At 41.0% G+C, this 72,089-nt stretch overlaps 1 protein-coding gene across 1 annotated transcript; it reads right to left on the reverse strand.

The window, feature by feature from the left end:
• Positions 1-5,392: 5,392 nt before the first annotated feature.
• HPS4 (Hermansky-Pudlak syndrome 4 protein) lies at positions 5,393-55,884 on the reverse strand. Its single transcript, XM_065237529.1, has 6 exons — positions 55,282-55,884; positions 54,586-54,822; positions 46,005-46,099; positions 44,411-45,935; positions 6,233-6,465; positions 5,393-6,179 (listed from the first exon to the last, which is right to left on the reverse strand). Exons 2-6 carry the CDS (start codon positions 54,799-54,801, stop codon positions 6,011-6,013), a joined length of 2,238 nt encoding a protein of 745 aa, XP_065093601.1. The 5' UTR covers positions 54,802-54,822; positions 55,282-55,884; the 3' UTR covers positions 5,393-6,010.
• Between the last annotated feature and the right edge of the window lie 16,205 nt (positions 55,885-72,089).

The following is a 72,089-nucleotide window of genomic DNA, read 5'->3' on the forward strand; positions in this document are numbered from 1 at the left end:
CAAAAACAGATACGTGCTGCTATTTGCCCTTACCGTTTCTACTGCTATACTGTTGCTGCTCTGCCACAATAGATGCCGGTCGTACACACCGTCCGTGCGGCGGCTCACTGCTTTCTGCTGGTTATTGTTTCAGTCAATGTACTAGTTGAAGGGGTAAAATTGAAAATGGAAATAGATTGTGGTGCGGCAGTCTCGGTGATTAGCCTGGGGACATATATTCAATATTTTGGACATGCTAGGGTTAATGATTGTAGCAGTCGTCTGGTAGTGGTCAATGGTAAAAAATTAAACATTTTTGGGAAAATACAGGTAGAAACGAGGTTCAACAACATGTGCCTCAAAGTGAACTTGATTATACTCGATGGACAAAGTCTTTTTGCTCCGTTATTCGGAAGAGATTGGTTGGACGCATTTTATCCTAACTGGAGGGAAACATTTATGAATCCTGCCATGGTCAATTCGATAAATAGAGAGGTGGAGTTAGGCGGATCACAGGGTAATGTTGAGACTAAAATTAAACTAAGATTTCCCAAAGTATTTGATGGAGATTTTTCACATCCAATAACAGGTTATTATGAGGCGGACTTAGTACTAAAAGATGACCGGCCAATATTCAAAAAAGCATATGATGTCCCATTTAAGATTCGGGAAAAGGTAATAGAACACTTGGACGCTTTGGAAAAGCAGAACGTGATCTCTCCAATGCAGGTCAGTGAATGGGCATCTCCAGTGGTAGTAGTTTTAAAGAAGGAGAATGAAATACGAATGGTATTGGATTGTAAGGTTTCTATTAACAAAGTGATTGTCCCAAATACTTATCCCCTCCCTTTGGTACAAGACATTTTTGCTACCTTGTCAGGATGCAAGTGGTTCTGTTGTTTAGACTTGGCAGGGGCGTACACGCAATTACAACTCTCAGATAACTCCAGGAAATTTGTAGTAATTAATACTATCAAAGGGCTTTATACATACAACCGCTTGCCCCAAGGAGCTTCATCCAGTGCTCCGATCTTTCAGAAGGTGATGGACCAAATTTTAGTGGGATTGAAAAATGTTAGTTGTTATTTGGATGATGTGCTGATAGCTGAAAAAACAAAGGAGGAATGTGAAGCTAACCTTGAATTAGTTCTGGGAAGGTTAAATGCTGCAAATATAAAGGTAAATTTAAAAAAAATTAAATTTTTTGTTCAATCACTTACTTATCTGGGACATTTGATTTCGGATAAAGGGCTATTACCAAAGATGAATACTAAGATGAAACAGTCGGAAGAAAAACTTTCTATTTTAGTGTTCTCTTTCACGGTCCCTTTCATCCAGTGAATACCCCCCGTATGCAAGGTAATTTTGTGGTTTTGCTGCCCCCTCGGTAGAGATGAAATTTTGCGCTCTTTTTTATCAAAACAATCACACCAAAATCAGAGATGTCCCATTTTTTAAATTATTCGATTAACATCTAATCGGTTATTTTTTGTTCGCTGTGCTGTCATTTTTCCACCAATGAGAGTGCAGCATATGTTTGAAACGATGATGATCCTCTGGTGAGGTTAATGCTTATATCAGCATGATATAACCGATTACAAATATTTTAATTTTCGGTTCGTTAATCGATTAATCGATTATTCGAATGAAAATCGGCCATCACTAGATGAATGTGAAATGTCACTTCAAATTTAAGGTCGTACATAAATAATTATACAATTTGAAAGGGACCGGGGCTAATCACAAATTACGTACCCATGGTAACTGAAATAAACACGAGTGCGGACCGGTTGCTATTACCCTCTCCTGAAAAATTATCCACCATAAGGGAGGCAAAAGTTCCAAAGGATATCACGGAATTAAAAGCATTTTTGGGGCTAATTAATTATTATGGAAATTTTGTTCCACATTTGTCGGCTAAGCTAAGTTGTCTTTATAGGTTGTTAAAAAAGGATGTAAAATTTATGTGGAGTGAAGATTGTCAGAAAACATTAGAGGATAGTAAAAATGAATTAATCAATGCCAATATTTTGGAGTTTTATGATCCTTTGAAACCGCTTATAGTTGTATCGGATGCTTGTGGTTACGGGCTTGGAGGAGTCATGGCACATTTAATTGATGGACAGGAAAAGCCAATCAGTTTTGTATCGTTTTCATTGAACTCAGCACAAAAATCATACCCAATATTACATTTAGAGGCTTTAGCACTGATTAGTACAGTAAAGAGGTTTCATAAATTCCTGTTCGGACAAAATTTTATTATATGTACCGACCATAAACCACTGCTGGGCATTTTTGGAAAAGAAGGTAAGCATCATTTATGTGTGACCAGATTACAACGTTATGCAATAGAAATGTCCATTTATGATTTTGAAATTAGTTACAGGCCTTCTTCGCAGATGGGCAATGCTGATTTTTGCTCCAGGTTTCCTTTGGAGCAGGAAGTCCCGAAGAATTTGGACAGTGGTAGTATCAAGAGTATAAATTATTTCAACGATTTTCCATTAGATTACTTATTAATAGCAAAAGAAACAAAATTCGACCTTTTACTTTCAAAGGTAATGGAATACATGGAGAATGGTTGGCCAAAAAGGATGGAAAAAAATTGGCAACCTGTGTTTACGCTGCGTATGGATTTGGAATTAGTGGAAGGATGTATTTTATTGGCGTTGACGGCACCGTCGAAAAATTTTCTCTTTCAGCAAATATAGACAGTTTCATATGAGAATTTTCGGTGGAGTGAAAGGATAGTACAAAGTCCGCCATGTTTCACGCACAGTCTGACGTTTGCTTATGGATTTTCTCATAGGAGTAAAGAGCTACAGAGTCGCCGTCAACGCCAATATCAGGATAGGGTGGTAATACCAAAGTCCCTTCATGATGCTGTTTTGAAATTGTTGCATTCTAATCACAATGGAATTGTTAAGATGAAACAGACGGCGAGGCGTTGTTTGTTTTGGTTGGGTTTGAATTCGGACATAGAAAGCTATGTGAAAAGATGTCAAGCTTGCATAAAAACAGCGGTAATTCCTAAACCAGTCGGTAATACTGCTTGGATTCCGACTATAAGACCTTTCAGCCGTATACATGCGGATTTCTTTTATTTTGAATCCAAAACTTACCTTTTAATTGTCGATAGCCATACTAAATGGTTGGAGGTGGAACTCATGAAGTACGGAACGGATGCTAGCAGGGTAATAAAAAAATTCACTCCAGTTTTTGCGAGGTTTGGGCTTCCAGATGTTCTGGTAACGGATGGTGGGCCACCATTCAATTCGGCACAATTTATTGAATTTATGAAAAGACAGGGTATAAACGTGATGAAAAGTCCACCATATAACCCCAGCAGTAATGTACAGGCGGAAAGAATGGTGCGTACAGTAAAAGAAAAATTCAAAAAGTTTTTACTGGATTCTGACATGAAGTCTCTTGATATATAAGAACGGATACTGTATTTCTTGGCTAATTACAGAAACACATGTATTGCTACTGAGGATACATTTCCATCTGAGAAATTGTATAATTTTAAACCAAAGGTTTTATTGGACCTTTTGCATCCAAAAAAACGATACAAGGACTTCCTAGAGACTTCTCCTAAAAAAAAAAAGGATAATAGAAGATAATAACAGTACACCCACTCAAGATCCATTTCAAAATCTTTCTCCTGGTGATAAGATATTTTACAAAAATAATAACACTCATTCAATAGAGAAATGGATCGAAGTACAATTTGTCAAAAGAGTTTCACTAAATGTATTTTTGATCTCTTTTGGTAGACATACGGCCAATGCACACCGGAACCAGCTCAAAGTGGTGAGCCCGAAGATGACGTATACAAGGATACAAGTACCGATACAAAGAAGAAAGAGGACAAGGGAAAGAAGTGATTCGGAGGAGGATTTCCTTGGATTTCCGGATATCACGGAAAAGCCTAATCAAACCGAAGACGATAGTAGACATCTCAAGGTAATGAGACGTAGTCCTATTGTTACACGGAGTTTTTTGGGTTCGAGAAACAAATGCAGAAGCGATGGTCCAAGTACAAGTGCAAGTAGTGTTTAGAAGAAAGGTGTGAAAGGCAATGTCGGAAAGAATATCATATAGAATGAATTCGAAATGAAGATGAAGTGAATCATGAATAAGTATAGGTTAAGATAACTAATCAATAGATAAAGCAAGGATGATGTACATTTTTGACGATCGAAAATTTATTTTGTGAATTATTGCCTTGATTTCGGAAAAGTTATATTTGATCAGAAGAATTATGTATGTAGAATTGCATTTCTTAACTGAAGAGGGAAGAACTGATGTGTACGGTATAAAGGATAATCGAACTATGATCGGAACCCCTTAGGTCGAAGTATATAAGAGATACATTTGTATGGGTTGACGAGTGGTAACGGAACAGTATAAATAGGCAATAAAGCAAACGATCGCTCTCTTGTAGTTTGTGAGCTGAAGCTATACCGACTTGTTTTTATTTCATCTGGTGACTGATAGTGTTAAGAGTAAAATACGCGATATATTAGCTAGAAATGACATAGTGAGAAAATGTACCATATGGGCCCGTTCACTGATCAAAATCAGATTCACATCGTCAGGCCCTACCCAAGAATAAGGGGATTGACGATGTTTTGTCAAGTTTTATTTTGCATTTGCATTTTGCATTTAATACTCTAGTAAATCTCACGTCCGTGCTCCATCACAACATTGTGATGTGTCAATACTCACTGGGTTATATGTCTTAGACCAGTTCCAGATTAGTTTGCTTTTAATATCTTCTGCATCGCAGTTCGCGAGAGATTACTGAATATGAGTTCTCTTTTCCGTCCATAATAGTGTGAGTTAAACGTTGCGATCTGAGAGCGAAATAGAGGTAAATAAATAGGGAACACAACACCATGACCCAAATAAGTAACCAATGCTTGCGGCTCACACTTAACTTGTTCTATTTCTTTCTTCCTAACATGTACTAATATTAACTGCCTGAGGACAAGTGGGAACACGAACAGAAGTTCAATAGGAGGAAAGTACCGAGAAAGTTTGAACAAGAAAAGAAGAATTAAACTTGCACCGGCAAAAGGAAGCAGACAGAAAGGATCATGCCGGTTGGAGACAGCCAATGTATACTGGACGAAGCTTGTATCTAGGAAAAAGTCGTATGTGCAGGAAACCCAAACGTATCAAATGATCCCCAATGGAAATTGTTGCTGGCAGCGTACTGGCAGCCGAAAAACAATATAAAAATAAAAATAATATACAACCGACAAAATCACTGCAGGCAAGCGTGTGAAGCATGTGAATCAAATTCATCAGTACGTCACAGCAAAGGCACAGGGGCTTATTGGCCGCAAAACCCCAACAAAGAAATCAAGCAAGCCAATAGCGGACATGGCTCATGCAGCACAACAAGTCGGCGAGCTGTGTTTGTTCTTCTCTTTTCAGAAAAACAACAAATACTCTATCGCTCTTCTCTATTCTTTTATTCTCTTACTATCCCCTACAAATCTGACTGGGGACTGCCTACGGGAGCAACAGGCCTGCTGGTGGAAGAAAGTCGTTATGCTATACGGTCTAGCATAGGTCACGACCAAAATTTCCGTAGGTTCATACCTAGCTTAAGTGCAGATGGGCGGGCGATAGTCGGCCAGGGTTTGAGCTGAGCAATAACAATAACAATAAATAATAACTGCAACTAATAGCATAAAAGTCCACTCTCGCCATTTTTACATATAAACATTAGAGATAGAAAATTGCTTATTTCAGCAAAGTTGTTTTCAATAACTTTTTCTACATTACCCCGGTCTCTATCAAATTACTAAAAAGCTGATATTTATAACTCATCTAACTAACTAATGTCTTGGCCAAAATAAATGAAAAAACTTTCCCGAAGACTCTATATATTTAAAAGTAACTATTTAGGCTCCAACAATTTATTCCATCTAAATTCGGTTTCTGGACCACTGTGCAGTGGGCACCTTACACCTTTTAATTACGGGACTCTGCGTACTGCTAGATACCTTTTCACATTTTACAACAGTAAAATTCTATGGTCACGCTCAAGTCTTCTTTTAGCACATAGTGACACAGTTCCCATCGTATCTTGAGGTGGTGGTAATCCTGGTAATACGATTGATGACTGTTGATAGTAAATTTCGGATCTACCACAGCGATAAGAATAAATGACGGCATCTTGGGATCTATAATAAAACATAGTAATTATTGAGTTTAGATATGTAATAATTTCACATACTTCAAAATGATCTCGATAAGTTTACGATTATAATGGAAATTGTTGTGTATCAAGTTCAATGTTAGAATATCACGTGGTGTCCAAGGGCCACATCTATTGTTAACATCCCACTTGGAATCCAAACAAATGAAACTATATCCACCATCTCCTTTATCGAATCCTTCAACGTTGATGCTCATTACTTGATGTAAACTGTTTTCGATTCTGGTTAATTTGGACACACATGTTTCGAACTGAAATACAGAAAATTAGTAGCAGTAAGTATTTGGTTATATGTATACTAGGGTGAGTCATCATGATATTTTTTTCTGAACAATATTTTTTTGGTTCTATTTGGGGTCCCAAACAAATGTGCAAAATTTGGGGACGATTGATTGTAACCCGGCTTTCCGCATGGCGTTTGAAATTTGTATGGAAATTAATATGGGAAAACATACTTTTTTGCATCTCTATTCCTACAGTAATAAAATTCCACACAGTTTTATTGATGAATTTCCATGTGAAGTTCCACATGATTTTCATGTGACAACACATTTATGAATCCACCCAGAAGCACACATGAAATTTATGAGTCAAATGAATACTATGTGTGGTTACACATGGCTTTTATGTGTACACATATGAAGTATGTGTCCGACACATAGATATCATTTGATGATCGCATTGCAAAAATGCATGTGTGGGACACAAAAAAAATAGGGTTAACTACCCCATTTTCGGCCTATTAAGCACAACCCGCACTTAGTCTTTCTTAATCTAGCGCAGTTTAGCACCAAACGGAATGTTATTATTACTGATGGCTTCCAAATTTATTTACCTTTCTGTACGTACCGTAAGATTTGATAAAGAGGAACCAATCGTTGAGATATTGTCAAAAGTCTAACACTGCTTCTTGACGCCAAACTCGGCCTACGGATTCTAAACTCGGCCTAACGCATTGAAACGCAAATGAATTCACTTCGGCCTATCGGATGAAGATAAAAATTGATTTGGTCGGAGCGGGTACCTTTTGAGATTTCAAGTTAATAAATTATGAAGTTATTTTCACGACAGGAAACCAGAATTCAGTGACATCTTAGAACTCATGGAGCGACAACTTTTCAAGAAGAAAGATTTCAAATTGCAGCCAGGCAGGCAGCTCCCACACCTGGACCCTACATATTGACTCATCAACTCATGAACCGGGGACCAGAGATGTTATGCCTCAGAACATCCTGGCGGCGCCGACGGGGATTGAACCCAGGCCTGCTGGGGTGAGAGGTAATCACGCTTACCACTACACCACCGGCGCCGCTTATGTCAGACATATTCACACAAATGTCATTGGATTGTAACGATTATATTTCAGTTTAATCTATTCTACGATTTCTCAGGGTACTTTCGATGCTGTTCGATCACCGAAAGTTGAACTGGGTCTCGGGTGGGTTTCTTGATAAAGTCAGAAATTAGCTTCACCCCTCGTTCAGCCACATCATTGACAACCATCAAGGAAACACTGTCAGAAATGACGTTTGACTTTGATTTAGGTGGGCTACAGCTCATATAATGGGGGCCAACTATAACGAAGCCCACTTAAATATAGCCCAACGAGCGAAATCTGACAGTAGGGGTTGTGACGACGAGTACCCCTCGGCGCGTAACGATCGCTAGTTACCAGAGGGTAGCTACGCGCATCGATGACCATTGCCGAACCCGCTGTAACGAAGAAATGTCATCGCGGTTTGACACGGAAGATCAGGCGAAAGAAACAAAATGTAAACATTGACAGTAAAAAGTTCGTCAAGTGCAAGTCATGTTTATGCAGGCAGTTAATTTAATTAAAGCTAGTTATAATATTTAAAAGGTAAAAAAATAGTTAATAAGTGTTCAGTTCGATAAACTGCAAGTAAATAATAAAGTAAATGTTGAAGTTAATATTAATTACAATGATAAATTTGTTCCTTATAGCAGAACACCTAACCTAACATTTGTAGTCACTAAAGGAAGTTAGTCGGAAGAAAAACTGAAAAATTGTAGGTGATTGTAGTGATATTGTTAAATTGATAATATTACTAAAAATAAAACTTAAATTACAGCTAAAGCTGTTCCCAACAAACTTCGACTTTTACGGGACGCTCAAAGAAATCAGTTTCAACATTCCTTTAGAATTTTTCCCGAACATTTTCCGGACGATGGAGAATAATGGGGATGATTCGCAAGTGCAACGCAATTGCGCTTTATGTACCAATCCCGACGAACATGACGACATGGTGGCGTGCGATTCCTGCCAGTTGTGGCACCATTACTCCTGTGCGAAGGTCAGTGCCAGTGTTCAGGATCGGAAATGGTACTGTCCCACCTTCGGACCCCTGTGTAAGGAAGGAACAGACGATGTTCCGGAGAAGAATGATAATCCTAATCCTAAGCAATACGGATCCGATGGAGGTAAGTCCGGTACGGCAAAAGGTTTTAACGAATCGGTTGCCAAGAAATCGGACGCAAAAGGTGCCAAGCCGAAAGTACCGGTGAAACAATCGGAGAATCTTGAAGTCCCGAAGAAGATGACGGCGAAGTCTTCGGCCGGTAGTAAAGTCACCAGGAAGTCGAAGAAAACGGTTGGCGAAAGTGCTACGTCCAGCATACGGGCTCGATTGGAACTTGAGCTGAAGGCGGTTGAAGAACAGCAGAAGATCCAGGAAGAAGAGTTGGCTGCCGAGAAAGAACTGAAAGACCTCGAACGGAAGCTCGAAGAGGAAATGCAGGAGAAGGAGTTTGCGATCAAAACCAAGCGGATCGCCGAAGCTAAGGCCGCTTTACGACAGAAGATTGCGGATGAGCGGGAATACAAGAAGCAGATGGCGATTAGGAGGCAATCGGCGGAGCAGAAGGCTAAGCTAATTCGGCAGGCGTCCGAGTATGGCAGCAGCAGAAGTAGTTTGATTGGTACTGATACCGATTCGAAGGACAAAGTGGAGGATTGGCTAAAGAAGTCGACGCAGCAGACAGCGGGACCGATAAAGGAGTTCACGTCAGCACTTGACTCTAGCGGTGGTCCAACACAGGTACCCATTGAACAAAATACTAACCATCAAACATCAGCCAATATTAGGACAGATAGGAGCTTAGATCTTCCCCCTCTAACAATACAAAATAAAGTTGCCTCCAACACAAAATCTCCCCACATACAACCTTTTGTTAGCCAGGCGGATAAAGGGCAGCAAGCTCACGCGAATGCTTTCGATAATCGACATTTCGCTGATAAGTTTGGCCAACTAAATATGGGAGAAGATTCGAGATTACAAGCTTCTGCTGACGACCACAACGTGGGTGTGTCAGAAAATCGTCTTCACACACACACTCGTGTACTTGATGGAGCGGGTCATGGAAGTCGTTCGTTGAATATGGGTGAAGTGTTGATTCCTATTACCGACAGAAACGAACAACGAAACATTCCAGTGCATCCGGTTGAATTTCGGGGCAATCAGACGGCAAACGGCCAAAGCGAGACAGGAGTTGGTAGCAGAAATGGACAACCGGTGTCGTGTAGTAATGTGCGTACCAATCAAAGGAGCGATAAAGAAGAAGATTACACAGATGGCCCGACAAATCGACAGCTGGCTGCTAGGCAGGTGATGGGGAAGGATTTACCGATGTTTTCGGGTAATCCGGAAGAATGGCCAATATGGATCAGTAGCTTCCAGCGGTCTACTACAACTTGCGGTTTCTCCGACGACGAAAATCTCATAGGCCTTCAACGCTGTCTAAAGGGTTCAGCCCTTGAAGCAGTGCGCAGTCGACTACTTTGTCCCACAAGCGTATCACACGTCATTAAAACCTTGGAGATGCGGTACGGACGACCAGAAACACTCATTCGTTGCATGACAGAGCGAGTTCGGCATTTACCACCGCTGAAGGCAAATGATGTGGAGAGTATCATCGAATTTGGACTGGCGGTGGATAATTTGGTTCAGCATCTTGAGAATGTGGGACATCAGGCACATCTATCCAACCCATCACTGTTACATGACATGGTGGGCAAATTGCCTGTTGATTATCGGCTCAAATGGTCAGCCTTCAAATGCAGGAATCAAGATGTGGACTTGAGTACGTTTGGAATATTCATGTCAAATTTGGTAGAACTTGCTTACGATGTAGCAGATGACTTCCCATGTGCGAAGCCACAAAAGTCGAAAGTCAAGGAGCGTTCATTTGTCCAGACACACGCAGAGCCAGAATCGTCGTCCAAGAACAAACCAATCGGCAGCAATACTTCAGCAGGTTGGCGAACACCGAAGAAACCGTGCGTGGTGTGCAAAGCGGAAGGACACCGGGTTTCGGAATGCGGCAGGTTCAAATCGATGAATATCGACGGAAGATTGAAGGCGGTACATGAGAGCGGTCTTTGCAGGTCGTGTTTGAATTACCATGGAAAATGGCCATGCAAGACAGCAAAGGAATGCGGTATCAACGATTGCCGACTCAAACACCATTCTCTCTTACATTCCTCAAGCACAATCGTGCAGGCTGCCGTATCAACAAGTCATCTTAGTGAGTTGAAGACGTTAAGAGGACCGCTTTTCAGAATCATTCCTGTTACGTTATATGGGAAGAACTGCAAGGTGGACATCTATGCTTTCGTCGATGAAGGGTCGCAGATAACTTTGCTGGAGGATTCGGTTGCAGATCAACTTGGAATAGAGGGAACTACGGAGCCGCTGAACTTACAATGGACTGGTAACATCAAGCGCAGCGAACCAAATTCAAGGCGGATCAGTGCTCAGATTTCCGGTAGTGGATTTTCGAAGCAGTACATACTGGTTAATGCGCGTACCGTCGGTGGATTGTTGCTTCCCTCGCAAAATATGGACTACATCGAAATATCTAGAAAATATCCTCATCTGCGTGGTTTACCACTACAGAACTATAAGAAGGTGTTCCCAAAACTCTTGATCGGTCTTGACAACCTGAAACTCACCGTGCCGCTGAAAATCAGAGAAGGAAGGTGGGAAGAACCAATTGCCGCTAAGAGTCGCATTGGGTGGAGCATCTACGGATGTAGGTCAGAGCCGCAATCAACAGTTGTCTGTGGGTTTCATGTTGGAGGATGGACCGATCCAGAGCAAGAACTAAACCAACTAGTTCGTGATTACATCACACTGGACAACATCGGCGTATCACACCCTTCTACTCCGCTGGAATCCGATGAAGACAAGCGAGCAAGGATGCTTCTGGAATCTACTACCCGAAGAGTCGACGGAGGTTTCGAAACGGGTTTGCTTTGGAAGTGGGACAACTTGCGGTTTCCAAGCAGCTATAGAATGGCGTACAAACGAATGTGCTCACTCGAGAGGCGCCTCAATAAAGATCCTGTTCTGTATGATCGAGTTCGGCAGCAGATACGAGACTACGAAGCAAAGGGGTATGCGCACAAGGCTACGGATTATGAATTGTCAACTACCGATCCAGATCAATGCTGGTACTTGCCACTGGGCATTGTCCTGAACCCGAAGAAACCGAACAAGTTGAGGATCATTTGGGATGCAGCTGCTACGGTCGATGGTGTTTCACTCAACTCGGCATTGCTGAAGGGTCCTGATTTCCTGACATCTCTTCCGTCGGTCATTGGCAACTTTCGACTGTACCGTTTTGCTCTAACCGGTGACATTAAAGAAATGTTCCATCGGTTCTTCATACGGATTCAGGATCGTCAGTTTCTGAGATTCCTGTTCAGAGACCGTTCAGGTCAAAATCCGGTGATCTACGTCATGGACGTAGCTATCTTCGGGGCTTCGTGCTTGCCGAGCTGCGCTCAGTACATCAAAAATTTGAACGCAAAAGAGTTCGAAGCGGATTTTCCACGAGCATCAGCGGCCATTATCCATCGCCATTACGTGGATGATTACCTGGATAGTTTCGGAACTGTGGAGGAAGCAATGAAGATTGGCAGCGAGGTCAAGAAAATTCACGCCAAAGGAGGGTTTGAGATCCGTAACTTCTTATCCAACGATCCAGCGATTGCAGCGCAAGTGGGAGATGAATCAACGACAGCGGAGAAGGATATCCGAGCGGAAAAAGATGAACGAATCGAGTCGGTATTAGGCATGAAGTGGATACCGAGCAGTGATACCTTTACCTATACGGTTTCCTTGCGAGACAACCTGAAGCATGTTCTGGATGAGTCTTATATCCCAACGAAACGAGAAGTCTTACGCACAGTAATGAGCTTCTTCGATCCAATGGGATTAATTGCGTTTTTCCTGATCCACGGAAGAATACTGATGCAGGATGTATGGGCGGCAGGTATTGGTTGGGATGATCAAATCAACGAGAAGCTGAGATTGCAGGGACTGGATCAATCTCGTTCCAAACCTGGATACTCTGCGAATCCCGAGATGCTATTTTCCAGACGCTGTTGAGAAAACGTATTCATCTTTGCAAGTCCACGTATTCGTAGACGCAAGCAGATCTGCATATGCATGTGCTGCGTATTTCCGGGTCGAAACTACACAGGGTCCTGAGGTTAGTCTTGTAGCAGCGAGATCAAAAGTAGCTCCGTTGAAGATGCTGACGGTTCCACGACTCGAACTTCAAGCAGCTGTTCTAGGATCACGCCTTCTCAACAGCATCGTAGACATGCACGCTCTCCCTGTAACGAAGCGTGTACTATGGTCAGATTCCAGCACCGTTCTCGCATGGATTAGGTCAGACCAACGCCGCTATCACCAGTACGTGGGGTTCCGGATCGGGGAGATATTATCCACGACAGATGTCAGCGAATGGAGGAAGATTGGATCGGTATTGAACGTATCGGATGATGCAACCAAATGGGGTTCCGGTCCAAATATCAGCTCTGACAGCCGATGGTTTCGTGGGCCAGATTTTCTAAGGCAACCGGAAGAATCTTGGCCAGGCAGTGATGAACCGATAAATCCCACTGAAGAAGAGCTAATTGCTTGCAACGTGCATCGTTATGTACCGGAGTCGCTGATTAATACAAATAGGTTCAGTAAGTGGACGAAGCTACACAGAACTATGGCGTTCGTGCATCGATTCATCAATAATATTCAGCGGTCGCAGCGGAGAGAAGTACTGGTTCAAGGAGTTCTAACACAGGACGAATTGACACGTGCCGAAAATTCGTTGTGGAAACTAGCGCAGATGGACATCTTCCCATTGGAAATAGAAATTCTTAAAACGACGATGGGAGAACCGGAAGCTCGACATGGAATACTGCCGAAGTCTAGTACAATATACAAGCTGTGGCCGTTCATGGACAAGAATGGAGTGATACGCAAACGTAACCGATTGGGGAATGCTGAATGGATACCGTACGGAACCAAGTACCCGGTAATTCTGTCCAGCAAGCATCCAATCACATTTCTCCTCGTCGACTCATTCCATCGCCGTTTCCGTCACTGCAATCGTGAAACAGTTGTCAACGAGATAAGGCAGCTCTACGAGATTGCAAAACTGAGATCACTGGTTACGAAAGTCTCCGAAAGCTGTATCTGGTGTAGAGTTCTTCGCGCTTATCCACGCTCGCCGCCGATGGCGCCGCTGCCGAAGGTCCGGCTAACTCCGTATGTACGGCCGTTCACATACGTAGGCGTAGATTATTTTGGCCCAGTACTGGTGAAGGTTGGTCGCAGCAACGTTAAACGGTGGATAGCACTGTTCACCTGCTTGACTATCCGCGCTGTTCACCTGGAGGTTGTTCACAGTCTATCGAAGGAATCCTGCGTCATGGCTGTAAGAAGATTCATATCACGACGAGGTTCACCGGCTGAGATATTTAGCGACAACGGGACGAATTTTCACGGTGCGAACAATCAGCTGAAACGGGAGATGGAGGAACGCAACAATCATCTGGCTACAACCTTCACCAACTCTGCGACTCGTTGGTCGTTCAACCCGCCATCCGCACCACATATGGGTGGTGTGTGGGAGCGAATGGTTCGCTCGGTAAAGGCAGCAATCGGAACCATTTTGGAAGCGCAACGACGGCCGGATGACGAGGTTCTGGAAACGGTGATGATTGAAGCTGAGGCAATGATCAACACGAGACCGCTCACGTACATTCCGTTAGAGTCAGCCGATCAGGAAGCCTTGACCCCTAACCATTTTCTCTTGGGGAGCTCAAGTGGAGTGAAATAACGTCCAACGATGCCCGTGGATTATCGTGCAACTTTGAACAGTGGATGGAAGCTTGCCCAGCACTTGACGGACGCAATATGGAAACGTTGGATCAAGGAGTACTTGCCGGTGATTTCGAGAAGGTCGAAGTGGTTCGAGGAAGTGAAGGAGATAGCGGAAGGAGATCTGGTGCTGATCGTGGACGATACGGTACGAAATCAGTGGATCAGAGGGAAGGTGGATAAGGTCATTCAAGGAAAGGACGTGGGTGCAGACGGCGAACGGAACATTACGGAGGCCAGTGGTAAAGCTGGCGTTACTCGACGTCGTAGATGGTGGTAAACCGGAAGCCGAACATAATGGTTTACGGGCGGGGGATTGTGACGACGAGTACCCCTCGGCGCGTAACGATCGCTAGTTACCAGAGGGTAGCTACGCGCATCGATGACCATTGCCGAACCCGCTGTAACGAAGAAATGTCATCGCGGTTTGACACGGAAGATCAGGCGAAAGAAACAAAATGTAAACATTGACAGTAAAAAGTTCGTCAAGTGCAAGTCATGTTTATGCAGGCAGTTAATTTAATTGAAGCTAGTTATAATATTTAAAAGGTAAAAAAATAGTTAATAAGTGTTCAGTTCGATAAACTGCAAGTAAATAATAAAGTAAATGTTGAAGTTAATATTAATTACAATGATAAATTTGTTCCTTATAGCAGAACACCTAACCTAACATTTGTAGTCACTAAAGGAAGTTAGTCGGAAGAAAAACTGAAAAATTGTAGGTAATTGATATTGTTAAATTGATAATATTACTAAAAATAAAACTTAAATTACAGCTAAAGCTGTTCCCAACAAACTTCGACTTTTACGGGACGCTCAAAGAAATCAGTTTCAACAGGGGTAAAATGGGCATAGTGAACAGGTGGGGCATAGTGTGCATCCCGTGCACCAGCTTGGACTTCCGGCCGTTCGGAACAAATTGGTTGGTAGTATGATCAATATCATAATGATATTGAACCTACTACCAGTCGATTTGTTTCATGCAGCTGGAGATTCAGAGCTAAACTGCGGGATGCTCACTATGCCCCACCTGTTCACTATGCCCCTCCTCCCCCTGCCTGTGTCTAAGACGAAAATCGTGAATACAGTTCTTGTTTTTTGACGTAGGACTACGTCTGTGTTTTATGTATAGGGGAGGCCCTAAAGGCAGTTTAATATTTCAAATTAAAGCTTTATATTGAAATTTAAAATTTTTTACTACTTAATAATTCAAACAACATCACATCACTAACAACTGGACGGACATGTGGACATTAAATATTTGCACTGCAACAATTTTAGATACGAAAACTGCGTATAGTAAGCCCCCAACCCCCTCCCCCCTCTATAACTACGCTTATGAGATTGAGCAATTATTTTTGGATAATTCATCTGAACATACCGAATCGCAGAAAAAATTCCGAAGTAATTACAGTTTGAAACTTTTCTTCTATTTATATGGGTGAGTGGCAGGGGGGTGTATTAAGCAATATAGATCAATAGTGGCGCGGCTTCTTCCTCCTTCTATGGATGCTCATGTGGCTGCAGCTCGCTGCTTGCAGACAGCCTTTCGTTGTGTACTGGAGAACAATGTTCAACGCCACGCGTCGAAAGCACTGCTGCTGCTGCTGCTGATGCCGACGACCGGACACCACCACACACGGTGATTGGAACTGAATCCGATCAAAGGTTGTGGACAGCCTTTACAGCTAGCTGCTTACGGGAGCCTTTCGTTGTGTACTGGAGAACACCATCACTCACCACGCGGTGATTGAATAAACACCGTTTGGTGAGACCATATGAAATTCAACTTTGAAATCTGTGTTAGGGAAATCGCTTTTCGCAGCCAATTGGTGATCATTTCAATTACCACAGCAAAAAATGCACATTTGTGCAATTTTCAATAGTGATATATTGAAAAATGATAAAGTCTTTATTTCCTCTCACCCCAGCAGGTCTGGGTTTAATCCCAGTCGGCGCAGCCGGGATGTTCTGAAGCATAACATCTCTGATCACACCTTCACGTAAAGCCGTTGGTCCCCGGTTCATGAGTTGATGGGTCGATAGGTATTGTCCAGGTGTGGGAGCTTCTTTCTTGGCGTCGGTAGCATTGGTGCTCAGCAAAACAAGATCGACGAAATACAAACCAAGGAAAAAAAAGTCTTTATATTAACAGATTCGTAAAAAAATTCCTATCGATTGGCGTATTAAGAATTAAAATCCATAATCTCTGGATCAAAATCAGACCACTTTCATGCCGCGACCGATTTTGGTGTTTTAAATTGCACCCCCAAAGTACATGGTATGTTAGATTTAAACATATCTAGATATAGCTGGAATTAGGCGTAACAACTTTTGTAAACAATGACTTTTCTCGATAATTTTTAGGAATTCAATGCACGCCTACGCGAACCAACATTACCGTCGGTCTTACTCTACCTGATGGTGGTAGTGATTTGCATGGGCGAGCCTTGACTTTCAAGCATCATCGAAAGAAGTCATTGTTTACAAAAGCTGTTACGCCCTAATTCCAGCTCTATCTTGATATGGGAGCTGACATCCGACTGATGACATCCCGCATAGAAAGTACCATTTCTAGAACAGTTAAAACTTCACTGACACCTTACTAGCTGTGTTAACTTTATACAAAATAGTTTTGCTATGGTTTACGTAATAAACATAAAAGAAACACTACTTTCTACTGTTACAGTTTCTGGTATGTTCCAGTTACATTTTGTTACGGTTGATCAACTATTCGAGACTATATTAAACTATTACAAAACATTACGAATAAAAGTTGTAAACAACTTGTACGACGGTTAAGTGTTTCGCTTATGGTTGCTTTATGTTTTTACATTTGGCACAAATAGAAGAAAACGCTTTTGTTTGGAACGGCGGTCGTGAGTACATTTGGTTGATTTTTCTGAGTTATTGCATTTTACAACCCTTACTCCAAATGGAAAACCTGTTTTAACCGGTTTTAACGTCGAGAAAAATAATAACGTAAGTAATATCAGCTTACAGTATGAAACAGGGTTGCTTCCACTCACTTCCTATAATTTTTTTTTCGGAATTATGAAATCTTTACATGATATGATGGTATGTTGTACTTCTAAGTAATAATAAGAGGATGTAAAGTATGTGTTTGACTCATAAAACCTGTCAATTTCGCTTTCAGAGCGTAACAATCAGCGATCTTATGGCTCGCGAGCGTTCACTCAGAGTAAGCTCTCACGAATCGTTAAATCGCTGATTGTGACGCACTGAACGCAAAATTTACAAGTTTTATGAGTCATACACACACTTTACACCCTCTTCTTGTTACTTTCAAGTACTAATTATCACAATGTTGGCGAATCCACAGGGCAGTCGCCGCCGGCTACCAAGTGAGTCCCGGTTACGCCCGTTACGAATGTGCGGACAAAGGAAAGGAGAAAGGAAAGTAAACAAGACTGAACATCTATTGAATTTCCCCAGCAGGCCTGGGTTCAATCCCAGTCGGCGCCACCGGGATGTTCTGAGGCATAACATCTCTGATCACGCCTTCCTTCGGATGGGAAGTAAAGCCGTTGGTCCTCGGTTCATGAGTTGATGGGTCGATAGGTAGGGTCCAGGTGTGGGAGCTGCCTTCTTGGCACGTCGGTAGCATTGGTGCTCAGCACGGAAAACAAGATCGACGGAAAAAAACAAACCAAAGGAAAAAAAAAATCTATTGAATTTATTGGAAAGATTACTTTGTTTCAATTAAAATTAATAAACCTGCTTGGTAGTTTGTAGTCAACAAAGTGATTTGCACAAAGGATTGTTGGAGAAATTTAGCGTGGAAAAATTTATAAAAGGCACCAAAATGTAAGTTTCTTTAAAACGATTTGACCCAAGCTAACCCCGAAATAAATTTTCAGCTTTGAAGCTGCGTTGAGTAACCTGCTAACAGAGAGGTGTTTATTTTACATCCCGCCAAGAAAGTTTTCTCCCGAACAAATCTTCAAAGTTTTTGTGGCAGATTTGAGGTTGAATTCGCGGCGTGGTCAGAGTTTCGGAAAGATGAATCCGGAAAGCCTAAGCCATTGCCTGATGTGTGATCGGCCAGACAATGTCGACAACTTAGCCCAGTGCGACAAGTGCGACGGATATGTGCACTTTTCGTGCGCAGATGGGGGTGAATCGATTGCCGATGCAGATTTGAGTTTCACCTGCAATAAGTGCATCGATAGTGAAGATATCGTCACCATATCTTCCCACCCCACTAGCAGACGCTCCCACACGACGTCCGGCAGTAGTATCAGTGCGACGCGATTAAGGTTGCGGCTAGAGCAGCTGGACACGAACCGGCAGATTAAGCTTAAGGAACTGGAAGATGCTGAAAAGTTTCAGCGACTACGACGTCAGGTGGAAGCTGACTTTGAGAAGCAGCGTTTCGAGACGCTCGAAGCTCAACTGCTTGAAGAGGACGAGCATCGCAGCATGAGGAGCAGAGTAAGCTCCAGAATCATCCTAGAGAATATCGGTAGGTGGATTGGAGCAGCAAGTCAAACCGAGGGTCGAGCAGTTACCACGTCGAGAGATGAACTAGCCTAAGGCTAAAAATCTCTTAAATAAAGTTTAAAAAAAAAAAAGTTACCACGTCGACAACCACTGTTGCCACTCTTACATACACGGATGCCGTAACACAAAATCAGTCTGGAAGTCAGGTCGGATCGAAGAGGAATACCCCAATAGGCAGCGTCGTTGCTGAAACCGTAGGTTCATCTCAACTGGGAGAAGTTGCTACTGCGACGTCGAGTGAGGGTGCAGTATTGCAGCAAGAAGTAAACCCCGAAGCGATCGGGATTCAAGTGCCGATGCAAACGTCAGAAAGCATCGTCGTAAGAGAGCAGGAAGAAGCAGATTTAGCTCCCACCAGATTCCAGGAGGAAGTTTCGATTCCGGCATCTATCGCAGCGACAGTTAATGTGACTGAAAATCCTACAATCATCAACAACGACTTCGGGACACCAGTGCAGACGCCGAGAGAGACCCAGCCCACTGTAGGTACACAGTCGGAGCCAGTGGCTTCTTCATCGATGAGCACCATGTACAAGGTGACGTACATGGGAAGTACATCAGTACACAACGGTAAACCCACCAGTACAGGACAGTCAGCAGTGAAGGTGAGAAGTAGTAGTATCAATTTAAAGGTAGGATCGCAACCTACAGTTGAGGTTGTTAAAACTAGTACACCAAAAAACCCTATAAGTGGGAACGAGAGTAGGAATGAAAATCAAATAAGTAAGGTCCAATTATCCCAACCTCCTCACCCAAATGCAACGCCACATGAAGGCGAGCCTCCTCCTGGGCCCAATACGTCGGCCCCTGTGCTGCCGCCAGGGAACATCCGACAGACAAAGTCAAACTCGTCGGTGCTTCTGCCACCGCCGGGGCTCGAGCAGTTTTTCGAACCGAATCAATCGGTGCTTCTGCCACCGTCGGGGCAAAAGCTGGGTATCGAATCAAATGCGTCGGTGTTTCTGCCACCGTCGGGACCCACGCAAGTCGTCGAGGCACACTGCCATCGTCGGGGCACAAGCAGTATACAGGATCGAATCTGCAGTCGTCAATTTAGCAGCCACGCCTTGACCAACGTACCCAGTGGAAACAGTCGGTGCCCCAACCAGTCGGATACGAAAGTTTTATGGGGAAACCAACAGTGCCTCCAGCGAGATTGCCAACCGATCCAAGTTTGTGTACGATTCCAATCGTGCAGCAGCCTCCGATGGGACAAACCCAGTACACACCACGGGAACGGTCCAGAGTTCCCAACAGCAGCAGGAAGCTAACCTGTATCGCCAATCCATGTGTCAACAATCCAGAATTTCTGAGGGATAACAGACGTGAGCAGTCGTCAGTTTTGAATCAAGGGCAACACACAAAACCCATCATGTCACGTTGTTATCAACATTTCGGGGGTTACCGACATTCAGTGGAGTACTTGCTGCAACCGGAGCAACAACAATTCCCTGTGTCGAGCTCGTCGTTGTTTTTGCCACCTCCGGGGCATCAGCAGTACCTGGTACCAACTTCGTTAGAGTTTGTTCCACCGCCGGGACACCAGCCGTTTCAGGTACCAACTTCATCGGTGTTTGTGCCACCGTCGAGGCGTCAGCAGTATCGCGCACCAAACTCGATGGCACCAGAGCCACCACCGGGGCCTGAGCAGCCGTTCGCATCGGGGAGCCAGAACGATCAGTCAGTGCCAGTGCAGCAGAATGTTCATAATCCACTTCGTCCACGATGCGCAGCAGGACCTACAGCCGAGCAACTAGCCGTTCGTCAAGTCATACCACGAGAGCTACCCGTATTCACTGGAGATCCGCAGGATTGGCCTCTGTTCTTCAGCTCCTTCCGGAGTTCTACTGAAGCGTGCGGGTACAATTATGCCGAGAATTTGGCAAGACTTCAACGGTGCCTTCGCGGTCATGCTTAGGAAAGTATTCGCAGCCGTTTGCTGATACCTGAGTCAGTCCCTCACGTTATGGCTACACTGCAAAGACTCTACGGAAGGCCAGAAGTTATCATCCTTTCACTTCTAAGGCGGATGCGCGAAATTCCCTCTCCCAGAGGCGATGATCTCAAAACCTTGATCAAGTTTGGTATGGGGGTGGAAAATCTAGTTGAGCACATGATTATGGCGGACCAACAGCAGCATATTAATAACACCAAACCTGAAGCTACAATGGGCATCTTATAAACGCAGCTACTATACTGTCAACTTGGCCGCATTCAACGACTTCATGAAGGAGCTTATAATGATGGCAAGTGATCTGGGATTGCAGAGTTCAGGAAAGTTGGAGAAAAGTAGGCGGGAAAAACCTACGAAGGAGAAGCTGTTCGTGCATCAACAAGCGTCGACAACAACGGGACCTGCGGAAAGCAGCATTGGTCAAAAGGAAGTCATCAGCACAGTTAGCAAGCCCTGTTTACACTGCGGAAAATCGGACCATCGTATCGCTGAGTGCCCAGAGTTCAAGAAGCTGAACATAGACGAACGGTGGAAGGTAATGCGGCAGAAGGGATTGTGTCGGCTATGCTTAGTTCCTCATAGATCATGGCCATGTGGCTTCAAACAAGAGTGTGGAGTCGGAGACTGTCACATGCGTCACCATCCTCTGCTGCACTCGAGGAAACCAGAGTCAACAACACCATCACCATCAACATCTACCAACAGAAACGTCGCGCACCAGCATCATCACTCCCTAAGTTAATCTGTGTTGCTGCGCTATATTCCCGTGACACTGTACGGAAACGGGAAGAGCGCGGACGTGTACGCGTTCCTCGACGGCGGATCTTCGTCAACCATGTTGGAAGCGGAAGTGGCGAACGTGCTAGGACTAAAAGGGCCCAGTGAACCGTTGTCTCTGTGCTGGACGGGTAATGTGAAAAGAACCGAGAATGGATCGCAACGTATTGAGATGACCATCTCAGGACGGAGCGAGGAGAAGAGTTTCCCATTGAGAGCAAGGACGGCAGAACAGTTGAAACTACCTAGTCAGACTGTCGATTACGAGGAGCTCTGCGAAGTGTATCCCCATCTGAGGAAACTGCCACTGCGTGGATACGCAGATGTCGCTCCTCGACTGATAATCGGAGTAGACAACGCTAAACTGATTAGTGCACTCAAGAGTCGAGAAAGCGGTACTGGAGAGTTGGTTGCAGCAAAAACTCGACTGGGTTGGTGCATTTACGGATGACATGCTATCCAAAGTAGTCTTATGGAGTACGTGAACGCTCACGTGGTGCAATGTGAAAAAGAAACAGAATTTCACGACCTGTTCAGGCAGTTTCTGGCAGTAGACGAGGCAAACATCAAGCACAGTCCTCAATCGGAGGAAGACAAGCGTGCCTTGAAGATTCTCCAGGAAACCACTCGAAGAGTTGACGGAAGATTGGAGACCGGACTGCTATGGCGAAACGATGATCCGTGCCTTCCAAACAGCTACCCAATGGCAGTGCATAGAATGGAAGCGCTCGAGAGGAAGTTGTCCAAGGATTCCTGGTATCTGCCACTCGGGGTAGTAAGGAACCCTAATAAGCCAGGAAAGGTACCACTGATTTGGGATGCTGCAGCCCGAGTGAACGGCGTTTCTTTCAACGATCTAATGCTAAAGGGGACAGACATGCTGACCGCTCTACCTGCTGTTCTACTGCGTTTCCGGCAGAAGCGCGTGGCATTCAGTGGAGACGTAAAGGAAATGTTCCACCAATTCCTGATCCGGAAAGGAACAAACAGGCGCAGAGGTTCGTATTCCGAGAGTGTCCTGCGCAGGATTCCCTGACGCAGCCAAAGCCATAATCGAAAACCACTACGTTGACGACTACCTGGGCAGTGTGGAGACGGTAGAAGAAGCGGTAGAGCTGATAGAGGAAGTGAAACATGTGCATTCTAAGCCTGGGATGGAGATTCGAAACTTTTCGTCGAACTCCTCAGAAGTGCTCGAGCGCATAGGAGAAACCAGCAAAGTTCATCAGAAGTCCCTCAACCTGGATTCGGATGTAGAGAGAGTGCTTGGTATGGTATGGAGACCATCAGAAGACGTTTTCAGTTTCGAGGTCAGTCTGAAGGAGGAGGTTCGAAACATTGAGAGTCAGGATGCACCTACCAAACGTCAAGTCCTACGGACGATCATGTCTCTGTTTGATCCGTTAGGACTGGTGGCACACTTCTCGGTTCACGGGAAGATACTCATGCAGCGAATCTGGAGGACTGGATCGGGCTGGGACGAAACGATTAGTGGTGAAATACTGGAAGACTGGCGCCAGTGGATTGGATTGCTGGTGAATATAAGTGAAGTCAAAGTCCCCAGATGCTTCTTCTCGGCAACCGGAGCTACACCAAGTGATTCGCAGATTCACGTCTATGTCGTTGATAAGTTAATGCATTCGACTGGAGAGAATCGCCCATGAAATATGCTTCCACCTGAGAGTTCGATGAACATTTCAAATGGTCCTAACTGCTTTGGTCGATTCTCTTCATCGACTTTCTCTTTCGTCAATAACTCAGCTGCAAAACCTTTCCCTGTTGTATTTGACGTTTTGGACGCTAGATAAGAACCTCCTTTATCAAACTATGTGGTAGAATTAGCGCGAAATCTGTTTGCATAGCAGTGGTTATGAAAAGAGAAAGTCGATGAAGAGAATCGATCAAAGCAGATAGGATCATTTGAAATGTTCATCGAGAGTTCCTTTCTGACATCTTCAAGTGGTGGAATTTTTTATTATTATTGTATGATTATTGACTGCACGGAAAAGGTCTCCATTAAGCTTTAGAGAGGGTCTAGGATAAGATATGAGCGGACGCGGACTGCCTGATTTTGAGCCAAACGAACTGTCAAAGCCAGAGCCATACGAGCAGCGCCTATCTTAATTACATTGGCAGTGTTGCTGACCCTCTCATAGTCTGCATGCTTCAATCAGATTTATTTTTATTGTTCGTGAAGTAACCCACAATGAAAATACACCAATATTTAATGTAACAACAATTTTTATTGTAATAGAGTTGTTCATTATTGTTCATGATCGAATCATGTTAACAATAAAATAAATGAAAAATACGATAAAAATCATTGTAACAACATTTTATTATGTACATTCATTGTACATCTAGGTAGCAGTTTTGCCGTTTTCGGAAGAGTACAACATTATAACAATCATTTCTATTGTCGACAATAAATATTAATGTTAGAGCATTGTTTCCACTGAAAATTTCACTGTAATTTTTTTTCGGGTAGCGCTCTTCACGTGCCTGTCCATCAGAGCAGTTCATCTCGAGATCGTCCACAGCTTGTCCATTCAGTCGTACGTGATGGCCATAAGAAGGTTTGTGGCACGTCGGGGCTCCCCGGCAACGTTTTGCTCAGACAGCGGGACCAACTTTGTGGGAGCCAGCAACTTGCTGAAGGAGCAGCTGAAACCCATCAACTAACACTGTAGTGTGACATTCACAAATGTGAGCACGAAATAGCTATTCATTCCACCCCTAGCGCCCCACATGGGAGGACCGTGGGTGATCAGGTCAGTAAAGGTGGCAATGGCGGCAATCGCAGACCATCCACATCACCCCAGTGACGAGGTCCTGGAAACCGTCGCGCTCGAAGCAGAGTCGATAGTTAACTCGAGACCGCTAGCCTATATTCCCTTGAATCATTCGGAGCAAGAGGCTCTCACGCCGAACCACTTCTTGGTCTACGGGACGCAAGGCATCAACCAACCTAGGCGGGATCTGGTGCAAGACTACGCAACTCTACGGGACAGCTGGAAGCTTGCCCAGAATCTAGTTGATACTTTCTGGAGCCGCTGGGTACACGAATATTTACCTACACTTACCCGACGCACCAAGTGGTTCCGACCGGCAAAACCTTTGAAACCCGGTGACTTGGTGGTCGTGGTCGACGAAGGCTTTGCTGGACATTCAGGAATCATCTGGAGAGCCAGAAAAGGAGAGTTTAAGCGAACCGGAACTACACGGGCGGGGGAATGTTGGCGAACCCACAGGGCAGTCGTCGCCCGCTACCAAGTGAGTCCCGGTTACGCCCGTTACGAATGTGCGGACAAGCATTAACCGCAGCTGTCATGCTGAACTGTCATGGGAACTGTCAGGTGAAAGGAAAGTAAACAAGACAGAAACATCTATTGAATTTATTGAAAGATTACTTTGTTTCAATTAAAATTAATAAACCTGCTTGGTAGTTTGTAGTCAACAAAGTGATTTGCACAAATGATTGTTGGCGAAATTTAGCGTAGAAAAATTTATAAAAGGCACCAAAATGTAAGTTATATTTAAAAAATATAAATAAATTTTCAGCTTTGAAGCTGCGTTGAGTAACCTGCTAACAGAGAGGTGTTTCTTTTACATCCCGCCAAGAAAGTTTTCTCCCAAACACACAATAAGGGTTGATGCATATATTATTATTATAAGGGATGATGCATATATCACGCTCTAAGGGGGGAGGGGGGTCTAAGATTTTGTGACAAGCAATGCATTAGGTATAGGAAAAACGTCACGATAGGGGGAGAGGGGGTAATTTTTTGCTTGATTTAGCGTGACATAATTAATGCATGGGCCCTTACATCTAATGTTTTCATTACGGATTTTTTTTTATCAACTGAGTGGTAGTAGCCCTTAAAAACGCATGTATTTTCCACAAACATATTTAGGGTCTTTGACAATCCCAGCCATGATGGCTAACAGCCAGCGGTCTACATGCGAAGGAGATTTTGAAAAAAAAAAGGAAATCGAAGCGGGTTCATTTTACCGGTGCAATTTATCAACTAGAAATAGAGTGGAGGTTTGTTTTGCAGAGTGTCAACATTTGTTTATTCCATTTATCTTAAAATCAATAAAAAATAATGCCGAGAGCAAGGGAGGTATTCACAAAATGAAGTCTTCCAAATCACATTAAAATTAAAGAACAATCCATTTCTGCTGTGTTCCGCATATGCTACAACAATATTATAACATCAATAAGTATGGTAATTCTACCCGGACATAAAGAGCGAATACGAAATTGTTGCGACACCGAAAATGTCATGCCAATTTTCTTATAATGTTTAGAATCAAACCAAAATTTTAGGGTAGTTTTATACATATATTTACTTCAAAAATCAAAAGAAAAGTTAATCGATGGAGCCTTGAGTGAGGTCCTTTGCATTTTTGCTTGATGCCCTCCATCAAAGTCTTTACAGTGTCATCCGGTACCAGTTTCTCAGTTTTTTTTTTTTCATTTTCTTAACATGTCCTTCTCGTCTTTGACTGTCTTCTTGCTCTTCCGAAGTTCCCGCTTTATTATTGCCCAGTACTGCTCCACCGGGCGCAGTTCCGGACAGTTTGGCGGATTCATGTCCTTTGGAACAAAATGGACAGAATTGGCCTCATACCACTCCAGGATACTTTTAGAATAGTGGCATGATGCCAAATCTGGCCAAAATAGCGGAGCTTCGTCGTGCTGCTGCAAGAACGGCAAAAGGCGCTTCTCGAGGCACTCAGATTTGTAGATCTCGCCATTTACTGTGCCCTTTGTCACGAAAGGCTCACTCCTCAGTCCGCAAGAGCAGATGGCCTGCCAAATGAGATATTTGGAGGCGAACTTCGACATTTTCTTCTTCTTAAATTTGTCGTCCACATCGAACTTGCTCTTGCCGGTGAAAAACTCCAACCCCGGAATTTGCTTAAAATCGGCTTTTATATACGTTTCGTCGTCCATCACACAGCAGCCATATTTTGTCAGCATCTTCTCGTAGAGCTTCCGTGCCCGATTTTTAGCCGTCGATTGTTGCCGCTCATCACGGTTTGGGAAGTTCTGTACCTTGTATGTATGTAGTCCAGCTCTCTTCTTTGCATTCTGGACGTAGCTCTGCGACATGCCGATCTTTTTTTTAGCCAAATCACGGCTTGAGACGTTGGGATTTGCTTTAATCATCCGCTTCACCTTTCCCTCCGTCTTTTTGTTCTCCGGTGCCGGTTTTCTTCCTGCTCCTTTGCCGTGGTCCAACGTCAACCGCTCCTGGAACCGCTTCAACACTCTGGAGACGGTTGAATGGTGAATGTTTAACATTTTTCCCAACTGCCGGTGCGACAGGTCAGGAAATTCCAGGTGTTTGGAAAGAATTTGTTCTCTCAACTCGCGTTGGTTCACCTCCATTTTCGTTGAATCGAAAAACACGACTTCGAGTTTGACAGCATGTACACAATACACATCAATGAGAAAGTGTGCAAAATTTGGTTGATTTTTACCAAATGGTAAAAAAGTTATGCCCTGTTGAATGTGTCGCAATAATTTCGTGTTCGCCCTTTAATATATTTTGAAGTTAACAACAATGGTTGGTTCTAAACTGTACTACCTTATTCGAACGATAATGGGAATAGGATTCACATATCCTACTAGAGCCTTTTCTGATTTGTTTAGGCTATAGTTCCCTTGTAAAAAATGTATGGGAAAAAGTTAAATTTCGTATGGTGAACGTTCTTAACCACCCATTGTTCGTATGGTTGGTTCTTCGAAAACCTTAATAAATATGGTCAAAACTTTATCTAGGTATGGTTCGATTAAAGTTGACTGAACCATTTTCATTGTGGTTTTCACAGGAAGATAAACTGGACGCAGAGCTAAGCGACGGGACCGGTGGACAGCCAGAGGAACAACCTATGGATGGGCCCAGGCTAATAAAATTCATGAGTGGCTTTGGGGCCCTCCCTAGGATGCTGGCTATCGCGGGACAGCTCGATACTATCATCGAGTTCACGAACACGCGGAACAATATCGCGAAGGACCTCAAGCAGGCTTTGTGACAGCTCCGCGCAACTGTGAAAGAGGCTCAGGACGACCACGAGCGGCTGAAGAAGCGACTGGAAGTCGCCGAGACGGCGGAGAAGAGGAAGCCGAAGTCTACCCAGACGAACATGAAGAAAAAAAATAATAATTTGAGTTATGTAGTAATTTCAGAAGATTTGCGCCATGATTCTGTATCTGTAAACTTATTTATCTCAAAAATGATTGCTTTTCTAATTACAGAACAGCAGTTAACTGTGAATAAAATTTATTTCATGTCTGACGGAGCTGCATCCAAACATTTCTAGTCTTTGCCAATTTAATAATAAATGTGGAATAGAATTGAATGGCGAGTTGTCCCTCAGCTGTCTTCAGCAGCACTCGATTTTTTATTTCAGTGTTAATCACGCGATACGGGGTTGGAGATGTTGAATGAAAATAACGAAATGGACGTGACGACCCCGACGACCGACGAGAGTAGCGGATAGCATGCAACGGGAAACGACGTTCAGAAGCAGCAGCAGCGACCACGATTCGGGTTCAATGAAAATGAGGAACGAAACCATCGTCTACACGCAGAAAAAAATATTTTAAAAGTAATAATATTTGACGTAAAATCAATAAGAATTTCATTTTGTTTTGGCTGCAAAAAGAAATCATTATTGTTTCAACAATCCAGTATTTTTGTTTCTAAAAACCCATGGATTGTTAAATCAAAAAGAAAATCTTTTAGAATTTACAAGAGCTTTCATGGTTTTGACATAAGCTGTCAAATTTGGCAGCTGGGTCAACAACAAAAATATGTTTGTTTTTAAAAGAGATTTATTGTTGATTCAATCATATTTATTTTATAAAGTCTGACAATTCACGCAGTAGAAATAAAAATGTGTTTATTTATGTAAAAATAATATGGTAATTTTTTTTTTATGTTTCGTTTTCATTTTGAAACAAAATTGCAGAAATTGTAATTGAATTTCTGAGGCATAAAATAAAAAACCCCGGTTCATGAGTTGATGGGTCGATATGTAGGGTCCAGATGTGGGAGCTGCCTTCCTGGCGTCGGGAGCATTTGTACTCAGTACGGAAAATAAGATCGGCGGAAAAAATAAAGGAAAAAAAACAGAAAAATTGATTATATTTATCAACTGCAGCTCGAATTGCAGCATACTTACTTAACTCAAGTCTCAAGATTTTCGAAAATCTTGCACTTATTTCCCGAAATTTACAATTAAAAACAATACTTACGTGGAACGCGTAAGTATTGTTATTGTTTACATTTTTCTCCGGGTGAAAACGAGGGAATGGTTGGTAGTTATTTTTGCTTTCATGGCCCAGAGAATGGACACAGCAAATAAATGTTAAATTAAAATTAACTATTGTTGGCTTAATAATAGAATATTGTTATTTTTACAATAGTTGCATTTGAAAAGTGGCTGTGGCTCATTCTTATCTCATAGTTACATGCAATAAACATCAAATAAATGCTATAATTAGCCAGAAATCAGCAAAATTCTACATGACATAAATTTATGTCGCACGCGCCGCTAGTATTGTCTGCTTCATTGTGTGAAAATGTTCTGTCGCCTGCAGAAAACAGACATGTTGACATGTCATGACATTTTTTCAGCTTGCCAGTTTGTGTTTGTGTGTTTTCTCTATAGTCATTGCGCAAAGTATCAAATGTTAAGGAAAAAAAACGTTAAACTTCAGTACTCGTGCCACCACTGATTTTGAGAACCGTAAAACGGGGTATCTTTGATAACGCGGGTAACTTTGATAGTATAATATAAAGATTAAATTTACTCTCTGCGCTTTTTCTAAATTAGAAATGTTGGTTCCATATTGTAGCTTAGGGTATTTCCGTTGATATCGTATACAGTTTTTATATAGTATGTGTTACATATTTTACAAACAGATTAAAAAACCATTTTCGTATTTTTCGCCTGTTTGAAAAAGCACTCAAACCATCATTTATGAAATGTATTTCTGATACAGCAATCACAAATTCAATGTTGTATTCTTATTGCCTATTATGTTTTCTGATTATATACTTATTCAAAGTTTCATATTTAAAGAACTGAAAAGTTTGAGTTTCACGATTTTTTTCTACATTCATCGAGCATTATCAAAGTAACCCTAAATCAAAATACTGATGTTCGGTCAAACAAGTTAACAAAAAATGCATATGCTTTAATTCCCGTTAAACAAATAACTAACGAATTAACTCCTGGATCCACCTCTCACCCCAGCAGGCCTGGGTTCAATCCCAGTCGGCGCCGCCAGGATGTTCTGAGGCATAACATCTCTGATCACGCCTTCCTTCGGATGGGAAGTAAAGCTGTTGGTCCCCGGTTCATGAGTTGATGGGTCGATAGGTAGGGTCCAGGTGTGGGAGCTACCTTCCTGGCACGTCGGTAGCATTGGTGCTCAGCACGGAAAACAAGATCGACGGAAAAAACAAACCAAAGGAAAAACTCCTGGATCCTCAGTACTTGTTTTAAAAATATAAAATTAAAAAAATATTCGTTGCTGTAAAAATATTCAGAATATACTTTAAAAAATTATCAATGTTACCCCGTTTTAAGGTACCAAAATTGGTATTCTATGTTGCTCGGCTCCGCTATGTTATTTTTATAACATTTGAGCCTGCCAAATAAACGAAATGAAAAAAAAAAAAAGTTGAATGGCATTTCTTCGCAACATCGCATGGGTGGAGGCGAACCAGCCTAAGGCTGAAAGCCTCCTAAATAAAACTAAATTAATTAATTAACATCGCATGGAAAAGGTCCATGTGATGCAATAGGAGCGTTAGCGTTGTTATGATATACTTCGTAGATTGGATACTAGCGACACTCACGTCTCTTCTGAAATTCTCAGTTAGACTACTTTCAGGAATAATGCTGGGGAGTAAACATTGGTTCCAATCTAAACAAGAGCAACAGAAGCATGACTGTCGCTATTCCTGGCCACGCCCATCTTTACCATAACTACCCAAGCAACACAGAAAACATCTCAATTCTTTTATTTTTTATTTAAGTTGCCCAGAAATCCCTTAAATGGTACAGGAAATACATCTTGATACGACAAAGTTTCAACTTTGTTGCTTCATTTACTTAAGGTCACAATAATGAAACTCAACTGTTTCAATGTACTGCTTGGATGACCTGTCAAATCATGCCTCAAATGGGAGGAGCAAACATGTTACACTCAAATTGGTATGAAGTTGTATGCTACGTGATATTGTATGAAACACTTGAGCAACAAATCTAACTTGTGTTGTGTTTGTTGAATGAGAGTTCCATAAAACATTAAGTTTCCTTAAAGTTTGGTGAAACAGAGTGTGAACTATATGTGTTTTGTACCTATTGAGCAACTGTTTCGAAATGTTACTAACAAGTTGATGAACCAAGATGTGTAGAAGAACCTATTTGCAATCTTGTTCCAATTAAGCGTATGAATCTATAAGTTTTCAAACTTCTTTTTGCAACCAACTGAATCAAGTTGTCACTGTAAAGGTTTGATGTAACCATCTAGTATCTACCATGGCTCAAATATGTCTTGTCACTTTGGTGTTGTAAAATATTTTTGGACCACATTGGCAAAACCGGAGGAATCGTAATGCATAGGAAATGGAAGACCACGACGAGGACGATAGGATGGCGGGGGACGATGGTGACTAAAGACGATGCCAACAGCTGGCGTGGCCGTAGTCTCTCAACCGACCGGGTGTTCCAAAGGGCTAAATAAAACGGTGAGAAACCTGAAGTGACGATGGATTCGTTGTTGCGTGAGCTGGGGGCCAAATATGTTGATGCCGCCGAACGGAGATGTGGCCGTTGAGGATCCGTTAGAGACGGAGCTCATATTGCCGGAACAGCTGGTGAACTGGAAACGGCACCAAATAGCGGTGGATTGCCAGAACTAGTGGTTCATAATGCCGAAACCTGATGGCTGCTGACGGAGGAGCTGCACCGATGTCACATTGCTACTGACAAGTGACGTTTAAAGCACGCACAAACTCAACAAATTATATGATTGTTCAAACTACGCATTTGCTACTTATTTTCAACATAACTGGAACATGGATACCATCGATAATACGTAATGGTGCAGTTATGTTGACAAATCGTTGCGGTGTTGTTGCAGTTCAATATGAATCATTATTTTAATATCGACTCATCTGCAACGTAAAAAATACTTGTTGTAAACTTTTAATGATGTCTTGACAAATAGCTACATTATTCTAACGTACTAATTAACATATTTGCAACAGTTCAGTGAGCTGCATTTTATCTGGATGAACCGTACACTACCGGCTGAAATTATGTTGCTATAATGGAGAATGTTCACAAATATTCCAAACATTAAAAAATTAAATCAATTCAGAATTTTACACTTGTTATTGGTTATTAGAGGGCGTTTTGATGTGTTATCGGTGCAGGACATTAAAGAACTATATTGAGTTCTCCATTTGATTGCCTTTGATTTGTATTTTGTCAAAATTGCTTTATAATTATAAGCTATTTTTAAAAAGATTTGTGAATGATGACTAGATGATTATGAAAAGAAGTCTTCTCGCGCAATAAACTAGGAGTTTGAATCCTTAGGGTTTGAAGTAAGAACTCTAAGCGTTGAAATATCGATCCCATTCACTAATTGTTGGCTAGTAATATTATGATCGACAGCAAAGATGTACTCAAAAGCCGCAGAAAATCAACTTTTCGGTTTTGTTGGGAGTCCAATTTTCTTTGATGAGATCGAAAGCGTATTGTTACATGCTAATTTTCTATGAAAACTTTGAAAAAAAAAATGATTATTTTGGATTATTTATATATTTTCCAACATTTGAGATCATCCACAAATTAAGTAACGGAATAGGGGGAGAGGGGGTTAACATTTTCATACATACAATTTATTAGGTGAAAAACATAATTTTATCTTAAGTGATTTAATGCCAAAACACCTTCAAATACATTAAATGCGCAAATGCATGTAAAAATTTACCCAAATCGATATCTAACGATTTTCTGAAAATTTCAAAATCTTAGAAAGATTTTCGGGGGAAGGATTGCGAACTACAAATTTTACAGAGTCTTACAAGGACAGGAGGGGGATTTAATTATCATTCAAAAATCCTTACATAGTTTGTGGATGGCTTCCTATTAGATAAATCAAAACGCACCGAAAAAAAATCGAACCGGTAAACAGCGCAAATAAACCCAATGTAAAAAAAATTACACTATTTCAGTTCATAATATTTTCAGAATCAAAATATTTTTTAAATACTGCAATGCTTATCAAAACATGAGGAGTTTGCGGTTCTATTGCAATGGATAGATAAAAATATTCTGTTAAAAAATGACGAAATTATGAAAGTTTTAGCATTTTTCAGTGATAGACAGTGGGAGCTTGCGAGTTTAAGTTATTAATTCCAATTGGTTTACAGGCTTTTTTGATTTGTTTTTATTTAATTTATTTATTTGTTTATTGATTGATTGAGTTTTAAAATTGAAAAAAAAATTATAACGTTTATTTTATTTAAAAAAAAGTTTATGTTTAAATAAATTCATAAAATACTTCTTCACATTAGTTTTTAAGCATTTTTGGGTTCGATAAACTTTCTGTCAGCTAAAAAAATTAAAATTAATAGGCTCACTAGGTGTTGCATAAAAAACGCTTATTTGGTTTAAAAAAACCTGTTCACTTATTAGGCCTTGATTGTTACTTGTAAAGTATTTATTTTAAATTATCTATTCTGATTAGAATTTAGGTTTGCGGCTACGGGTCGGACACTTCATGAAATAGGGGTCTGGTAGGTGTGTTTTAGTTGCCCACTGAGGTGACGGAGTGTGGCATCTACCAGCTTGTCAGAATATCTTGTCTGATCGGCTCACAACAGAGCACTGCCTTGTCTTAGAGAGCCGAAAAAATGTCTGGGTACATTATGTAGAGTGACCACTAACCATCCCATTGATTATTATTTTTTTAAACATAATTTTGAGTTTTAAGAACTCATCATCATGCTAATTTCGTTCGGTTAGAATGAAACCCAAAATTAATCACATTCGCAAACACAACCGCACATATATGGTTGTACCATAGAGGTAACTCTAAGACCAGAAGGTCCCGAAGAAACGAGCTCAACTTTTTGGCTCAGCTCTGGTACTATCTTCGGTCCCAAGCTAATCGATTCACCCCTCGAAACATAAGAAAAACCAATCACCCCTCATTTTATATGTCAAACTTTCATAGCGAATCAAAACAAACATTGCGTAGTACTAGAATTTCGACTAGAATGGGGTACGTTAATCGTTTGCTTGGGACCAATAGGCTAGTCAAGTAGTGAGCCAATTTTAAATCGTTAGTTTCGTATTGATTGTTGGTTGTACTGAACATGTTGACCCGCAATGTACACAATTAGAATGCTGTTGGTAAGACTGGCAGCCATATGTAATCCACCAGAAATAAACATAATCAACTTATTTTTCAATTTATTCATGTTTCACACCCTATTAATATGAAGACATGAAATACTTATTACAGCTGTAATGTTTTTCAATAGTTTTTTTTTAGAGATCAATTTTTTATTTCGATATACTTTTAAGCTGCAAATTTGTGGCATCAATTTGTAAGTTTTTGAAGGCGTATATATTTAATCGAAGCAAAATGTGCAATTTCGCAATCATACCAACATTGCAATTAAGTCGTACCTCATTGAGTTAAAACCTCATTTACAACTTGTGTCATTCAAATATCATTTTAGATGCACCTTATTTGCAACACCTTATGCCACAAACACAAGTTGCAAAGAGACTCCACCTTCTGCGCTTTTTAAGGTACAATGAAGTTTTATATGCGGTGCGTTGTCCATAATTTAGACCGTCTATTAGTCACACTAAGGTTGTTGTTACTCGTTGGGAAACAAATGGTGTTGCTTGGGTAGGGATAGGGAAGGAAATGTTGATGTAGTACTTGCTTAACGAGAGGCCACCGACTTAGCGACACCCCTCATAAGTGCTACGGAGTTGGAGGGTTGGGTAGGGTATTCGGTTAGGATTCACCTCAAGTTGGCGATGCAACCAAAAGTATGTATTGTTTATTTAATCTCTCGATAGCCAACTATCGAAAGAACATATTCATTTTGTTTAGTGATCATGAATTTTAAGAGTCATGATGGAGAGCTTAGGATTAAACCCATGATTTTCTGTCAGTAAGCAAAAACGATCCCTCCAGGGTCATCGAGCATCTTAGAACCATAACGCTTCGCGACAATACAGGACTACGTTTTCGCTTGATATGCAAATAGTTTCCGAGGTTATTGTTCGATATCAAATATACAAATGATGGTGGCGATTTATTGTGCTGTGGAAGAGCTTGGGGTTAAATCCATGATTTTCTGCTCAGTAAGCAAAATCGATCCCTCCAGGGTCATCGAGCATCTCATAATCCACAGCGCTTCGCATCAAAGTACGAATATATGGATGAACTATCTATTATTGAATAACTATTATTTACGATAATTACATGAAAGAAATAAAATATAAACTACAAACAAAACGTGACTACTAAAATCTCAAAAAGATATTCTCACAAATATATCAGACCCTATAATGATACTCTGCACATGTTAGACACAATAAGAGGCCAAAAAACAAGCGTCCGACTCACAAAACCCACCAAATCCACTTGCAGTCACAATCAACGGTTCTACAAATCGCGAGCACTCACACAAGTCTGGTCATGTGGAAGATCAGGAACATCCGTAAAAGTGGTCAATTCATGAAACTCCGCGGATTTTTCGAACCACTCATAAACATCTTATCAGAATGTATTTCACGAACTATACGATTGGGGTCAGAACCGAAACGAGGATCAGCTGACTCAAATTTTCTTTTGTTATGCAACTACTGAAGAATATGAAACTATAAGCACGAGCTCAACGAACAATACTCAAGGGCTATAATCATTCAAGGAACTAAAAAATACCACTCATTTATTCCTATTTCTGAAAGACAAATAGAAGTCAGACACTTTTCAAACTGTAATAATGAAAAGAAAATTGTTGATATTACTAAGAATTAAAGTATGAATTTCTATTACAACTATACTACCCATAATCACATAACAGTCTCATGGGGATAGGAAATCAAGCAACAATGGGACTGATATGCGATTATGGGCAAAATATCAATTTTACAATGTAAAAATAAATGAAATCATTCTCGAAAAATCGCAATTATAAGTTCTTTGCATATGCCAACGAGCGAAATATGTATTTGCAAGAAAATACATTGTTTTAAAACATACACATTCCGGATAATTTAGCTGAAAGGTTTTGCACCGTCGGGGTTAACCTCAATCTGATGGCAGTTCAGTGGTACTGTTTACGTGGACTTAGTCGATTTTTTCTTGGGTAGATTTTCTGGATATTTTTTCAGATTGCAGTGAGATGTAAACCACACTTCTGCAATGTCCATGAGCAACATCCTTTCTACGCGCTGTTCCTCGACAATTTTCAAGTTGAAAGTCGGAAATTTAAGAATATTTTTTTTCGAAAAAACGACTAAGGCTGTCGTTTTTTCGAAAAAAAAAATTCTAAGATTTCCGAATTTTAACTTGAAAATTGTCGAGGAACAGCGCATTGCAAGGATGTTGCTCGTGAACATTGCAGAAATGTGGTTTACATCTCACTGCAGTCTGAAAAATTATCGAGAAAATCCACCCAAGAAAAAATCGGCTAAGTCCACGTAAACAGTACCACTAAACTGTCATCAGATTGAGGTTAACCCCGACGGTGCAAAACCTAATTAGGTACTGCAGCGTGACGTCACAAATGAACTCAGTGTTAATCGGCTGAACCGTTTTGACAGTTCAGTGGTACTGTTTACAAGCACTTAGTCGTTTTTTCAAAAAAAAAAAAAAATTCGAAAATTTCCGAATTTTAACTTGAAAATTGTCGAGGAACAGTGCGTTGAAAGGATGTTGCTCGTGGACAATGCAGAAGTGTGGTTTACATCTCACAGCAGTCTGAAAAATTATCGAGAAAATCCACCCAAGAAAAAATCGACTAAGTCCACGTAAACAGTACCACTAAACTGTCATCAGATTGAGGTTAACCCCGACGGTGCAAAACCTAGTTCAGTGGTACTGTTTACAAGCACTTAGGCTGTGAACCATTTGCCGAGTTAAATTTAACTTGTGGTTAAAAGTGACATTTCGAAAGTTATTTTCTATGTTCGCAAATCCCCGTGCTGTCGATCGACCGGTTTTCGAGCCACGGTTGTCAAAATTTAACTTCTTGTCTGTCAGAAATAACCACCCTCGGGTAGCAGGGTTAATCGATAACTTTCCATCTGTCAAATTATAACCAAAAGTTAAAAAATCCGCCAAATGGTTCAGAGCCTTAGTCGTTTTTTCAAAAAAAAAAAAAAAATCTAAAATTTCCGAATTTTAACTTGAAAATTTTCGAGGAACAGCGCGTTGAAAGGATGTTGCTCGTGGACATTGCAGAAGTGTGGTTTATATCTCACTGCAGTCTGTAAAATTATCGAGAAAATCCACCCAAGAAAAAATTGACTAAGTCCACGTAAACAGTACCACTGAACTGTCATCAGATTGAGGTTAACCCCGACGGTGCAAAACCTAATTGCCGTGCAAGCGGATAAATAAAAACCTCACTTGAGTTTGTTGTCTTGACCAGTAAAGACGTGTTTTATTTACTCTTTTACTTCATAGCTAACAGGTTATGGGCCTGTGGAGTTAGCCATTTTGTTTTGTAAGAAAAGTTAACATGTTTCATCAAGTCGATAAAAAACAAAAAAGCTTGTTATTTTTATTGAATTTGTTCGAACATTTGATTCAATAAAATGAAGCGAACGGGAATCGCGAAGCTTACGAACGAATAATTATGATTCGTGGAAATTGGAAGTCGAGTTTCTGTTAGTGGGAGAAGGACTTTGGAAGTACGTCTCGCCGGGAGTGAAGCCAGGAGGGGCTGCGGAAGGTGCAAATGTGGCGGTGCTGGCTGCCTGGGACGAGGGAGACCAGAAGGCGCGCGCAACGATCGGTCTGCTGCTGTCAAGATGTCAACACGGGCACATTCGGAATACGAATTCCACGAAGGCAGTGTGGGACAATTTGGAGAGGCAGCACCAGAAGAAGACGCTGACGACCAAAATGCATTTGCTCAAACGGATCTGCGACATGCACTACCACAATGGTGACAACATCGAAGAGCACCTGATGGAGTTTGAGGATTTGTTCGAGAAGCTGGCTAACGCTGGTACAAAGCTAGACGAGGATCTTCAGGTGGTTTGCCAAATTCGTTCGACACTCTAACGACGACGTTGGAAAACCGGTCCGGCGACGATTTGACGCTGAAATTAGTGAAGGGGAAAATTATCGACGAAGTACATAAGCGGCGGGAATCGTCGGTAGTGGATCCGGTTGTTCTGAAGACGGACGATAAGAAGATGAGTGTTGTATGCTTTTATTGTGAAAACCCGGCCATATGAAGAGAGACTGCACGCTGTGGAAGTGGCAGAAGAACGAAGGTGGTGCCAGCAGTTCTGAAAGGGGTGAAAACAAAGAGAAGAAGATTTCAAAGCAGCAAGCGAAGGCTAAAGTCGCGAAGTCCGAAGTGCAAGGATTCGCATTTGGTGCCAGTGAAAATGCGGTCAAGGACTGGATTGTCGATTCCGGTGCGAGTTCGCACATGTGTGCAAATCGCCAGTTCTTTGTGTCGCTGAGTGAACCACGAGCAGATACGCCGAAATCGGTGACGGTTGCCGATGGCAAGCGAGCAGCGGTGAAAGGTGTCGGATCGTGCATGATTTGTTGCTACGGTGAAGATGGTGACGAAATGGAAATTTCGCTCAGTGAAGTGCTATTTGTTCCTGAACTTGCACGATTGCGAGTGGGGACCGAGTTGCTGCTGTTGCGCTGAGGAGCAAGGGTCTCTATCATCTTCCAATGGTGGAACGAGCGAATGTGGCATCGGATCAGTGTCACAAGAAGGGTTGCATCCATGAGTGGCACAGGAAGTTGGGACATCGTGATGCTCAAGCTATCCTGGATCTCGAGCGGAAGAAATTGGCAACTGGTATTAAGGTAAATAGCTGCTCTATTAATACTACATGTGAACCTTGCTTGCAAGGGAAGATGGCTAGGCTGTCATTTCCCAAGAAGGCGAAGCGGAAGTCGAAGGCGATTTTGAACCTGGTATACAGTGATTTGTGTGGACCGATGAATACGGTCACGCCCGGTGGTCGGCGATATTTTTTAACCTTGATCGATGACTACAGCCGTTATACCTTCGGTTATACCACTCTGTATTTCTTGTCCAAGAAGTCGGAGACGGTGGATGCTATGCGAGATTTCGTGCGCAGCATGAAAACGCAATTCGGTAGGCCGACAAAGATAATCAGGTCTGATCAAGGGGAAGAATACCGTAGCGCAGAGATGGAACGTTTTCTGAAGCAGGAAGGTATACAGCAGCAATTCACGACAGCATACACGCCACAGCAGAACGGAGTCGCTGAGCGCAAGAACCGTTCGCTGGTAGAGATGGCGCGGTGTATGGTCATAGAGTCTGGATTACGCTATCGGTACTGGGCCGAGGCGGTCAGTACAGCCAACTGCTTGCAGAACATGTTGCCCACGAAGCCGGTACAGGAGACGCCCTTCGAGATTTGGTATGGTTCGAAGCCGGACATGAGCTTGCTGCAGGTGTTCGGCACAGAGGCGTACGTTTTTATCCCGAAGGAGAAGCGAACGAAGTTGCAGCCGAAGGCAACGAAAATGACTTTCGTTGGATACTCCCAGCAGCATAAAGCGTGGCGTTTTATTGACTTGAAGACTCCCAAAATTGTTTTCAGTCGAGACGCTCGTTTTTTGAAGTCGAATGAGGATGTCCAGGAAGTCATCGAGGACGAATTGCTTCAGTTACCCCCGTTGCCAGTAAGGCCGAATAGCGGTGAGGAACTGGAAGAGTCGGATTATTCCGATACTGAATCCGAAGTGTCTGGTGAAGAATCGGATGTAGACAGTGACGAAGTTTTACGTGGCTTTGAAGACGAATCTTGCGAAGAAACGATGCGTGGCCTTGAAGATCGGAGTCTCTACGAAGATGCTAATAGTAGTGAAGTGTTCCGCCAGGATGATGAATCTATCTCTGTCCAGGAGGAGTCGACTCGCTTTCACGAGGAGCAATTCGTAGAAACACCTTGTCGTTCTGGAAGGTTAACCAAAGGTGTTCCACCTGAGCGTTACTTGGCAGATGGCAAGATGGTTCAGTGTCGGCAGGAAGAACCTCGCAGCTATCAAGAGGCAGTAAATGGTCTTGAATGTGACCGTTGGAAGGCTGCCATCGATGATGAGCTGAAGTCTCTGAGCGAGAATGGAGCCTGGGAGTTGACAACATTGCCACCAGGAAGCAAGGTAATCGGATGCCGTTGGATCTACAAGAAGAAACAGGATGAGCAAGGTGAAATCATACGGTATAAAGCAAGGTTAGTTGCACAGGGTTTTACTCAGAGGTATGGTCTTGACTACAACGAAGTTTTTGCTCCGGTCGCAAAGCAGGTGACGCTTCGTACACTTCTAACCGTCGCTGGACGTGACGCAATGCAGGTTAGGCACTTTGACGTAAAGACTGCATATTTGAATGGTGATCTGGAGGAGACTATTTACATGCGAGTACCACCCGGACTGCGCGTTGGAAGTAACACTGCTTGTCGGTTGCGTAAGAGTCTATATGGGTTGAGGCAATCAGCAAGAGTTTGGAACCAAAAGCTGAATGATGTTCTGAAGCGACTTGGATTCAAACAGGCGGACGCTGACCCGTGTCTGTACGTACGGAAGAGGAACGGCAACACAGTGTACATCCTGGTGTACGTGGATGCTATGTTACATCCAACAACGAAGAATACGATGGAGTTGTGAAAGCCTTGGAGAACAAGTTCCAGATCACAAAACTTGGTGACGTGCAGTATTTTTTGGGTATAAGAGTGACAAAGCATGTCAACGCCTACTGCTTGGACCAAAAATCGACAAGTTGGTTGCGTAGTTTGGACTTGCGGAAGCTAAGGGATCACAGATTCCAATGGACGTCGGATATTTACAGCAAAAGGAGGAGAATGAGAGGCTTCCGAACAATGAGAAGTTTCAGAGTTTCGGCGGAGGTTTGCTGTATCTATCGGTGAATACTCGGCCGGATATTGCAATCAGTACATCGATTCTTGGAAGGCAGGTGAGCAAACCAACGAATGCGGATTGGACGGAAGCAAAAAGGGTGTTGCGATACCTGAAAGCTACAAGTGATTTGAAGCTGAGACTGGGTTCCAGTGATGAAAAACTTCAAGGGTATGCAGACGCCGATTGGGCCAGAAATGTGAAAGACCGGTAGTCGAATTCGGGCTATCTATTCCGATTGGCTGGTGGTTCGATTTCATGGTGTGCTAGAAAGCAAGCATGTGTGGCACTTTCATCGACTGAAGCGGAGTATATCTCGTTGGCTGAAAGCTGTCAGGAGTTGCTTTGGCTGGAAAAGCTAATGAAGGACTTCGGGGAACCTGTGCAGAAACCGGTGCAAATCTTCGAAGACAACCAAAGCTGCATAAAAATGTTGGACCAGAACGCAGGACTGAAACGTTCAAAGCACGTGGATACCAAATTTCATTTTGTGCGGGATTTGGCGGAGAAACAGAACATAAGTGTAACTTATTGATATACGCGAGAGGATTGATCTTCAATCTATGCGCGATGAGGAGGAGTGATGGCAGCACTGCGCCATTGAGCATCGCGCGTTCATTCAGTCAGTGTAAAAGCAACTGAACAACCATTCATTGCCGTGCAAGCGGATGAATAAAAACCTCACTTGAGTTTGTTGTCTTGACCAGTAAAGACGTGTTTTATTTACTCTTCTACTTCATAGCTAACAAAATGGCATTGTCGGTCATAAGGAACGTTCCCGCAAATTTTCAACCAAATCAAAAAATACAAAAATAAACCGATTTGCGAATTCGTAGGGAATTGCTCTATTACTTCATGCGTGAAGCTAACGATTTACATAGTTGTAGATGCTTAACGTCAAATATCAGACTTATACCACCGACAGACATACAAATTAGTACCATTGTACTCCTTTAATCTAGTACCTCAAAAAGTACAATTTGTGGTACTAGCTTAAAGCAGTACAACCAACAATCAATACGAAACTAACGATTTTAAATTGGCTCACTACTTGACTAGCCTATTGGTCCCAAGCAAACGATTAACGTACCCCATTCTAGTCGAAATTCTAGTACTGCGCAATGTTTGTTTTGATTCGCTATGAAAGTTTGATAGATGAAATGAGGGGTTCGTGGATTTTCCTATGTTTCGAGGGGTGCATCGATTAGCTTGGGACCGAAGATAGTACCAGAGCTGAGCCAAAAAGTTGAGCTCGTTTATTCGGGACCTTCTGGTCTTAGAGTTACCTCTATGGTACAACCAACAATCAATACGAAACTAACGATTTTAAATTGGCTCACTAATAGACTAGCCTATTGGTCCCAAGCAAATCGTTTAACGTACCCCATTCCAGTCAAAATTCTAGTACCACACTATGTTTGTTTTGATTCGCTATGAAAGTTTGACAGATAAAATGAGGGGTTATTGGATTTTCCTATGTTTCGAGGGGTGATTCGACTAGCTATGGTACAACCATAGAGGTAACTCTAAGACCAGAAGCTCCCGAAGAAACGTGCTCAACTTTTTGGCTCAGCTCTGGTACTCGCTTCGGTCCCAAGCTAATCGATGCACCCCTCGAAACATAGGAAAATCCACGAACCCCTAATTTTATCTGTCAAACTTTCATAGCGAATCAAAACAAACATGGTGTAGTACTAGAATGTCGACTAGAATGGGGTACGTTAATCGATTTGCTTGGGATCAATAGGCTAGTCAAGTAGTGAGTCAATTTAAAATCGTTAGTTTCCACCGGTTGGTACAACCATAGAGGTAACTCTAAGACTAGAAGGTACCCAAGAAACGTGCTCAACTTTTTGGCTCAGCTCTGGTACTCTCTTCGGTTCCAAGCTAATCGATTCACCCCTCGAAACATTGGAAACACCAATAACCCCTCATTTTATCTGTCAAACTTTCATAGCGAATCAAAACAAACATTGCGTAGTACTATAATTTCGACTAAAATGGGGTAGGTTAATCGTTTGCTTGGGACCAATAGGCTAGTCAAGTAGCGAGCCAATTTAAAATCGTTAGTTTTGTATTGATTGTTGGTACAACCATAGAGGTAACTCTAAGACTAGAAGGTCCCGAAATAACGTGCTCAACTTTTTGGCTCAGCTCTGGTACTCTCTTCGGTCCTAAGCTAATCGATTCACCCCTCGAAACATAGGAAAAACCAATAACCCCTCATTTTATCTGTCAAACTTTCATAGCGAATCAAAACAAACATAGTGTAGTACTAGAATTTTGACTAGAATGGGGTTCGTTAATCGTTTGCTTGGGACCAATAGGCTAGTCTATTAGTGAGCCAATTTAAAATCGTTAGTTTCGTATTGATTGTTGGTTGTACCATAGAGGTAACTCTAAGACCAGAAGGTCCCGAATAAACGAGCTCAACTTTTTGGCTCAACTCTGACTAGAAGGTCCCGAAATAACGTGCTCAACTTTTTGGCTCAGCCCTGGTACTCTCTTCGGTCCTAAGCTAATCGATTCACCCCTCGAAACATAGGAAAAACCAATAACCCCTCATTTTATCTGTCAAACTTTCATAGCGAATCAAAACAAACATTGCGTAGTTCTAGAATTTTGACTAGAATGGGGTTCGTTAATCGTTTGCTTGGGACAAATAGGCTAGTCAAGTAGTGAGCCAATTTAAAATCGTTAGTTTCGTATTGATTGTTGGTACAACCAACAATCAATACGAAACTTACGATTTTAAATTGGCTCACTACTTGACTAGCCTACTGGTCCCAAGCAAACGATTAACGTACCCCATTCTAGTCGAAATTCTAGTACTACACAATGTTTGTTTTGATTCGCTATGAAAGTTCGACAGATAAAATGAGGGGTTAGTGGATTTTCCTATGTTTCGAGGGGTGAATCGATTAGCTAGGGACCGAAGATAGTACCAGAGCTGAGCCAAAAAGTTGAGCACGTTTCTTCGGGACCTTCTAGTCTTAGAGTTACCTCTATGGTACAACGGTAGTACAACAGTGAACTTTGTATGTCTGTACAAGGTATTAAAGTAGTGCGCTATATTCGCACAATGATGCGCTATAATGTCCGACGTTGTGTTTAACGTACAAAACGAGAGTAAAATCGAATGTCACGTGTGGCGTTTTCCAAAATGGTTACGATAAAGATTTTTTAATGCGAAATTAGTATTTGCAACCTTGCCCTACTACAGACGAATAAACTAATACATACTTTTTTTTCCTTTGATTTGTTTTTTCCGTCGATCTTGTTTTCCGTGCTGAGCACCAATGCTACCGACGTGCCAGGAAGGCAGCTCCCACACCTGGACCCTACCTATGGACCCATCAACTCATGAACCGGGGACCAACGGCTTTACTTCCCATCCGAAGGAAGGCGTGATCAGAGATGTTATGCCTCAGAACATCCCGGCGGCGCCGACTGGGATTGAACCCAGGCCTGCTGGGGTGAGAGGTAATCACGCTTACCACTACACCACCGGCGCCGTTATAATACATACTTACCAATGAATGTATCATGACCTCCATTTCGCTGCTTTTTTCTTGCAATACTAACACCAATGTCATGTTCTGTTGGACACATATGAACAGTTCAACTTTTACCGATTTACTCGTTTCACAATCCGTTAAACACTCTCCGTCACTCGCCGATCCACCAGTAGAAAATATCTTCGATTTCCTACGCTTCGGTTGATATTCCAAAGGTGTCATAGGGTTATTGAAATTACATCCAGGTGTTGTATCCCAGCTTGAAAATCCACTCGATTGTTGATCATTCATAGCCAATATAGTCAGCTTAGACATCAGAGGGGTAAGTTGTAAACCCGATAGCTTTTTGCGACGAATTGGAGAATCGAACATTTTACATGCTTGGGTTGGTTCTGTTCCCTTAAGGTCCAGCGCTTTGAGAGGCAAGTTTAGATCATGTCGATTTTTTGTAGAATCGATACGGATGAGCGAGCCTATTACATTAGCTGTCCTTTCGTTTGTTTCCGGAACTATGTAGTTTTCCACCTTAGGTTGTGTATCACCTTCAATAGCGGAATTTTTTTTCATATCATTATAATGTTGGTCCAGGAACTCTTTAAAAAGACTGTACGATATGGCGCAACCATCGCTATTAAAGATGGGGTAAGCAGGATCAGCAATGGTTCTACAAAAATCCCTGTTTCTGAATTTTTTCATCTTCAATATTACTTTTTCTTCGGAATTAATCTCGTATGGATTATGGCTATCATCAGTTTCCGTTGAACTATCAAACTTACTGATATTAGACATAGAAGATCTAACATGAATAGTTTTGTGTGGATTGCTAATAAAGTTGATGAAGCAGTTATTATCAACCTGTTCCGGTATTTCACTAAGCAGTTTCTGGGTGGCTTTCTCTTCGCATGCCGAATGTGATTTTTCCCGTTTATCTTCTTGTTGATCATCTGATTGATCTTCTATGTTAGTTTCTTCACTCGCCGCACAAATTGATAGCACATTACCGTGGGGTAATACTTTATTTTCTGCCATAGGGGTTGAACAAACGCTGGTTTTACCAATAAAATTTGGAAAGCTATCAGTTTCATCAAAATTAATGGAATTAAACCCAGATTCCGTTATGTCTAGAGATGCTGGGTTTTTGAACAACAAAGGTAAATGCGTTGGCCTACTGAAGGTTGGCTTTCTTTTGTGACTTGGCTTTATCGCTCCAGCTCCATCGTCTAGGTCTTCTTCCGGAATATGTGTAAAAATTAAAGATTTATCCCGTTTTATCAAGGAATGTGCATCTTTCGAAAAAGATTTCTTGCGTACTTGGAATGGAATTATGTCCTTTGCAGTGGAATTGATGAACAAATTATGCGATTGCGATGACGATCGAACAAGCTCTACATATTCATTCACTGGTATGTATGCATTTATGAGGGTTACCCCAATCGGTATATGGTAGTTTGCTGCGATGTATTCCGACGACTTGAGTCGATACAAATCCGATAAAGTGAATATTTTCGTAAGGTTATCTGATAATTGGCTAGCAACAACTCTGTCACAAACAAAAAGAAAAAAAAAATTAGTTATGTAATACCATTTCCACAACACATGATCATCATACTTATTGTGATATAGGATAGTTCCTCCTAGCACACCTTTAGTTTGTTGAAAACTTTGCAATATTTGATTTGTTTCCAAATAAAGGTTACTTGCACTCTAGAATGATGAAAAAACAGATTAGTTCATGCATATAGTTTTCGTAGTAAAATAATCCCACTCCCACTCAGTGGCGTCGCGTCCACATGTGCAACCTGTGCACGACACAGGTGTAAATAATTAAAAAAAAAATGCGTTCAGATTTGTATAGATTTTATGGTCACATTATAGCTGTACTTCTTTACTCCAGACCACAAGTGACCATGAATACACCATTTTATAGTGTGGCTCAATTAAATCGTCGACCTTGGTTTGCTTCAAAATGGATTAAATTCAGTTCGGATGGTCTGACTAATATCGAAGACAACAAATCAAGAAGACTGACAACTCTTCCATTTTCTCATACGAACGCTATGAGACAGGTACAATCGCGTCATCTGCCGCTCAAAGGTAAATGCTTCGAACGAATTTGATAGCAAAGATTACATCCTCAGAAGAAACGTTTGTGTAATTTCTCATTTTTCTATGCTTTGCTACTACAATAGATCAAATTACTGGTCGCAGTGGTACACAGAACAGAGGAAAAAATGCGTTGCTTCCACCTTCGCTCAAACGTGGCGCTACCCGAGCAAAGTTAGAGATCAAATTGAAATCAGAATTTGCTGTTATGATGTAACTTATTTTGAATACTCCATTTGATCTCATTTTGGTTGACTTAACGGTTAACACAGCAAAAATGAAAGCAAAATTGTACACTGTTGAATCAAATGGAAAACTAATTCTGCTCTCAACGAAATCAATTTGATTACTGATTTTGCATTCATAATGTTTGACTGAATACGGGCCTGTCGTAAATGGTTAGCATCCATGCTTCTCACGCTGAACGATTTGAGTTCAAATGTCACCTCGGGCTAGTCACGAATTACCTAAAATGTGTTAAACAAAACAAATAAACAAAAATCGTTAGTTCAACGACAGATGAACTTACAAATTTTAAACAAGAAATTAACAGCAGAACTTCAAGTTAAGTTGTTAAGTTTAAAAAGTATTGACTGCATAATGAACGCACAATATGATATCAGACTTCTGTCGCGACAATTGAAATCAAAATGAGTTTTCATTATGATAGGAACTGCAAACTTTAATATCGATTTGCTTTCATTTTGTTAACCAACTTTGCTCGGGTATTGTATCTGTCGCTTGGATTCTGGCAAAGTTGCCAGTCTTCTTGATATGATGTTTTCGCTAATACCTAATGCATTGTCATTGTCAGCATGTCGATATCACTACCAGCGAGCTTTTTTGGGTGGCGGGTGGCAAGTTTGTGAATGCTCGCATCACTTTTCAAATAGACCAATGTAACAAATGTAAACAAATCGAGCTAAGCGATACAAACTATTGCTCTTCTATCATTGTATGTGATACAAAAACATCCATCCAAATTTACTTTCATTTATTTAAAATAATCATTGATCAAAAATTATCCAATGTACAGTTTGAAATGATGAGTATATGATTGTTACTTCGGTCATTCGGACTGCCTAACATGATTGGTGCTCATTTTCCAAAGGCGGGGCCAATCTAAAGTTAGGTACTATACTCTGAAATCTGTGAAAGGGAATCTAGTATCATGTAGAGAAAACGTCCAATGTAACACTCATTGATTATGTCATTGAGAAAAATCGTCCAATGTAACATGTCCGATGTACAACTCGACTTGTCAAAAAGTCCTATGTGGTTTTTTCTATGTTGTAGCATGAAATTCATAGTAAAATTGTGATTTTACAGTTTCTTCTGAATTTTCAACGTTATTATACACTGACGACATTAAAAATAGCATTGCAAAATGTATTGTTTTTAAACAGTTAAAATAATAATCTGTCGAACTTCAACTTCGATTTTCTCAAAATGTTGGATATGTTACATTGGTCTATTTGAAAAGTGACGCGAGAATGGTCAAATGCCTGATGTAAGCCAAGCAGACCTTCTATCACCTCTTGAAACATACCCCAAATTTTCCACAATACATGGCGGTTTGCACCACTACACAGCAACAAGAAAAGTAATATCGATCAATGTAATTCAAGCTGATGTATGAAATAATGATGTTATAGCAAAAAGCAGATACAATATTACTTCAATGGATGTAATTTTGTTCGCAAAATCGATGTACATCGTACAACGTTATATTACACAACCGATGGATTGACCTGGTTGCAGCAGTTTGGATGTAATATTCAACAACTTTTTTTTTCTGTGTAGTTGTAATTGAAACTTTCAGCAGTCACGCGTCAAACGGGAGCAACACGGAAACAGCAGTCTGGTTCGCTTTGGACGTGTACCATACTTGCGACCGGTTTGAATGTGTGAGTTTAAATTAGAAGAACATTTGTGATGTATGGGTGCCTAAAGCGTGTATTTTTCGCTGTGCACTTGGATATCTGATTGGCGTTGACGGCGACTCTGTAGCTCTTTACTCCTATGGTAAAATCTATAAGCAAACATCAGACTGTTCGTGAAACATACCGGACTTCGTACTATCCTTTCACTCCACCAAAAAATCCCATAAGAAACTGTCAATCTATTCTAGAAGAGACAATTTTTTGACGGTGCCGTCAACGCCAATTGCTGGCGTAATGGAGAAAGAGAGCGCAAAAGCCCGCTCTCATTCTCTTGTCAGTTGTAAATCTCTCAATTACCGATGGTTGCACCGGTGCGCCTGTCAAAACTTATGAGCTTCCCATGGTTCACTCTGATAGTGTTGTTCTTATGAATAAAGAGTTTTTTTTCCTTGATTTGTTTTCCGTCGATCTTGTTTTCCGTGCTGAGCACCAACGCTAAAGACGCCAGGGAGGCAGCTACCACGCCTGGATCCTACCTATCGATCCATCAACTCATGAACCGGGGACCAACGGCTTTACTTCCCTTCCGAAGGAAGGCGTGATCAGAGATGTTATGCCTCAGAACATCCCGGCGGCGCCGACTGGGATCGAACCCAGGCCTTTTGGGGTGAGAGGTGATCACGCTTACCACTACACCACCGGCACCGCTGAATAAAGAGTTGATTATTTCAAGTTTGCTACCCAGGGGCATGCTTGGCATACATAGTTGTACACACCAACTGCTCATTTGTTAATAACTTTTCACTCAGTTGTTGAAATTTTAAAGTAATTGATAGATTAGGATCATAGTTTACTATAAACATGCAAAGAGTAGGTGAATCTTATCATTTGAATCATCACCAATGATTTATGCAACGTAAAATCAAATACAGTTTATTACTAGAATTGAAATCACCTTTTTTTACATATCTATAAAAAGCCTAAACTCTATTCTATCGACTGCTTCAAAGAGAACTATGTTTCGTCAACTCTGTGCAAAGTTATTAGCAAATGAGCAGTTCGTGAGCAAAACTGTGTATGCCAAGCATGCCCAGGGGAATTCATGAATTTTCTCTAGATTTTGACACTGTTTTGTATCAAAAAATGTTTTCGGAAGTGTTTGACGGATATTCTTCATTACACTTCAGTCGAAAGATTTAGTCTTGTGATAATAAAGAGAGTTATCTAAGTTTTGCAATTCTCCTAATACTTGCATGTTGAACATGCAAAAATTAACTTTTCTTTTTTTTTCAATGCTTGACCAAAACAATCATTGAATACGTGGATAGGGTATTACATTGCTTTGCATAAAATCACTATTAGTATCACAATTTGTTTGAACCAATTATAAACATATTTGATGGGATGTTGGTGAAATGTCTCGTTTTTAAATATGGTGATTGCAAATGTGTTTGTGTAACAACTATGTATGTATGTACAACTATGCTACTTGCTGTTCTGACTCTGTATGATAATAATAAGATGGAATAGTGTGCACATTTTTTTCTGAGAGAAGTGTGTTCAGTCCATTGTAATTTGGTATAAAACCTTCTAGATCGTCAAAAAAATTGCAATATATACAAAATAATTTTCTCTGAAAACGATGATTGAAAAGTTACAACTGTTATTGTGTGTGCACTTTTTTCGGAGACAATTCTAAACGGTTTATTTTGCTTCAGAGATAAACTAGCCTAAGGCTAAAAATCTTTTAAATAAAGTTAAAAAAAAATTATTTTGCTTCAACCACAAAGTCAAAAAGTTAAATAATTTTATTTTGCACCCAAAATTTCTGAAAGTTAAACAGCACATTGAAAAAAAAAATGCAATATTTTTCCAAGAAATAAGCAAAGCTCCACGAATCAATAGCAAGAAAACTAAACGAATTTCCTTACATAACCATTGATTTCAATGTTAAAAGTGTAAAGATTTGTTTAGAGAGCCGTTGTTCTGTTGCGTGTAATTAAGGTGCGTTCCATTAATTTCGCATGAAACAAATGTTTTATGCGATTATGAAATCAGCTTCCACAAATCACACAATAATGAAATTGCTACTCCTTGATTGCTGCGCTACAACAAACAGGGAGTAGCAATTTCATTTATGTATGTTTCGTGAAAACTGACATTTGTGCTCTTAAAATTTCACACTAAGGCTTCCTTAGAGTATCAACATATGAAGATTCTTTTTTTTTGTATTTGTAAGTGACAAGAAGAGGTTCTTTAGTTTATATTTGACACATAAAACCGACGTACGTGATTTTATCATATACCGTAAGTGGGGGTAACATTGGGCCAAAAATTAAACATGTTTAGTTTTGAAAATATCTGGACTATATAGAAAATGATGACTAAATCATGTTGCTTGCAATCCTGGGGTAAAGCGTATATAACATTATCATGTTGAAGTAATGAAATTGGGTTGTTAGCGGAATGCTTAAATAAAACAGCAAAAAAAGGTTATCTTCCATTTAATTCCACTTAATTAATTTTGGTATCCATGACAGATACGTATTTCGACTACAATGTGCAGTCTTCATCAGTGTCATTCCCACTAAGTACTCATCCCCTAGGTATAAAAGTCAAGATCACAGGTATATAAATGAAACTACAATGTGCAAAACCAAACCAAACAAACCAAAGATTTAAGTAAGCTAAAGGAGAAAAATCTATTCAACTCTCTAATAAGGAAAATCCCAAAGGCTTGGTAGCTATCATAATGAAGTAATGAAATTGGGTTGTTAGCGGAATGCTTAAATAAAACAGCAAAAAATGTTATCTTCCATTTAATTCCACTTAATTAATTTTGGTATCAGATGACAGATACGTACTTCGACTACAATGTGCAGTCTTCATCAGTGTCATTCCCACTAAAGAACTTATCAAAATCTAACCCCCTTAAGTACTCATCCCCTAGGTGTTGAATCGGAACCTACCTAACTAATTAAAACCAAAGATTTAAGTAAGCTAAAGGAGAAAAATGTATTCAACTCTCTAATAAGGAAAATCCCAAAGGCTTGGTAGCCATCATAATAAATTAATGAAATTGGGTTGTTAGCGGAATGCTTAAATAAAACAGCAAAAAAATGTTATCTTCCATTTAATTCCACTTAATTAATTTTGGTATCCATGACTGATACGTATTTCGACTACAATGTGCAGTCTTCATCAGTGTCATTCCCACTAAAGAACTTATCAAAATCTAACCCCCTTAAGTACTCATCCCCTAGGTATAAAAGTCAAGATCACAGGTATATAAATGAAACTACAATGTGTTGAATCGGAACCTACCTAACTAATTAAAACCAAAGATTTATGTAAGCTTATTACCACTACCTACTTCTCTCCCTTCCGTTCTCAGAATTCGTCGATTCGGTGTCTCTCGTTGTGTTTTCTGCTGAGACTGAGCAATATTCGATACCGCGAAACATCTCCGCAGTTATGTTTTCTTTTGGCGCAGGAGATGAGCGGTAATCGAAAGTTAAGAATGTAGCTCAACATTTACAATAACATTCTACCAAATTTTCATGTGCGTAGTCCACTGCAACAGCCGAACGTACGAACTAATAGGGTGACCATAGCGCATTTTAAGAAAACGTCACAAGTTTTTATGGCTGTTTTAAATCAATAATTACGAAGAAACCATAAAGCCTACAAGGTTACTACAAAAGACACAAATCTAGGGAACTGCATGGAGAATGTTTTGTAGAACAACTAAATAAACAGAAATGAAAATTTTCAACTTAAAAACACTAAAATGTATGAAATTTCACCAGTTTTTTTGGTACTTTCAACATTCTTTTCAATTTTAATGTATGATAATTAACTTTAATCGAGTTCTTTACTAAAGAGCTTTGATAGCTAAGACTTGAATCTTTCATTTGGTATGTTGAAATCAGAAAACCACATTAAGATTAAAAAAATATAGCTAACCAAAGTTGGAAATAAAAAAAAAACATAAAATGTTGAATAACTCACTTAGCAGTCATTTCCGACCCCATGTTTCATGGGGATTTTTTCATAACTTTAGGAGCCCTATCTACCCTGAAAATATGTAAAACCCGGAACCAAACATCCTGTATTGATATTGCTAGTAAAATTTTAAATTATTTTGCTATTCCCTTCAACATTTCTCCATAACATTTATGATTTTTTCTGCAGAAAACTCCAGAAATTCTCAAGTCAAAAAATTTGGCATTCACTTTACGATTTCCTCAGCATTCTTAAACATTTTCAAAAGAATTCACTTCAACTTTTACTGTTCTTTTTAAAATTCCTTCGGCATGTTCAACAGAATGTTCTTGTTTTATTATAAATTCTCCTCAAAGTATGCTCCCAAATATCCTAAAAATATAGGATTAATTTATTAATATTCAATTTAGAAACTTTCTTGGAACTCTTCATAGGATACATTAGTCATGCATTTTTCTCAAGTGTATCTCATAATTTTCAACAATGAAACATTGTAGAATAATTTCTTTTTAGTAGGATCTGGTTAAAGATAGCCAATGGTCATTCAGAATTTAACTCGACATTGCAGGTGTTTCTATGTGTCTTAATAATGAGGATTCTTTAAATGCTAATGCCAATTTAATTCTGAGGGGTGGAAACATTGATCCAATCTTCCTTGAATATCTACAATGCTTCCTTTTTTCCTTGATTTGTTTTCCGTCGATCTTGTTTTCCGTGCTGAGCACCAATGCTACCGACGCCAGGGGGGCAGCTCCCACACCTGGACCCTACCTATCGACTCATCAACTCATAAACCGGGGACCAACGGCTTTACTTCTACAATGCTTCCTTATCTTCACTTCTTGTAAGTTTATGAAATAATAAGTAATCTAACAAAGGATAGTATATTTTTGAAATAAAATATTTATCAATTTTCTCTATAATTTTTGTTAGCCAAAGCTCTCAAGTTCAACCACTTAAAAAAGGTGTGTTCAATGTATGTTTTAATAATAATATCTTAACACTTTAAAAGACCTTGAAGATTTTTAGTAATTCAAAAGTTTTATGTTAATTAACGATCATTTTAAGCACCTGCAGGCTACAATTAAAATTTTAACACTGTTAACTGTAAACCTATAAACGCTTCAAATGACCTCTGATGGCTTGTATAGAAGATTACTATTCTTGTAAAGCACAGATTATTTGAATCATGGGAACAAATATGTTCTGCACAATTTTGGACATTTAATTCGAAAACCACGCTTAATTCATTCTCTGTCTCACGTAAATCAATACGACCCTAAGTTATGAGACGCCCCTTTTTGGTTGGCTGACACCCCACTAATGAAGAAGTATGCGAACGCCTGGTATCACAATCTAATATTTTTCTGACAAAATAGAGATTGAAAGCTATAGGATAGCGTATAAAAAATATATGCAGATCTTTATTTATTTTATAATACATAAATTGACTTAGTACCTCCATTACTGACTCACCCACCCTATACATATATTCGTAAATTAGTTGGTGGTATGATTTTTATTAAAAGTGAAAACATAGTTCCTATACGGGGCCTCACATATTCTAGGGGTGGTTAAACTATTCTAAGGATGTCCCCTCGCCCCCATACATAGTTACGCCAATATGTGTAGGTGAAAAGTATAACTACCCTACACTCAAAAAATTCCACACGTTTGATAGAAGTGTTTAAACACTTGATTTTTTAAATGTACAATCAGTAATCACAATTACTTTAAGTGTATTTCACCTTGGTTCAATATGTTATACACGTTAATTTAAAGTGTTTCAAACTTTGAAATGTTGAAAATCTTTCACTATCTATTCAAGTGTATTGCACATTGAATCACACTACTGTTCAAAACAGATGGGTTTAAAGTGTTTTGCATTTCAATGCGATGTAAATTGCTTGCTCAGAAGTCGGTAAATCAGAAGTCGGTAAATCAGAAGTCGATAAAGTAGAATATTGTAGAATATTGAACTATTATGTGCAAAGCTATCGATATCCCCAAATGAGACACATAGAATCCAAGTGTGTCACAATTCAAATCCATAGTGTTCAGGCATGATTCATAGCATAAGATTCACACATGAAATGGATGTGTTTCACAATAAGCGCAAAATTAAGTGTGAGACACATGATGATGTCGTGTGGAAATTTTTGAGTGTATAGTTTTGCAGACTTTTTACTCAATACTTACCTTCGGGATCTTAAGGCTCGAAACGTTTTGAAAAATGTTTCCATTGAATTGTAACAATGGTAAGTAGCTTTCCATTATGCTGAACATTTTGTCTACAAACTGTTTTTCATGCTCTGTGGAAATAAACTTCTCGTAAATTGAAACTATGTCGCAGTGATACATTTGTATTAGTATGTAGAGAAAATTTGCCCGATGCTCCAGAACTGTTTCCGACATGTTTCGATCTGATCCAACAGCCTGAAAAATAGTGAAAAATAAGTAAAAAAATAAGAATAAAGTACACTCAACAAATTTTAAAATAAGTATATTAAAAGTTACACTAAATCGCAAATCTCCTGACTGAAGCATAGCTTGGTATAAAGCGAGGGGTTCCTACCAGCATTGATTACCGATCAGTGCTTGTGAAATTACCACGAACTACTGTGAATATTATACAATTATTGAGAATTATTTTGTTATTGCGCATTTCACATCAAACTGAACTAATAAGCGCGTTTTCAGTATTTACTGATTTACAATCTCAGGAATATGAGGCAAATATGCCAACAACACCGAAGCGACAGCTCATAGAAGCTACATTCAAATTCTTGACCAAAACGCCATATTTAAAATATGTTAAACACTACCGCCATCTAGTCATATACATATATATACAGCCATTCCATAGCAAAACCACAGACAAACAGACATATTTACCTCTTAGAAGAAAATTCTTCAAAAAATATCGTCAGGCGTATTTTGCATGCGCACTAGCACCATCTATCATCCACATTCCCAACCAATGATTTGCAACCGGAGCATCCCTCGTGCATGCAATTTTTTCACTAGTTGCTTTTCCCACGTTCTGTCAACGCATCAGCTGTGTTGAATAAAAACAAAACAGATGGATGTCAGTGATGTCGGTTCTACGAAATTTTCTGAAGATCTATAGAATTGATTGAATTCTGCAGAAATACGGATCGGTAGGAAACATTCTTAGAAGCTAAGACTTTTTTTAGGGATTTGTTTTAGTGTGCTTTTTCTTTTGCTGGAAACAAGTGTTTAAACAAGGTAATGCATCACTTATTAGTGCTCTTTCTACCACCGCTCATCGCTTCATTATTTGCACAGAAGGAGAAAAATAATATGTATCAATCAATAATATTCATGGTAAAGTATTGAACATCTATAACTGGTAAAAATTGATAGAATATTACAGTCATCAACATGATTTGTTCTTGAATTCTGTGTACATCGTACAACGTAATATTAGGAACGGAATGAACAGTGTGCAACAGTTTTGATGTAATATTCAACAACTTTTTTTTCTATATTCGTCAGATTATGTATGCGTCTCCAGTAGGATGCCTTGACCACTTATCATTTTCAAGAGCTGACATCTACTAACTAGACGTGAAAAATAACTGGCATCACTGATAAGTTCGAAATGTGGTGGCTTTCTCAATGCTTCAGTGGTGCCACCATGACAAATGCAAGCACATTCCTAACTAAAAGATTATTTGCGATGAATGTGATTGTGAGTGTTATGTCTGTTTGTCTGTGGCAAAAAGATGTAGTGGTTCTCAGAATTTCATAAAAATTGGCAGTTTTGTTCCTTATCGAAATAATATTAGACCCATATTTTTTTATTTTCTTATTAGGGTGACCATTTTCCTGTTAGGGTGGTCAAAAACAAAATCGATTTTTTTCTATTTTTTTCCAAAAAAGGCATTTTTTTTAAATCATAACTTTTGAACCATTGAACCGATTTGAATGATATAAATATCAAATGAAAGGTTATTAAAAATACTTTTCAGAAGAAATGTAAAAATTTCGAAAATTGGAGTTTTGTATAGAATAACTTTGAATGTATTTATTTTTATGGTTTTCATGGGTTGTACACAATGGGCTTAACACGTTTTTATATTTTTTTTAAATTTAGGGATTTCTACACAACATATCAAAAAATCAACGATGTATTTTTCTTCGTTTTTGAGTTACGATTTTTGGGAATTATCTTGTTTAGAAATTTCGCTCATTACTCCAATACGACTAGATTACCCTGTGTATACATTGTAGACATAAAACATGCTTAAAGATACTTTCAAAGTTTCACAAAATGTTCTTCTTCTGAGAACGAGAATCGTTTCAAAATAATATAATTTCCATTTTCTGGCCTAAAACTATGATATGACTGTGTTCCGGAAATTTGTTTGACACGATTATAACGGGTTTTAAGTTTTATTTCCATCGCTTTATGATCTGCGTCTGAAAAAAGCCATAGTGCATTTTTGAATCGATTTTAGAAATTGCCCATGTAATGAGATGACCCTGCAAACTTGCTTTAGCAGCATTTTGTTTCAAGACTCCTCCCAAAGCATCACATGGACCTTTACCGTGGCATGTGGCGAAAAAGTTCCACTCCGCTGTCATCTTATTTTTGTACTGACTGCCTGATCCATCTGAGAAAAAGTGAATTTTCTTAAGGCTGGGTATCTTACTCTTGATGAAATTTAAATAATTAACTACGAATAATCGAACTAAAACATGGTTGTTAAACTCCGCGATTGCAGTGAAACTAGTAAACATTAAATCTTTGGTATGATCATCTCTATAATAAATAGCAAATGGATGTATAGTGCACTGTGCACCTTGCACAGCGTCTTGTACAACATATGAAAAGTTTTCAGAAAAATCACATATCCCCTACATTCCGTTACTTTCAAGTTACTTTTGACATATTTCAAGTATTAACCTTGTTGTTCAGCTATGAAATTATGTGGAACTTTTCCAAAAACATGTCTATAAACTCTTGAGTTTCCAACTCCACTAAATCCATGACGCCATTGTTTCAATTTTAAGGATTCCACATTGCCATCGGTCAGGATAGTAACCATTTCTGAAGTCAAATTTTGTATACCACACATTTCTAACCAACACTGTTCTGTGGGGTTGGTGCAAAGAATTAAAAAAAAAAAACAAGTCATGGTATGCTTTCACATCAGCTGGAAGTGACTTTTATCCATTTCGTTTATTTGGAAGGCTCAATCGCGTTAGCTTTACGGAGCCGATAATTCATTGTTTACTGTTTGTAACAAAATTCACTTAATTCTATGTCTAGTAGGAGTTGGGCCGATTACTCGCGGCTTACTCGAGGTTAGAGGGGTACATTGTTGAAGGATAGGATCAGGGGAAGAGCTTGGGGTAGGGTTTCGTTGTCTCATCAGAGCGTTGTCGCCAGTATGAATGGTAGTGCTGTTCTAGCTTCGTCTGGAGTTCGACCGGCTATGGTGACCAGTGGGCGACGATGAGAATCATCGAGACGGGGGGACAAGACAAATAAAAACTAATAAAGAGAGACAAAAGACAAAGGAATTAAATTCTTATACTAGACATTTGAAGAAACACATAAACGGACTGCATATAGCAGAGATCACGGGTTGCCAACACGTCTCTGATAGGAACATAGGGTTGTCTTCCTTGGGCCTCGAGGGTATTCAAAAGTCGCTCTCTGGCGGCGTCGTTATCCGTACATTGCCAAACTGCGTGTTCGATGTCATCGTAACCGTTTCCACACCGACAGATGTTGCTGTCCACGAGGTTTATTCTATTGAGATGAGCATCTAGCGAGTAGTGGTTGGACATAAGTCTACTCATCACCCGAATGAAGTCACGACTTAAGCCCAAGCCTTTAAACCACGCTCTCGAAGAAACATTAGGAATAATTGAATGTAACCACCGTCCAAGATTTCCAGTGTCCCAATCGGTTTGCCAACTCGAAAGGATACTCTGACGCACTAAATGGTAAAATTCATCGTGTGAAATTTGCCTGTCATATAATTCGCCTTCATGCGCGCCCACCTTTGCGAGAGAGTCCGCCTTCTCATTGCCTGGGATTGAGCAATGTGAGGGGACCCATACAAAGGTAATCATATATGATCTTTCGACCAGTACACTCATCTGCTCCCTTACCTTTGAAAGGAAATAAGATGAGTGCCTACCTTGTTTCATCGACCGAATAGCCTCAATCGAACTGAGACTATCCGAGAAGATGAAGTAATGGTCTGTGGGCATATTGGAAATCATCCCCAATGCGAAGTTGATTGCTGCCAGCTCAGCAACAAAAACGGAACAAGGTTCCTGAAGTTTGCGGAAGGCGCTAGAGTTTTCATTGAAGACACCGAAGCTAGTGGATCCATTGAGACGGGACCCGTCTGTAAAATATCTTTTCATGCAATTGACTTGTTGGTACTTTTCAGTAAAAATACGTGGGATAATAATAGATCGAAGTTGATCGGGAATCCCATGAGTTGCTTGTTTCATGGTGAGATCATATTCAATTGAGGAACTGCGATTGGTGAAGTGAACACGGTCTGGAGTATAACAAGGAAGACACATATCCGACGATATGTAATGGTGGTAGATTCTCATAAATTGAGATTGTGTGTTCAGCCCAAGAATTTCTTCAAAATTTGCAATTATAAGTGTGTTTGTCACTCCGCAGTTGATTAGTATTCTGAGAGAGAGCTCCCAGAAACGGTTTTGGAGGGGTGTTACTCCTGCCAGAACCTCGAGACTCATGTTATGCGCAGACAACGATATTGAATTCGTTCCAATTTTATTAGGTGACTTTTTCTTGCCGAGAGAAAGCAGAAAGAGCCGTACTCTAGAACAGAGAGAATAGTTGTTTTATAAAGCGTTATGAGGTCTCCCGGATGAGCACCCCACCATGTGCCGCAAATTGAACGGAGAAAGTTGATCCTCTGCTGACATTTTTGCTTCAAATACGTAATATGGGTATTCCAAGTGCACTTTGAATCAAACCAGATCCCAAGGTAGTTGAAAGACAATGATTGGGTAATGTTTCTGCCCAAAAGATTAAGCTGCATTTGGGCTGGGTACCGCTTTCGAGTAAACACTACCAGTTCAGTTTTCTGCGGCGAGAATTCGATCCCTAGATTCCTAGCCCAAGAAGACAAGTTATCTAAGGAATTTTGCAATGGTCCTTGCAAGTCCACGGCATGTGGACCTCTTACGGAAACCACACCGTCATCTGCAAGTTGTCTTAGCGTGCATTGTTCTGCCAAACAGTTGTTGATATCTTTGACATAAAAGTTATAAAGAAGAGGGCTGAGACATGAGCCTTGGGGCAGGCCCATGTAACTAATTCTGGAAGTTGTCAGTTGTCCAAGAGAAAAGTTCATTTGCTTTTCTGACAACAAATTGAACAAGAAATTATTTAAAATTCCAGAAAGTCCACATCTGTGCAGATTGTCTGACAGAATTTCAATGGAAACTGAATCAAAAGCCCCCTTAATGTCCAAGAATACTGAAGCCAATTGCTCCTTGTGCGCAAAGGCCAGTTGAATATCCGTGGAAAGCAGCGCTAGACAATCGTTTGTTCCTTTGCTCTTGCGGAAACCAAACTGTGTATTTGATAGTAATTTATTTGATTCGACCCAGTGATCGAGTCTCCGAAGGATCATTTTCTCCAACAATTTCCTAATGCACGAAAGCATAGCAATCGGACGGTATGAGTTATGGTCAGACGCTGGTTTGCCAGGTTTTTTAATGGCTATTACTTTGACCTGTCTCCATTCAGGCGGTACAATGTTGTTTTCTAGTAAGGAATTGAATAAGTCTAGCAAGCGTCTTTTAGCGATATCTGGGAGATTTTTCAGAAGATTGAATTTAATCATATCGCTTCCCGGTGAGGAGTTGTTCGATGAAAGAAGAGCCATGGAGAATTCCAGCATTGTGAATGGTCTATCCAGAGAGCTGCCGCTCGGAGACGCTTCTCGAAGAATGTGTTGTGCTGGACAGACCTTTTTAGCGAAATCGAATATCCACCGGTTTGAGTATTCTTCACTCTCATTGAAAGATGAGCGGTTACGCATGTTGCGAGCCACCCTCCACAAGGTTTGAGGTTTCTCGTGAGAGTCCCTCGACGAAATTGCGCCAATAACCGCGTTTTTTTGATTTGATTAGTTGTTTCAGCTTTGTCTCAAGCTTTGAATATTCCTCGAAGTATGTGGAGGTTTTGTGTCTACGAAAAGCTTTGAAAGCATCAGATTTTTCTAAATACAATTTTGTGCATTTTTCGTCCCATCCAGGTGTGGCTGGTCTCCTTTTAAAGGATGTACTTGGAACTTTTCTTTTTTGTGCTTCCAGAGAGCTTTTGTATATCAAATCGGTAAGGAACCGATATTCTTCCAATGGTGGAAGTTTATCTATCGATTCGACACCGATTGTCACCGCCGTTGCATATTTCTGCCAGTCGATGTTCCTTGTAAGATCAAATGGAACACGAGATGGTTCTGCAGAGTGAGGGCCACACTTTATTGAAATGATGATTGGCAAATGAGCGCTACCATGGGGATCATTGATAACCTTCCACTGACAATCCAATGATAGCGATCTTGAACACAAAGATATGTCGAGTCGGCTTTCTCGAGCCGGAGGTTTTGCTATACGTGTCGCTTCACCAGTGTTCAAAATAGTTCTTGATTGTTAGAAAGAACCGGAACAGCAAAGTTTAAAAGTAGAATGGATTTTATTTAACGACTAGCTTGAGTGGAGTCTTGAACAGGAATGAAAAGTCCTTCACCGTTGTTTATTTAAGAAAACTTAGGTTGCTAGGGGTGACGTTCGGTCTCCAAGGAGGTGATCAGCACACTGCGTTACCGATTTACTCCAACACCCCCCCTGAATCGGTCAGTCCTAGGAGGGTCCTCAGTTCGCGGAAACGTCCAGGTTCCAGGGGCTTGGTGAACGTGTCCGCTATTTGGTTTGCTGTATCAATTGCTTCGATTTGAAGTCTTCCTTGTGCCACATGGTCGCGCAAAAAATGGTGCTTTACATCGATGTGCTTGACACGCTTGCTTTCGGTGTTTGTGGCCATTGCAATGCACCCACGGTTGTCTTCGTACACCTTGAATGCCGTGTCCGGTCGAACTTGCTTCAGGTCTTCAAGGATTCCGTGCAGCCACAGCCCTTCGGAGGCCGCGGCACTTAAAGCTGCATACTCGGCTTCACACGACGACAGTGCAACGGTTTGTTGCTTGCGGCTTGCCCAAGACACGGTGTTCCCAAAGACCTTAAAGACGAAGCCACTAACGGATTTCCTATCCTCAGCATCCGATGCCCAGTCAGCGTCTGCGTACCCGACAAGTGCCTCGGCGTCGTCGTTTTGCTTGTACTGGAGCTTCAAGTTCTTCGTTCCCTTCACGTAACGGACCACTCTCTTCAGGGCTTGCCAGTGGGCCTCATCAGGTTGAACTTGGAAGCGCCCTAGGTATCCAACAGCGTAGCATATGTCCGGTCGAACACACAGCATCGTATACATCAGGCTGCCCAGCAATTGACGGTATGGATGCGACACAGGATTCGCAGCTTGTGGTGGCAGGAAACAGCCTTTCTCCATTGGGGTTTTGACATGGTTACAGTCTTGCATGCCGAACTTCGTCAGCACACGGTCCACAGCAGCTTCTTGCGCCAGGTACATGCATCCGGTGGCGCGGTCGTATCGGATCTTCATTCCAAGGAAATGATTAACCACGCCGCAATCCGTCATCTGGAGCTTCTTGGAAAGAGCACGCTTGATCTCCTTCACCAGGTCCAGTCGATCGCCAGCAATGAGCAAATCGTCCACGTAGATGATTATGTATACCCCTCCCTCGATCGTCGATCCTGGTATATAGACAGTAATCATGCCGGGAACGGGTAAAGCCGAAATCCAGTAGAAGGTCGTTTAGCTTGTTGTTCCAACAGCGGGGGCTTTGCTTGAGTCCGTACAGCGATCGATCCAGCTTGCAAACGAAGTTCGGCGGTGCTGCAACTCCTTCGGGTATGGCCATGTAGACGTCTTCTTCAAGCTCACCGTAGAGGAATGCGGTCTTCACATCGAGTTGGTGAACGTGCATCCTTCGGTGGGTTGCTACAGCAAGAACGGTGCGTATCGTGGCTAACTTTGCTACGGGGGAATATGTTTCGTTGTAGTTGACTCCGGGCTTCTGTTGGAATCCCTTCGCCACCAAGCGCGCCTTGTAACGGATCGGTTCGCCATGCTCGTCCGGCTTGATTCGGAAACCCATTTCGATTTGAGCGGAACCACACCAGCAGGGCATCTCACCAATCGCCAAGCATGGTTGTCCGCTAGCGACTGCAGTTCCTCACGGACCGCTTGCTGCCAAAGAGCTTCGTCGGCTCGTCCAGCGATCTCCTTGTACGCCTCCGGGATATCGAAGATCGAACGCTCGGCCTCATCTCGTCCAACGGAACCGTCAAATAGTACATCGGAAACGTTATGGGGAACATCTGCAGAATGGGATTGCGCGGCAGTGAAAATTTTTCCAACCAGAAATTCTTTCAACTTACCGGGGAGTCTGCGCTCCCGTTCGCTGCGCCTCGGGGTTTCCATTTCGAGGTTTGAACCACGGTCTAGTTGCGAAGGGAGCGCTCCGGTTTCTTCAACACCGTCGTCTTCAACCTCGCCTTCTTCATCATCAGTCAGGATGTCGTCATGTTGAGCCACCAGCGGCTCATCGGGTTGAACGGACTGTTCAGGGGTTTGCACGTCTTCCTCATCTTGATCCTCGAACTCGTACGGAGCAACAACCAAAGGAGTTTCGTCACGGATCTGGGTGGCAAACGGAAAACTGTTTTCATCGAACTTGACATCTCTGGCTAGGAATAACTGCTTCTTCTCTTTGTTCCACAGGCGGTAGGCGTTCGGCGCATAGCCGATCATCACAGCAGGCTTGCTTTTCGGATCCAGTTTCTTCCTCTGTACCGTGGACACCCAAGCAAATGCTTTACAGCCGAACACACGTAGTTTACTAACGTCCGGCTTGTGACCAGTCCACATTTCCGCAGGAGTCTTCCAATCAGATACCGCGATGGTTGGACTTCTGTTCGTCAGGTATACCGCCGCTAGAACCGCTTCATTCCACAGATTCTTCGGAGTTGGGGCTTCAATCAGCATCGCACGCACCTTTTCGACGATTGTCCGATTGAACCGTTCGGACACTCCATTCTGCTGTGGTGTGTACGCTGCGGTTGGCTCGACTTGGATCCCCTTGGAAACGTACCAATCACGCTGGTCATTGGAGCAATACTCGCGCCCTTGGTCGACAGTCAGCTTCGAAATCGAATGTCCCAGAGCGGCACTCGCCATGGCCTCGTACTCTCGAAACTTCTGGAACACCTCGGACTTCTTCTTGATGGGATATACTACTGCAAAGTGCGTGTAATCATCAATAAAGGTGACGAAGTACCGAGAATCATCCCAAGCCGCTGGTGTAATTGGACCGCACACATCGGAGTGCACTCGTTCTAGAGGTCTTGTAGCACGGACTCTAGTACCCGTGAATGGTTCTCGGCACTGCTTTCCGAGAACACAAACATCACAAAAATCCAATTTATCTGGTTTCTCGGGAATACCTGTTACCATGCCATGCTTCGCGAGTGTCTGCAAACTCTTGCTCCCCAAATGAGCCAGTCGACGATGCCACAGGTTACCAGTCACAGCTCCACACATGTTGGCCGCCACCGTATCGACACGGAGATCGAGCTCGTAAAAATCGCCCCGCATGGGACATCTCGCAATCAGGTCACGACCTTGCTTCATGATCGCTTCCTTTTTCGTGAATGTGACATCAAGATCCGCTTTTGCCATCTTCTTCACAGATAGCAAGTTCGCTCGAAGATCTGGTACGAAGAGGACGTTCTTCAAGCTGATATAGTTACCTTCCTTGTTGACGCCGTTGATCGTGCCACTGTGCCGGGAAATCAGGGATTGATCATCCTTCGCCACGTTTATGACGACAGGGTGCTTCAGCTTCGTGAGGTCGGCGAAACAGTGCTTCACATTCACAAGGTGGTCCGAGGCTCCGGAATCCAGCTTAAAGGAAACTGCTCCCTCGTCCTTTGTTTGGGAGCATATCCCGGTCATAAAAGCCACCGCCTTACCTCCAGCAGCAGCGTTAGCTTCAGCGCGCCCATCTGTCTTCAACTTCACACGACAGTCCTTGGCCTTGTGCCCCTTCTTCTGGCAACGGTTACACTTTCCGGTGAACTTACCAGGCTTCTGCTTCGATCCTTGGAATGCTGCAGGTTTCTCTTGGCAGGAATCCGCTGCCCGGTCGGTTTTCTTGAGCTCCTCGGCAAGAAGGCGCTCGCGAACAACATCCAGTTTTAGGTTTTCCTCACCTAGATTTTCCAGTGCCGTAACCAACGGATCGAACGACTCGGGAAGGGTAGCAAACAGCTGGGACACAATATCGTTCTCTTCAAGCTTCGCTCCGGCCAGCTTCAGTTGTCGGATCAGCTCTTCGAAGGTTTTCAGGTGATCTTTCACAGACGAACCTTCCATCATTCGTAGCTTCGCAAGTTGCTTCCTGACGAATGTCTGCGACGAGACGGACTTCTTGGCGTAGGCGGATTCAAGGCTCATTCACATCTCCTTGGACGTCTCCTTGTCCCGCACCAAATGCAGCAAATCGTCATGAACAAATGACGTCAGCAGGAACGCCGCCTTACCGTCATCTTCCTGGAACTTCGTGAGCTCGGTCGCTTCCATCGGAGGATCCTTCTTGATGATATCCAACAGCTTCACGGACTTCAGATACTTCTCCACTCGAAATTGCCAATTGTCGAAACCGGTGCCCGAGAACTGCGGGATCCCGTGGACCAAATCCTTGCGCACGGACAGAAAATTGTTTGCATTGAACCAAACAAAACTTTAGTTGTATTTAAACAAACAATTCCGGTTGAAATTATGTTGCATTTTGTTGTTTCAATAATACTCATTCATATAAATTCAAAATAGGATTCTTTTTGTTTTAATAAGCCACTTTTCAACTGCAACTATTGTAAAAATAACAATATTCTTTTATTAATCCAACAATAGTTCATTTTAATTTAGCATTTATTTGCTGTGTCCGTTCCCCGGGCCATGAATGCAAAAATAACTACCAACCATTCCCTCGTTTCACCCGGAAAAAATGTAAACAATAACAAAACTTGTGAATTTCGGGAAATAAGTGCAAAATTTCCGAAAATCTTGAGACTTGAGGTAAGTAAGTATGCTGCAGTTTGAGCTGCAGTTGCTAAATATAATCAATTTTTTTCCTTGATTTTTTTTTCCGTCGATCTTGTTTTCCGTACTGAGTACCAATGCTCCTGACGCCAGGAAGGCAGCTTCCTCACCTGGACCCTACATATCGACCCATCAACTAATTAACTGGGGACCAACGGCTTTACTTTCCTTCCGAAGGATGATCAGTGAAAAAGAAAACAAAACATAAAAAAATTTGCCATATTATTTCCGGAGTGATTTGAGATTTGGGCGTAATTGCATTTGTAAACAAATACGTCAATCACCGATTTCTCGCGAATAAAAGCTCAATCCCGAAAAGTAATAACACTATGAGGTAGAGGAATGATTCCTCTATTATTTGGTATAGTTTGTTTGTGAGATTGAGCTTTTATTCAAGAGAAATCAGTGATTGACCTGTTTGTTTTCAAAAGTAATTACGCCCAAATCTCAAATCACTCCGGATTTTTGAATCAATAAACATATTTTTATTTCTACTGCGTGAATTGTCAGACTTCATAAAATAAATATGATTGAATCAACAAGAAATCTCTTTTAAAAACAAACATATTTTTGTTGATGACCCAGCTGCCAAATTTGACAGCTTACGTCAAAACCATGAAAGCTCTTGTTAATTCGAAAAGATTTTCTTTTTGATTTAACAATCCATGGGTTTTGAGGAACAAAAATACTGGATTGTTGAAACAATAATGATTTCTTTTTGCAGCCAAAACAAAATGAAATTCTTATTGATTTTACGTCAAATATTATTACGATTAAAATATTTTTTTCTGCGTGCGTGAGTCGCCCATAACCTCTTGATTGTTAGAAAGAACCGGAACAGCAAAGTTTAAAAGTAGAATGGATTTTATTTAACGACTAGCTTGAGTGAAGTCTTGAACAGGAATGAAAAGTCCTTCACCGTTGTTTATTTAAGAAAACTTAGGTTGCTAGGGGTGACGTTCGGTCTCCAAGGAGGTGATCAGCACACTGCGTTACCGATTTACTCCAACAATAGTCAAATTGAAGTCGTCACATAAATCGTAAAAAATAGCCGCTCTATAGTCATCATATAGATCGCCCCACCCAGTACCATGGGAGTTCATATCACCCAGAATTAATACTGGGGATGGAAGAATCGAAACTAGATTCCAGAGTTGACTACGGCTAATGGAGGTTCTTGGTGGAACGCATACTGAAGCTATGCAAAGATCTTTGTTCTTCACATTTATTTGGCAAGCGACGATTTCGACGCCTGATGAGCAGGAAGGGAAATTTTGTAGAAAGGGTAGCACTTTTTGATCCCTAAAAGTACTCCTCCATAAGAATCGTCTCTATCCAGGCGTATAATGTTAAAATCGTGGAAGTTGAGTTCTTTATCGGAAGAAAGCCATTTTTCACAGAGAGCAAATATATCACAATCAGAATTGTGAAGTAAAAATTTGAACGAGTCTAGTTTAGGCAGTAGACTACGGCAGTTCCACTGTAGCACCGTGATCATATCTTCAACCTTGTTCGACGAATTATCCATCGAAAGATATGATTGATGCAAGGAGGGGTCATGAAACAGTCAATTGCTTAAGATATGATTCTAACGTTGGAAGCAAGGCAGAAACTAAGCTTCTTAGAGGGTCTTGTATGTTGAACATGTTTAATATGAATTCCACAATGTCCGAAAAAGCTAGCAAACCTCGTTCGGACTTGGATTTCTTTTGAGAAGTTTGAGGAGCAGCTTTTTTATTTTTTTTATCTTTGTTGGGCAATGGCGGAAAATTCTTGCTGCATCCAGGGATTGGATCAGCAGGAGCCTTCGGTTTTGTTTTTTCATCCCCATTACCCTGGGAATTTGGCAATCTTCTGGAGGTGACTTTAGTTTTCTTACGGCGCACTTTCGGGGAGGGGCATTTTCTTTTTGAGGATCCGTCCATTTTTGAAGGTGCGTGTACCACCGTAGAATCACCTTCATCCGATGAGTCAGAGTCCGATTCTTCAGCTGACAAAATCGAAAATTGGTTTGCATCTTGGACGGCTGATGCAGCCTTCACCATTTGCGCATAAGTCTGCTTGGAGCGTCCAGAGATTGAACGCTGCACTTTATCGGAGTGCTGCTTGTACATCGGGCACTCCTTGCAAGGGGTGAGGATTCTCGCCACAGTAAGCGCATTTTACTGATTCTTTGTGGCAAGAATCCTCTTTGTGGTTTTCACCACATTTGCCAAAATGAGTTTTGTTGCCGCAATGGCTGGCCGAGTGTCCCAGCCTTTTGCAGTTGGTACAATTATATACCCTCTGTACAAACAGCCGCACCGGAAAAAAGCACCATCAATTTTAACAAAGTTTGGGAGAACTGAACCTGCGAAAGTCACCCGGAACGAGTCTGAATGTTTATAAACTTTTTTACCGTCTAGCAAAGATGCTGAATGCAGTTGCCTTACATCCAGTATCTTCACTAGCGCGGTAGCGAATGTCGAGTTTTTAAAAGTTCCCGAGGCATGTTTCAAGTCCTCGACAGTCAGACTCGCGTCGGAGACCACGCCTTCTATCTCCACATCTCGAGAAGGGATGTAGATGTTGTACTCAACACTAAAAAGCTCGTGTTCAGCAATTTTATTTGCCACATCATAAGTCGGTGCTTCTACACGCAAGTTAGAAAACCACCGACCTGGGTTTCTTTTTAAAAAATACAAAAGACAACTTAACCGCTGAACTTAGCCTGCTTTATTATAATTGAATTATGCTACAGTTCACATTCTCTGCACACTCAGCACCTCGTGCGATGAGTACTAAGTCCAACGATCGCCCTTGATGCCGCTGCTGCTGGGTTGACGAATTCTGCTGATCGATGCCATGCTGCTGTTGCCGTGTTGATAGAAGTTGCTGACACCGTCGATGGAATTTGTACAAGTCCAGGTAGCGGGGTCGTTAACTCGCCCCTCCTTAGTGATGAACCTCCAGGGGCATAATATCCGCTATTGACCTTGGTTGTTCTGTGGGAGAAAATACTGAGAATAGCTAAACCGATTACGATAGGACTAATGGTTATTCCTCCAAAAATTGACCAATGTGGAAAACGCAAGCTATTGCTGTTTAAACGAAGTAAATCCAAATCTTTCCGTTCAGTATGTCACCGTGTTTGCTGATAGGTATTCCGTCCAAAGGGAGGTGAATGGGTTTTCCAATAATATTTCGGGTTTTACTGGTATACGAAACGTTATCGATTCGTGCCGTGCAGTTTTCGTATTGTACCAAATATGATCCGGAAAGAGTTCTCTCGGTAGTACCACAATCGGATGATAGGGTAAAGTTGCTTGCTGAGTGGATAAGTATGTGTTGCATGTCGATTGGCATGACTTCCTTCTCTATGGGGTTTGACGTGTAGTTACATATAGCTGCTTTTCCATCTAACAGATTCGGTATGTATGTACTATCGGCTACTTCAGTATCTTCAATATTGTAGATAGTTGATTCTGACGTTTTAACGGTAAATTTTGCAGTTCGATGAATCAGGAAAAACTTCTTGGTTGCATGGATTTGTCGCTGACTATGGAATGTTGGATATATATGAACTTTGCGGAAAATTCTGAAATCTAGTTTTGGCATTTTGATGAATAGTAGCATCTCTCGTTGATTGGTGACTATGGATGTTTTGGCGTACGTGACGACTTCCGATGTTGAATGAACTGTAACATTCTCTCTCTCTAAATCCTTCCTTAACATTTCTAATTCAGTTTTGGTTAATTTTTTTTTCATTTAAAATCCCTAGTTTAGTTAACATTATAGTTTCGATTATGTTTTCTATTTTGTAGTTTAAATCTTTAAGATTGAAGAGAATGTTTATGGAATGCAATTCTGAGGATTTTGATCTGAATAGCTGAATGGCTTGTTTTGTTTTGAATACTGTTTCCTTAAGTTGTAAAGTCATTTCTCGATTAATTTTTACTTGTTTGTTATTGCTATATACCAGATTATTGATACTAGAATTAATTAATTTCAAATCATTTGCATCGGGAGATCCTGCTATAAATTTCCCATCGTTTTTGCCTTTTAGAATGGATAACTTTTCCTAATGAGTCATTGATATCATCAAATTTTTGTATTATAATTTCGGAAAATTGATTCCTCTCTATCTCTTCAAATTTATTTCTCAAATCAACAATATGGAGTCTTAGAGCTTTTTTTTATTAAAATGGTGTATATAGTAGTAGTATTGATATTGAATTCGGCCAATGCCATGGTCGTAAATGAAGATTGGTCCGTCGATTTTCTGTATAGTCAGAGTCCAAATCTGCGGCAATAGTGCCAAGAGTCTGTAAATAATGATAAATTTTGCGTCAGTCAAATCTGTCTTATCTTTATGTCATTTTTATGTATTTTCCTGCCGTCGTCAGTCGTTACAGTACTTCTATTAACATTACTTATTTTAACTTTCTTATACCTATTTTTGTGCTTTAGTCTTTGTCTGGTCTTCTCGAAAGCTTCTATGTTACTCTTTATGTTTGAATATTTTTTGTTTTTATTGATATATGTCAAGTCCTTTTTTTGTTTGGTCTTTAAATTTTGATAAACAGTCTCAACTATAGTCGAGGATTTGCTGGAAGGGATGATAATTTCGTAAGGGGTATATCCGGTACAGGAATGAATCGTGGAATTGTACTTGTGCATAGAAATATTCACAAGGTCGATCACTGATCTTCCTGGGTTTTCTGTTTTCGTAATTCGATAAATTTCCAACAATGTAGAATGTAGTCTTTCAACGGCTCCATTCATTTCACTGCGTCCTGTTGCTGTAATGTATGTTTCAATATTATATGTATTGTAAAAGTTTACTAGTTCTCCCGTCATGAATGATCTCTCACCATCCATAACTAGAACTCCTGGTGCTTTATATTTTAGAAGAATATCTTTAATAGCAAAGGAACCAAATCAATTGCAGCTCTAGATTAGGTCATTTTAATTTGTGCAAATTTTGAAAATTTATCGATATACGTTAAAAAGTGGAGGTTTTCTAGGAAGAGGATATCTATGTGGGCTATTTGGAAAGGACCGGTAGGGATAGGGGTTTTTTGCATGGGAAAATTTATAGGGCTTCTGTCGTATTTGCATTCGTGGCAAATGCGACAGTTTGTAATGAAATCTTTTACTTTCTGTTGGATTTTCGGAAAGTAAAATTTTCTTAGAATTTGTCGTTTGTTTTCCTCAGCACCCCTGTGTGCTCTGAGGTGTGTATCCCGAACAATATTCCACTGCTCATCGTCCTGGCAGATATCTTCCAATAACCTCTGTGTGAAACGGATTTTTAACGATTTCTTTTGTCCAAAATGTTCTTTATAGACTTCTTGTACCCTACCCATAATTTCTTCTTCTGTTAATAATCCGTTTACTTTACCTGGGTCAAAATGTGTTTTCAATACCTGTAGGAGAGAAGCGTTGTTAATTTCATTCATATAAATAGTTATTCTTTAGAAATTTTGTGAATGGGGTTTCGATCTTAACATTATTTATACCTTTTTCAATAATTACCTGATGCTTGAACGCATTCAATGGTGCTCCGGTAGAAATAATGTAAAAATCATCGCTATTTTCGGCTGAGTGATAGAGTATACTATCCGACTTAAAGCGTCGGCGACTACATTAGTCTTTCCGGGTTTGTATTCAATTTGATAGTCGTGCTCTTCGAGATACGACTTCCACCTTTTTAACTTCGCGTTTGTGTTTTTTGGTGATAATGAAAATGTTAACGGTTGGTGATCCGTTAAGATTTTGAACTGTGTTCCATATAAGTAATTTCTAAAGGTTTGTAAAGTCCAGAAGATTGCGAGCATCTCTTTCTCTGGTACTGAATACTTTTCCTCAGATTTTGACAATGTCCTAGACGCAAAATGAATAGGTTTGTCTTTTCCAACTTCTCCTTGAGACAATACTGCTCCAATGGCAAAATCAGAAGCATCAGTAGTTAGGAGAAATGGTTTGCTGTAATCTGGGTAAATTAATATATCCGATGACGTTAAAATATTTTTCATCCTTTCAAAACACGTTTTTTGGTCAGAGGAAAGAGAAATTTTTTTGTTCGAATGAACTCCCTCCCCTCTTAGAAGGTTAGTGAGGGGTTTTGCGATTTTCGCAAAGTCCTTCACGAATCTTCTATAGTAACCCATCATACCAAGGAATGATCGTACATCCTTGATTGATTTAGGTTCAGGAAATGCTCTAATTGTTTCAATCTTTTTTTCATTGGGTTTGACTCCATCTGAACTAATAATATACCCTAGAAATTCTACTTGGGTATGCAGAAATTCAGACTTGTCCATCTGTATTTTTAACCCTGCGTCATTTAAAGTTTTTAATATTTTTGAAAGATTCTCCAAATGTTCGTCGAGCGATCGACCGAACACTATCACATCGTCGATGTACACATAGCAAATTTTCCCTA

The sequence above is a fragment of the Ochlerotatus camptorhynchus genome, unplaced genomic scaffold (genome assembly GCF_037179485.1).
Source record: "Ochlerotatus camptorhynchus isolate MF236.1 unplaced genomic scaffold, CSIRO-AGI_Acam_v1.1 ptg000627l, whole genome shotgun sequence".
In the NCBI taxonomy this organism is placed as follows: Eukaryota; Metazoa; Arthropoda; class Insecta; order Diptera; family Culicidae; genus Ochlerotatus; species Ochlerotatus camptorhynchus.

Bases quoted from the DNA above. Each gene is read 5' to 3' on its own strand.
- HPS4 (XM_065237529.1), bottom strand. From the start codon at position 54,801: ATGTCGGAAACAGTTCTGGAGCATCGGGCAAATTTTCTCTACATACTA. The intron at 6,466-44,410 runs GTAAGTATGTAT...TCTGTATTTCAG, and splicing joins AGGTCATGATACATTCATTG to TTCGAAACATGTGTGTCCAA. The intron at 6,180-6,232 runs GTATGTGAAATT...GTTTTATTATAG, and splicing joins CTTATCGAGATCATTTTGAA to ATCCCAAGATGCCGTCATTT.